Raw genomic sequence first — 72,089 nt, forward strand, 5'->3', positions numbered from 1 at the left:
ACAAACAACTTCCTCAGAAATGTCCATCCCAGGTGATCGATCACAACAAACACACAGCCCGTACATTCTTGTCTAATTTTATATTTGTGCTAGCGTCTCTGCAAGGCCAGGTATATATTAGACTGCACAAACCACCCCCTTTACTTTGAGTTTGAAACTCTCCCCTCAGACCGTAGATTTAGAGTACCCCAGTTCAAGTGTAACAGGAGCAAACACTCCTTTATTCCTTACACAATAAACTGCTTATGTAATTTAACATTTTTGAGATTGCTTTATGTTTTTATTGTGTTCTATATTGTATGTATATGTAACATTTTTCTACTGTTGTTTGTACTGTTTTTGTGCTTGCTTTGTTTTTTATCTTGTGCCCTGACTGCAGGTCAATTTTCGTATTTGGGATAATAAAATGGCTGAACTTAACTGGATGTGACCAAATGCTGTGTTTTCTTATCACTTTGTTATATTTACTGTAACTCAAAAGAAGAAATTGTTGTCAAAGCATACTATATTCTGTCTCTACCTATTGTTCTATCCGGACATCTCAAACAGTTCATGTTTAGGTTTGACACACTAAACTAATACCAGACACAGAAATCAAATCATATGTGGCACACTTTGGAAGATGACTGCTGTAAATGTGCACCCCTTTAACCTTCACCAGTCCAGCTAATCCCTCTGTGCTGGGTGACGCTCACTTCTGTCCCCAGAGTCAGTGACAACTCACTGTGGCTTCATAGTCACAAGCCTCCTCAGTGAGGCACCATAGGAAAATATGCCAACAAGCTAGTTTCCACCTTGGACACCCAAGGCAGGCAGAAATAACTCCATTAGCACGCACAGATCAGCTCTGACAAACAAGGCTTGCATTCCAAAGACTGGGGCCTCATACTGGTGGCTCTCAACAGCACCAATGAGTGGGGTAGGGTCCAACAGAAGAACTTATAATGGTCAACAAGTAATAGCTCTTAAGATCATTAATGAATAGTGCCATATGTCAACCAAGGGTTTATTTTATCTAATACAGGCACTGGCTTTTTCAACAGTAGGTGACATGTAATATTTGAAATATGACATGCTGCATACTGTTGCTGTCTTCTCTATCAAATGAGGAAATGCCCATGTACAATAAATTCCCACAAATCCCCTGCTGAATCTTCTTTCTGCCCCACCTTCCTACATCGTCTTGCCCTTTGATCCCTCTATCTCTTCCACTTTGGATTTTCCCTTCTTAGAACAGTGGTACAGCACAGCGATGTCATCGACCGCAAGTCAAACATCCACAGTATAGCATTTCCCACTTGGTCATTTTCACTGTAGTAGTCCAAAACATTTCACCAACAACCCCTGCAATCCTGCTGTATTGTAACATGCAGTCCATGTAGCAAATAGCTCTTTTGCATGAGCGTGTGTTTGGCGTCAGTTCAGCCCAGGCCGGACATCCTGTGAATGCAGCTACTGGCTGATTCCACACGTGGAGGTTTGGGAGGTGAGGTTGTTCCATGACTCCAAAGAAAAAGCCAAAGTACTTTATAAATGGCTCTGAAAACGTCAAACAGATGGATTCCAACATACAAGCACCTCTACATACAGTAACCGTTTATGGTCATAATGTTTAATCAGCATGTGTGACTGGAAACCAAGGGAAAGCAAGCCTTGTTGTGTCTAAAGGTAGCAAATCCATCCACCGTTCTCATCTCATTTGTTTAACCTCTACAAAAAGTGTAACATGGCAAATTGTGGTTTTATGGGGGTTTATGTGCTGGACTATTTCTTGGCTGGGTGCAGTCTTCTCCAGTTGCCTTGCAACCTCACAGCAATGACAAAACTTCAGGAAGTCACTACACCCAGCCAAAAAATAGTCTGGCACATAAACCCTGTTTACAGTTTACAGTTTAAACAAATTATATAACATGCTAAATGTTCACTAGGTTTGTTTATGTAACACTATATTACTAACCATCTAGTTAATTATTAGTATTGTTGTCTGCTAACAATTCAGGGGTCACAAATCATACTGAATGATGTTGACATCATCATTCAGATTGAATTACCTGATCTGCTGATGACATTTCCTGAAAAAACATTTTACTTTATCGCGCACTATGTACCAGTGAATTACTCCAACCTCGTTTGTAGTTTCAAATGACCCTTTAGACTTCTGCTAAATTTCACACATCAGAGCCAAGCCACCAAGAAATGTCTGATTATATAAAATTTTTATCCCCATTCTTGCTTTTGTGTGACAAACGCTGGTGAATGATCGATAAACACATCCTTCACAAGCACTCAACACCAGAAACGTCAGCTGGCACAGTATAAATAGGCATAACTGACTAATTAACTGTGAACTCATGGTTGGCTGACTAGCTGTATCAAGTAACATCAAACAGAAAGAACAGACATGACTAAACATAGACAAGGCCAAAGCCTGCTGGAGTGAGCGAGTTGAGCTTAGTTATCATCTGGTTTATTCTTCAGTGCTTCAGATATGCTTATGAAGGTTAATACATGCATGGTGCTGAGAGACGGGACTGAGATGACTGTAGTCAGTTGAATTTGAGCCGATGGGTTCTGTCTAATGTTGTGACTATTCTTGTTCTGAATGGCTATTTTTAAATTCCTCTGGTTCCTGACATGCCATAGTGTCAGACAGCCAAAATAGAGGGAAGCGTGAATAAAGCAAATAAAGGAGTGACGATGATTTAGTCTCTCTAAGGTAATCCACCTTAGACACATTGTTGCTGTTAGTTCTATCAATATGATTATTCCGATAAGCCGAAAAATAAATATTTGAATACTTATTTTATTACACCATTCTGTTGTTTTTCCATATGGTTAACTAAACAACGTCTAGGGTAATGTTGTAACAAGACTAAGAGTCTAAAGCTAAGCTCTATTCAGCACTGCGGTGCTTTCAGCTAAATGCTAATGTCAGCATGCTAACGTGCGCTCAGTGACAACAATGATGTTTAGCAGATACACGTAATATCTACTGAACCATGTTCACCATCCTAGTTTAGCGTATTAGCAAGCTATTTTTTTGATAGTTAAGCACTAAACAAAAAGTACAGCTGAGGCTGATGGGAATGTCATTAGGTTTGCAGCTATTTAGACCTGATGCCGTGGCTATAAGAAAAGTTCAGGGATCAACAAAGTTATTATATTCCTGAGGGGAACATGGATGCGTGAACCAAATTTCATGTCAAACCAATAAATAGTTGTTGAGACATTTCACTGAAAACCACAAATGTCAGCTTCATGGTGGCACTAGAGAAAAGTCAGGGGAATACCAAAATCATTAGGATACATTGTCGGGGACCATGAAAATGTTGTGCCAATCTACAGTGCAGATGTTGAAATAGTTCAGTGAATAAATATTGACCTGCTGGTGGAGCTAGAGGAAAAGTCAGGGCATCACCATCATTAGGATTAATCTTATGAGGACCATTAATGTCTGTACAAAACTGTGTATAAATCCATCCAACAGCTGTTGCCACACTGCTTGGCAAAAAACAAAAAAATACAAAGATTTAAATACAGTATGGCTGGATTGGAAGTAGCACGATATGTGGCATGTGTGTTAGAAATATGTGTGTTGGTGTACCAATTATTTCATGTTGATGGCATTTAGAATGAATAAAACGAAATGACTTTCTGTTTGAGTAACAGGATACCCGCGGTGTGGGTGCTGGAGATGTCACAGCAGAACAAATGTTGCCTTGCTTGTAGATAGGGTTAAATTTAAGCCTAGCCTTTGATCATGAGTTATAGATACAGGGGGTCAGTGGTGCAGCCTTCCCTGTGTGACTCACTTTTGCTTCATGGTATTCCACCCAAATACAGTAAATATTTAACTACACGTAATTGGTGGCATTCTGTTTTTAGTATCCAAATTCACCTCTTGTCCGAAATGACGTTGGCATTTCAGTGGATGAATTTTTTTATACAAGTGCTAGGGAAAGTGGCGAGCCGGGGAAGGCCACATTCATTTGCATGCTATTGCTATCATTCTTATCATCCGAATGGAGGTTTCCCTGATTAAAACTGTTATGGAGCATTTTTAAAATGTCAGGCCTACAGTAGAGAGATAGCTGTCTGCTAGAGAGCAATCAGCATAAAGTACAATGAACTCTCGTTTATAGAATTGCTGCTGTTATCAAGAAGCACAAACAGAGAGAAGCAAAGAGGAAGAAAAAGGGCCAGTAAAGCTTGGAAAGTTGGAGGGGGAGATGGTGGAAAAAGAAAAAGAGAGCAAAGGTTCTCCCTCTCTCTTTTTGGGGGAAGAAAGAAAGGGAGCAAAATGGAGAGATAGGAAAAGAGGGAAGGTGGCGGCTGAGCCAGAGGGAGATGGGAATGGATGACGTCATCAGCGGGGACGAAGGGCTATTTTAAGAATGTGATAGGGAGAAGGCCTCTGCGCACTCCTCTGGGCTTACGTCACAGATGAGATCAACTCTCTGCACGACCTGCCAGCGTGATCATGTGAACCGTAATGACCTTCGCTATCAGTGATTAGATTACGGCATGTCAACTGCAGAGCAAAGACCTGCTGTGGGCAGCAGATACACTGCTGCAAAGAAAACAACCAGCGAAAGTAAAACAGAGCAAAAATAGAAATAGAAAGAATAAGTGTGTGTGTATGTGTATATGTGTGTGTGTGACTAATTAAGCAAGTGTCTGAGTGCAAAGAGCAAGGGTGGAGAAAAGCAAGACAACAGGAGAGATATAAAACAGAGGACCACCAGCCAAGATTGAATTAGCCTGCAGCTTCAGCTACCCCTAAGCCTAGGATGGAGGAGGATTAGTGGGCAGGGATTCTGGAGTGTGTGTGGGTGTGTGTGTGGAAGTATTCAACCGTGTGGGAGGAGAGCAAGGCGATTTGGCAAGTTCTGAATTTGCTTGCACCAACAAAGGAAATGCCTGCATCTGGTATTCATCACTGTATACTGTACACACACACAAACACACACACACACACACACACACACACACACACACACACACTCACTCACTCACTGATATTTTCTCCAATCTGTATTCTTTCTGTGTGAAGTGCTAGGAGTACTGGTGCACATCATAACATGTTGCTCTTAAACTGATTTGGTGTCCCTTTCCACACGCTGACCTCAAAGAGCAAAATTTTACAACTGATACTACTCGGTGAATGAGCAGAGCCATTGCAAAACTCATATCTTTGTTTTACCAGAAGTAATACGCAAGAAGTCCATTCTGCATTGCCAAAACCACCTACCCAGCCACCCACACTTCCTGCCCTGAGTCTCTCTCTCCTCCACTCTCTCTCACTCCTATTTTCTCCAGTCTTTCTCTCTCCCTCTCGCTCTGCTCTGTTCTATTTTATACACTCCACGCTGACACCTAACCTTTGTCGGACCACCAGTCCCTCTGGCGCAACGCCGTGGGCTGTCAAACAGACAAATAAACAAACACATAGGGCTAACACCCTCCCAGCTTGGCCGAGTTTCACAGCTATAAAGGTTCTTATCGTGCCCGACTTGTGTCCTGTGGGTGGATTTCATTAGCTTATTTAGCACATTCAGCCCAGTTCCAGGCTGAGTCCTATTGTGGGCCTTTTAGTGTGAGCAGACCGGCTCTGTAAAAAGCAGCAATTATCAGGTCCACTTTGTGGGGGTGTTGAATTTACACCATTTGGATTAGGCTGTGCAGTAAGTGGTTGACAGGCCTGGGTCTGGGGTTTTGGGAGTACAGCGCACCGCCACTAGCGTCCTATGAGTCAGGCAGCGTCACGACACAAGAGAGACTGTGAACAAGACAAATGGTTTGCCGCACATGGACAGAATATGGAGCGGAGTGTGAAGTATCCTGTTACAAACGTTATAGGCTAAGCCATAACGGTACATTGTATTCTCACAGGAGTCATAAGGAGGCTCAAATCTCAGTGGTGTGCTGATTCACATGCTACTACAAGCCAGTAGTTGTAATTATACATATTGCATTAAAGAACAGTTCAACATTTTGGGGAATACTTATTTGCATTCTTGCCAAGAGTTAGATGATAAGATCTGACTCTCATGTCTTGCATGCTAAATATGAAGTAGCAGCTACAGCAGTTAGCATAGCTGAGCATGCAGACTAGAAACCGGGGGGAAAGAGCTAGCCTGGCTCTATCCAAAAGGTTTTTGTATGATTTTTAGGTAAACAAGCTATAGAGTATTAATTTGTGAGCTTTAGAGGTGCTGCTAGGTGTATTTTTGAACTTTGGACACTTTGAACTTTTGGAGCCACGCTAGCTGTTTCCACTCTTTCTGCTAAGCTAAACTCCTGGCTATAGCTTTATAGTTAATGGACATTGATTGATATTTATCTTTTCTTCTAACTCTCTGCAAGAGAATACGTGTATTTTTGACATTTTTTCTTTTAAATAAACAAACAAGTCAGTGAATAAACTCTTTAATGAGTGGCCCAGTTTACTCCTGGCATTGACATGCGTCTTGGGTGATCTGATCACAAGCGGACAGCTCCAAGTACGTCAGTTCACACCTGACATTAGAATGCGTCTCCACATGCATCTCGAGTGACCACTTCTCAGTGATCAGATCTCACTTCTCATCATTTCTGTTTGCAAAGACCAAATGAGGTGTTGTTTTTAACCTGAATTTGATCCATGAATTGTTTATCAGACCACAAATGAGACAATAATTAAGTTAGAAAAATGGTAAAACTGTTTCTGGGAGCTTCACTGACCACTGAACTATATTATTTTATATTTTATGGAGGATATATTTTCTTGATGTCCCCCGGCTGCTATGCCTCTACTCTCTGTGATTTACAGAGATTCCTGAAGGACAGATAGCTTTACCCCTCTATAAAGAGACAGACAGTAATTACATAATTTAGTCGCTGTCTGTAACAGGTGATCAGGTTGATGGAATCATGTTTATCAACACACTACTAGCATCAAAACATTCACATGCGAAGATCTGAAAAAATGGCATTCTGATTACACACTAGTATGTCTCATCAACTTTACCTGCTGCTTGGGAATGTGTTGGCTAAGGGTTGAGTGACTAACATGTTATATAGAAACAAAACACAAACGGTACAAAACGTGACTCATCAACTCATCATGTGCACATGCACACACACATAAACTCAGCCATATGATGAATGTGCCATCTGTAGAGAATAAATACAGCAAGCTTGATTGTGAAATTCTTGGACTGTATTCAGTGTACCTCTGGGAGCTGTGCCGTTTACAGAGGATGTTGTTACTGTTGTTTAGTCATCACTCACTCAGCAGCTGAAAAACCTAAACTTTACAGAATGAACACAAGTTGATGTTGTGATTCATGGATCAATCATTAACCACTACATATGGAATCCGTAAGATGTAGTATCCGCTTTCCAAAAAGTTTTTTTTTTAAAGTTTTTGGGACAAAAGTCAGGGGAATGTCGTGACTCACAATACTGGAAATGGGGGTCTGGTTGAAATGTCCCTGGCTTGGATGTTCAGAAGTTACTCCAAGCTGTGACTGTGACTAAATCATAATCTAATGTGACACTTTCTTTTCTTGTCCCCTGTCATTGCACGTTTTGCACATTTTCTCTCTCTTTCTTTCTCGGGCTCTGACACTCTCTCTGGCACGTTGTCTGCTTTGGTGTGTAAAGCCGTAGAACCCAAGATGTGTCATCAATCATCTGTGCTGTGAGCCGGGAGGGTGAGCGAGCAGCACTTCAACAGGTCTCCTTCTGCAGGTGTGGGATCAGGGGTCTTCACCCCTCTGCTCTCTTATAACTCTTTGTGTGTGTGTGTGTGTGTGTGTGTGTTTTCTGTATCTTGGGTTCTTTTGAACTCAGTCCCAAAGTTTAACACTCACATTGACGCTACTTTGACCAGTTCTTCAAACATTGGAGGTTGCAAAACTCTCTGCTTACTAAGTATCTTCTCAGCACAAAACAGCATTTTAGAGGGACGCCAGATTCAAGGTTATATCATTTCTACCTTCTATTTGTACTTGAAACTTTTTGTGCAAACATTCCGTATACATTTGTCGCATTGTACAGACACATACTGATTTGCACATGGGCAAACCTTGTCTGTGACTTTCACACGTTTGTATGCATACATACAGTATACCTATGTGAGTGTCATTGCCAGAATCCTATTCTACACGTCATACATTTGATGTGTCAATATGTGATCACATCATACATGTGATGTGTAGTATGGGTGATTCTGCGTCATTCAAACTAAAGCAAAGGCCAATTACTTAACTGGCTCTGCCCTGGTTGCTGATTGCTAAATACTTTGTGGTTAAAAGTGCCATTATGAAATAAAACAGTCGTTTAGGAAAACCGGCATTGTGAAATAAGAACAGATGTTGGGAAAATAACATTAAATTTAGAAATACAGTGGAATTAAATTAAAAAGATCAATTTGTTGGATTATTGCTCACAACTGGATGACAATTTCATAGTTATATATTTTGTATTCATTCATATGGTTATTTCATAATGTCTCTTTAATATTGAACACTTATCTACAGATGTAAATTCCACTGTATAAGTGCAAATAGGATTTACAACAAAAATAACAACCTGTGTCAAACTGACATCTTTCTTGTCTTAAGAGAATTCTCTCACATACGTTGTATTGGTGTGTTTTGACACATATTATTCTCCATAACACACACTCACATATCTGTCTCATCTCTTTCTATTTAACCGAGTGTCCGCTTATCGCTCACTACCGGTAACATTCTCCCTATGTTTATGAATCCAGTCTAATGTCTCTGGTCTGCTCGCATGGACCGTTTAAATGGCGGAACATCCACATAATTCAGAAACTTTATCCACTTACAGTAACGGGCACTTAGGCTGCAGTCAATACCATCTCAAAGATAACATGTAAATCACATTAGAGACACATAAAGATCTGGGCCTTATTTAGTCAAAACCAAGGGAAAGGGTTGGATGGGAGCGGGTCATACCAAAAAAATTAGTTTAAATCAGAATTATATTGTGCGCACACACACACACCCCATGCAACCAAAACATAGAGAAACTTATCGAACTTTTTCTCCATGATCAAACATCAAATATGTGGCATTGATGGTTAAATAGTCTCACTGGTTTTTAGTTAAAAAGATAGGCATAGCTTTTACAGCATCAACATCAGACAGGTGGTACATGGACTGAACTTATGCAGTTTTCCCGTGCATGAGTATGTTTGAGTATGTCTACAAATTAGAGCCAACTTCACATCTGTCAGAAAGAGACACTCCTTGTGTGATCACTTTTACAAGTATTATTCACACTGTTGGTATCAGCGTGCAAGTTATGCAGGCATCTTCATGTGTCAGCTTCCTGTAATAGTGTTGGGAGAGTGGCGTGGCGATGGCTGGCGAGGTGTGTCTGCCCCACTCACGGTGAATCAGGAGGAAATGGTGGCAGGGGAACAACAGCAGCAGGCTGAGTGAGTCGGGCAGGGTTCATTTTTCTCCCGAGGCAGAGGGCGGCCCACTGGTGACTTTGATGGATAGGAATGCCGCTCACCCACACACACACACGCCCACACATGTCCCACACACTCAGTCTTTCACACAACGACGCGCGCGCTGTTGCTCGGACACGCGTGCACAAACTCACTGGCAATCACACACAGGCTGCACTGTCCCACCAGATCTGATATCCAATGTGAAATGTTTACAACCCGCCCACACAGCCTTCCTCCCCTGTCAATAAACTCTTCCCAGAAGTATGTGTGATGCATTATGATGTAGCTGCATATGGGGGTTGCTCTTGAATCCTCAATCACAGGCTTACCCATGTGCATCCTACTGCACCATGCAGGACACAGTGAAAAAACATTTGGCTTTTAGGCTGCATGATGATAAATTTGTACATTAACACAATTCTTTTACTTAATCACACTGCGATTTGTCACATTAGCACAGATAGAATGAGGGGACATACTGTCCTGGCTACTGTGGATTAAAACAAATGGCATATAGAAAGGAGGTCTAACCAAAATACTTATACCAAAACATGTCTACTTCACTAAGGAATGAGAAGGCAATGTCACGATCAATATTAAATGTAATGAGAGTTCCAGAAAACACAGCAAATCGTCATCAGCTCATGTACAAGGTCTAATTTGGGCAAAGGTCAGAGGTCAGAGTGTTCTGCGTGGCCTGAGCTGTGTTGAGCAGAAGGTAGAACTTGGCTCTCAAGCGGCCAGAGTGACAAACATCGATGCGCATTAGCTTCCACTCTGCACTCGAAATCTCTCACATCCAGATGCCGTTATGTGTTTCTGCCAGCGTGACAAGTGTCAAAACAAGCCACGGAGGGAGCTGGTTAAAAAGCGTGGCGTTTGACTCAAACAAAGGGCTGTGTTTCAAGTAGAGGGAAGGAGTTTAACCAACTCCTTTCACTTTGTTCAACTGAGTCAGCATCTCAGCAGAGAGAAAGGAGATGGAAATAGATAAATACAGAGCGAGGGAACAGTTGGGGTTGGGCGAAGACAGGCACCTTTGTCTGCTCGTGGAGTCTCTGGGAGATGTTTCTTTTGAACACAGTCACATTCTCTCTCTCTATCTCTCTCACACACACACACACACACACACACACAAAAGGATGAGTCAGTTCTCAGACAGCGTCCCCTGCACAGTGGGGAGGAGTGTGTCTATGTAATCAGACAGACAGTCTGTGCTGGTCCTGAGGCTGGGAGGAAGGACAGTTCTTGGCTGGTGCATGTTAGCATTTTCTGAGTCCGGTCTTTTCTTTTTCTTTGGAACATTGCACAACTACTCTCTTGTCCTTGAGGTGAACCTTATTGTGATGGTTATCACATATTTGAGCTAGATCTAATCACTGCACAGGCATCTTACAATAGCTTGCCCTTACCTACAGTATGACGACATTCAGTGGTGGAAAGTACATTTACTCAATCACTTGTACAGTGATTACAAGTACAAATCCAGGGTGGTTGTCCTTAAGTAGTTTTTTAGATAAAAATTTCTCAATATGAAAAAATATGATGCATTGTTTTGTGTTGCAATTGCTGCAATAATAATGCAGTAATAACAGCACATACATTTTTATATAGTATTATGAACGGGTTGGGTCTGCATAATGATTTTAAATGTTTTTAATATGTTTAATATAACTTACAACACATAGCAATAAAGTAGGCTACATGCATAGGCTTCTTTTAGTTGTAATAGATTATATTTTATACTTATATATTTTATTGTGGCATCACTACTTTTACTAAAGTAGGCTACAAAACCTAAATATCTCCACACAAATATTACATAAATAGCCTAAGTATTGACAAAAAGAAGCAGTAGAAATCAAGTTTTACAAAATGTGTCACATATGAAGCTGCAGCTGGTTTGACAAATGCCCATAAAGATTCCTCAACACGTTGCTATCAGATGTGTATTCCCTCAAACACATAAGCAAATCCTGCCAGTGAAGTTTTTGTTTATTGGCGTAAGTGCCTTCGTATCCAGGGAGCCTGTTTACCTGCCCTGTTGCCCGGTGACATTTTTGTCTGTGTCGTCAAAGGCTGGCAACACCCCGATATCCCCGAAGCGTTCGTCTCATTAGCGTTTCGTTAAGGTGGAAGACCACAACCTGGTGGTGCTTTGTTTCTATTTCGGCATCTATCACCATTAAAAGCCGTCTCTGCTGTTCACAGAGTGGCGGCATTGACATAGTAGGATATCTATATCTGTTGCAGCTTTGCGTAGGCACATTCTTTCCCACCCGACGAGAACACGCTGGACATAGAGGCGGTTACAACGACGCGAGGCCACCTTAAATCACATGCTGACATAACAAGAACACTGCTCTCCTCCCACATCCGAGAAGGGTCTGTTAAGAGGTGTCTCACCTTCCCGACTGCGCTCTTATTACCACGAAAGACGCCGGTGAGCTAGCAACGCGCCGGAGCATCTTAGGTCTTCGCTGCAGCTCCTTATTGGTCAGGAGGTCCGGTGCGTAACGTCGCGCGCTGGACAAGCACAGACGGGCCCGCCAGAGAATTTACAGGGAAACCGTGTGGATACTCAAGTGTTGTTGGATTTATCTGAGTGTTTTTTGGGGCTTTTACATTTACATGCCAAAGCTGGGGAAACACACTGGAACACAGCGGACTTCAGCGCGAAGCTTTAAAGTTCTCGCCACAATAATTGGTAAGTAAGACCAAGTCCAAGTTGTGAGACAATTTAAACACATTTTCAGCTGTAATGTTGACACACACCTTAGGCAAGTTTAACATAGTGTGTTGTTGGGAGAGAAATTGATGGGAGACGAAAATCACGTAGTGATTGCATGAGCCACCTTAACTTAAGGCCGGTATAGACGACGGGAGAATGTCGCTGTTACTGTAAATTATAATTAGCAGCTGAAGTTGTTGCAGACATTGTCCGTTTAGGAGCACAAAATCAACCTTATAAAGTGATACTGTAGCAGTGTCAACCATGCTGAGGGGATAATAAGCTAATATTATGACTGAGCATGAAGCAAAAGCAAGTGAATTCATGTTTTTGCCCGGTAGGCTAAATGCTTTCTGTAAAGTCCGAAGTCAATATAGGCTATCTACCTTTGTTAGACGCCAGTAAACTATGAATCAAGTGCATGCAGTGCAAGTTTTGTTTGTAACAGTACTTTCTTGTCCACTGGGTGGCGACCGAGTATCTTTTTTTTCCACGTTAAAGCCCCTGCGATGACTTGAAGGAATCTGTAGGGGTGATCTCGCTCTGTGGATACCCCTGTACAGGCTTTTAAAAACTCCCAACCGGTCCCTCTTTGTGTGTAGGCTTCTCTGCTTAGTTTTGTTGCTGGTCGGACAGTGTTGGTCACCTCAGAATGGGAAACATGAGCTCGTGCAGCACCACCACTGCATGTAGGAAAATATTAAGTCATAAGCTATTGCAAATATGTAATTTGCTTTTACACACTGTCCTTTATCTGCTGTTACTGGAATGTGTGCTGAATATACTGCGAGTTACCGGCATCCTTCTTCCTGAAGAGAATGCCCAGTCCAGTATGTCATTTGCATAGTCTACTATGCGCGATCACTTCATTGGTTTCTGCATGCCGCTGAGGTCAGGGGGAAAAGGATGGCGTCAGCACTATTAATGCCAGTTTCAACCCATCTGATAACATAAGCCCTGGTCTGTATACCTAGTATTTAAATTAAACATCCACACTAGTGCGGTTGATTAGGCTGCTATAACAGAAGAGTCAGACATCAAAATGCTCTTTAATGTTTATCCAGTAACACAAGTCAAACCAAACGTCCATTAGCTAATCATAGCAGAATCTTATCTTCTGTTTTTTGCAGTGGCTGAATGCAGATTTGAACGCGTTGCACAGGAGGACCCTCATAGACTACACAACACTTTGTAGAAAAGGGACCTGGCACAGATTAAGACTGCATAATAATACAGGAATAAAATAGTAATTAATAGCGAGTATGTTATAGCAAACAGGAAACAATTCGTCATTTTAGTTGAGTTTTCGTCAAACCCTCCGGTGACCTCTAAAGGACCGCGGGCCTCAGCTCCTGTAGGGATACGGTGCGGGCACATATTTTGTTCTCCGCTGTAATTTATTATGAATGGCCTAAACTCGCCTGCCCTCCACGTGGGTGTGGATCTCTTCTTGCCATTGGCTGAGATCAGCGGCGTCCTGAAGGAGCTCCCCTGTGATTGGCCGAGCTGCCTCGCGGCTGTGGGCGTATTTTTATCGACGGTGGAAGTGGGATACTTTGTGACACTGTTCATTGTCGATGTTTCACTAGAGCTGCTGTGGGTATGAGTGCGCGGCGGAGAGCCTCTCGCCACTAGCCGTGTTGAGGCTTTGCAGCTTACGGACCGCGTGTTTTGTCACCTAAAAGCTCGCAGGCGCTCACAAAACACCGAGAGGAATTTCTGTTCTTTTCTAGTAGACCTGCCAGTTTTTGTTATAAACGTAACTGCACGCGTAAATGAGCGTCCGTGGCAGTTTTATTTTTTGCTGACAACATACTTGCATTTCTGGCTGCCCATCTATGTAGCATTTAAGGAAGACTCTTGCCTGCACGCTGGAAAGGGCAACAAAGAAATATCAAACAAAGAAAGACGAAAGGCGAGCCGTATTTATGTAGTTGACTTTCCTGAGGGAATATTCTCATGATATCGACCGGAGAGAAGACGGACTTGGTTTTATTCTGACACTCGGGGAGCGAGAGAAAAACGGAGAGAAAGCTCTCTGAATGCCGCCTTTGATTTGCAAGCGGATCACGGGACGGTAGCCGACGCGACGGGTCTGCCTCACCATCCTCCTCACCCCCGGCTCTGCTCGTCTTGTCTCCCCCTTCTCCGACCACAGGTTATCGGATGGACCAGCACCCCAGCGCCCGGAGCTGCACCAGTCGCGGGGCTTCGTCCTGCGAGGCCGTCCCGACTGAGCCCTCCATGAATCTGTACATCCACTCCACCACCGGCACACGCTTTGAGCTCTCCCTGCCCCTGGAGGAGACCGTGGAGGGACTGAAGAGGAGGCTGTCGCAGAAACTCAAAGTACCAAAAGAGAGACTCGCTCTGCTACACAAAGAAACGTGAGTAAACCTGATAAGCGGTATGTTTGCTAGAAGTGTTGTAGCGTATTGTGTAAACATTAATGTACTTTGTCCTGAAAGGCCAGCCTGTAGGCTCTGACATCTTGAGCCGTAATGTCTAGGCTACTCCGCAGTTTTAAAAATGTGAATACATCGAGTTTAGGTGCGTTTCACCCTCTGGGTCTGCAGCGATATGTTTAAATCTATACTTTGGATTAATGCGTAGCCGTGCTGAGCTCTCAGGAGCTTCAGAGACAACCTTGGCTGCTCTGGTCATCAATACATTCAAGGAAACTACTGACCACCAGGACGCACGGTATTGGAATTACGCACAGGGGACGCACCGGTCACTGGAACAGTATTGACTAGGACTTGCAATGCAGACTTGCATTGATTCATGCCTCCTTCATTATAAATACCGAAGCCTGACTGAATTTCTAATGCAGTGGGAGTCAAACACGTTAAACATTGATGAGTAAAGTCACTCTTAGGTAGCATGTAATTTATTTACTGAGCTGCTGCACAGGCATATATTTGTTCATCTTTGACATGTGACTGTACAGTGGAAGGCTATAATATCACATCAGGGCAGCACTGCAAGGGCGAGGGAATAGTTTAAACCTTTATTATTTAAAACCAAGCTAGTAACAGTATTAGGTTATTAAATGAGCTAACAATAGTGCAAGTGGTGTTATGTAAAAAGAGAAGAGAGGCTTTAGTACATGCAAACAGTCAGCATTGTTTTTCAGCTCCCATCCCCACTCACCCATTGTAATCACCCAATAAATCACATCATCCTTTAAAACCTGAACCCCCCCCCTCCCCTTTTTTAAATCTCCTCTTGCTCCTCAAACTGTAGACCTACAGTAAGTCAGTGTGGGCCTTTGTTCAGCTGCATGGGGTAAGATTTTGGTCATGCCTGTACAGTACCTAAACATCCTTCACTGAAACCAAAGGAGACAGAGAGTGAGACACTTGGTGTGTGAGTGGTTTTAGTGCATCGTGACTTGCAAGAAAAGACAATTTCCTCATAGTGGAGCAGACACTCCTGCTCTGCACCAAACATTAAACAGTAAAGTCCTGGGAATGCATTATGGATCACTTTCTTTAGAATAGCAGAGGCTGCTATGATAATGGTTTACAGTTCAATTAAGAACAATAGTCTTATAGCCAATGATAATTACTTGTCATACTGTTAATCGTTTCCCATAATTATTAATAAGATTGCGGTTTTGGTTTCAGTGTAGAGTGAAGTTTCAGGTGTACAACTTAAAATGCCAAAAGAAAATACTTACCTCCACTTAGGCAAGTGGCAGTGGTGCCAGATATCCACTGTGAGCAGTTGTCAAGCTCCACTATTCTCGAAATTGAAATATGACAGCCCAATCAATAACTCTCTTTCATGGAGCTTTTCACCCACGGCTCTTTTCCAAACTAGTTTTGAAGTCTGTCTGCCCCCCCTGGCTGAAGGGTGTTTGTGCGTCTGAAGAGAGAAGATACTGTCAGCACAGTCTAATTATCTTGTCCTCTCTAACCCTTCAGGCGACTAAGTTCGGGCAAACTCCAGGACCTAGGTATCTCTGATGGGAGCAAGTTAACACTTGTACCAACCGTTGAAGCAGGATTAATGGTAAGGCTCGCCTGAATGGGATTTTATCCTGTCCAAATATAAATAGAAAATACTGTATGTTAGCATTTCTTGCATGTTTATTACTTTATTAAGAAATTGATGATGATTTTTATTCCATTAAAACAGAATTTTTAAAAATATTCTTTTCCTTTCTTTGCAGTCTCAAGCATCAAGACCAGAACAGTCCGTAATGCAAGCCTTGGAGAGCCTAACAGAAACTCAGGTAAGGAACTATTTCTCTGTGTTGACCATGAAATAATATGGATGTAGCAAACTTGGTATCCTACCATGGTTGCGATGTAAACTGAGCTTTTGGCCTTTTGTGTGTTTGCATGATGGATGTGGGAGATTGTAGCTTTGGTTAAGTCCAGAGCAACACCCAGATATGACAGATACAGAGAGAAAGAGATGAGATGAGCAGGCTGCACAAGCACAAGCCTCTTTGCTTGTCTAATCTCAGCCTCTTAAACAAGCCAAGCCATGCTAGCCTTCCAGTGTGAGCTGTTAGGATATAATAAGCAGCAACACCCTCCTGTATCCTAGTAACATCTGTGTGTGTGTGTGTGTGTGTGTGTGCACGCCACTGCAGGAAGCCAGGGCGAACCAGGACACAAGAAAGGCATTTTTGTGAGCTACTGAGAGGATCAGCACTTCCACCTTTCTGTTTATACCTTTATCTGTAATCTCTCTCCACTCCTTCTGTATTTCATGCTCTAACACACACACACACACAGGCAAGTTTCCAGGAAGTGTGCTGTGGCTGCATGGAGATTGAGTGTAGTCTCACCCGCTCATAAACAGAGTGCTGGATCACCAGATGACAGCCTTCTCACTCAGTATTAGCATATGGTTCCTGGAAGCCTAGTATGCATACATGGCTTGTACTTACAGTGAAACGGCGCTGTAGGGCCTGCTGAAATACAGTTGCATTTGAGTCACTGTAGCATGACTCACCAAAATGATCAATAGTGAGAGTAAAGCAAAAAAAAGGCAAATAGTTCTCTGTGCTGGCCGCAGAGAGAGGGTGCGAGCGAGAAGAGAGGCGATAAGGCTGAGTGCACACAGACAACAGTGTGACGTATGAAACACTCTGCAGCTGACTGACTGACTCAGACCAACTTCCTTTTGTAGCGTTGGGTAACACTGAGACGTACGTAAGTGCATCAGTGATGCGCTGCTGACTGATGTCAAAACAGTACACGGTGGTGAAATTGGATGCTGATGTAAGCAGCGTGTCAGTCATGCAGCGGTAACATTCTGATGAATTTTTCTGAAGAATGGTGCTGTACATTTAGTCACTTTTTTTTATAATCAGAGAATGTGGGCTGTTTGGAGATAGCCGAGTGTGGTTCAGCATGGCATCATTCCCTGCTGATAATTTTACGGTGGAAATCCTGGCCTTGTTGTGTGTGTGAACTCAGCATGCGTCTCGTAGCGCTGACAGCAGATGACTGCATGTGTGTAGGTGTGTGTAAGTGAACATGTGCGTGTCTGTTACTGGATGTGTGTATGTGTATGTTAGAGTGATGGTGGGCTGGAAGCAAGCCTTGCCCATCATGTGGTACGCCTTTGCTGGGCAGCCATGAGTGACTGTCAGTTTCACCAGAGGCAGATGATAATTCAGCCGCAGAGCCAGAAGAGCAGATCTCTCCCTCTTCTTCCTGTGTCTCTGTTACTCTTAAATTCATTATGAATCAGATGCTTGCGTTTTTCTCAGGAAATGCTTGCAGTACATTACTGTTGCATATACATTTATTGCGACAGTAATTGTAATCCTACAGTGGGGTATAGAAAGAATAAAGGACACGATAAGAACGATAGCAGGGTAAAAGGTTAAAAAAAAGGCACAAAGCTGCTTTAGTGTGTTTTTATCCAGAGAAATTGATTCCTCTTTATAATTCATGAAGCGGAAAGGGATGATATAGATTGCAGAGAGATTAAGGATCTGAGTAAGATTAGAAAATAGGAACACAAAAGCTTTCCTTCATTTCCTCTCTCCCCCTAACTCCGGGGCTATCAAAAATCAATCAATGCACTTAGCTCTTAAAAGTGTCTGACATGATAACTGATATGCCCATACACCCAAAAATAGCCTCGGGGAGATGTGGCGTGGATGTAAGCTTTGGTAGCCATAAAAGCAGCGGGTATGAACCCCTGGCCTTGTAACCACCTCACCCTTCCACCCAACTGTATTTTGGTCAGGTCTCATTTTCAGATTGGGCGTTTGCCGCGATGTGTGCGTCCTCATGGAAGACGAAGCTAAGTGGATCACCTCATGTATTCTGCTTTTATCACGATTCTGTGGGGGTTCACAGCTAGCTGCTACCTAGCTAGCCAATCAACCAACCATGCAAAACATGACAGCATCCATGGTTGTTTCAGACTTTAGTGGAGCAAGTTAGATAGAAAGTGTTTTATGGAAATGGAGCCTCGGCAATTATCGAAATGGGATTTTCTTTCCCCTATGCACGGTCTCCCCCTTTTCCTCCTTCTCCCTCTCTTGTTTCTGCTTAACAGCTCTCCCAGGGCCCTATAATTTAAATGTGCTGTGGTTTGCAAGTCCGACTAGCTGCCTCAGTTTGACCGTGACTGGTTTCTTTAGCAAGGACAATCCTGGCTGCCTTAATTCCTCCTCTGGCATCTCACTAGACTTTTTGCATGACATCTAAGCTGTATTAAGCCACTGCCTCCTGACAGACCATCAAAATACAGTTGCCTGCGCTTCTCTCTTCTCATTCTGTCTGCTAAATAGAGGTTGTGTGTACCGCTTACAGTTGTGCACAGGCACACACACCCACACACACACAAACTGGAATTGAAAGGATATATTTAAGAAGATTTCTGGTCGTGCTCAGAAAATGAGAAAATGTCTGATCCTAGTAGTAAAATGAATGTATACTTACAAGACAAGCAGTGAAAAGAAAATGAACGCAATATGCACTTTTTCTGGGCGGTGGCACGAGCTGTCCACCTATTGATCTTATCTCGGTATTTGATAAAAAGAGAAGGATTATATGTACCTCGCAGCACACAGGCATTATTTGCTCATTGATGCACATTGATGTTAGAATAAAAGCCAACCAGGCAGGCAGGCATCACCCTTACCATCCCCCCCATTGCCCTTCCCCCATGCAGCCACCTCTTTGTTCCTGTCTTAAAGCATGAGCACCAAACCTGCCCAGCTGACAAACCCTCAAACACACAACAATGATTGGGGGTCACTCTTCAAGTTTGGCTCTCCCCCATGATCCCCTTTCATCCTCCACACATCCATAGGCGTCAGCTATACCCAGTTGAGTGCAGTTACAGTGGTGCATACTGGTTTCAAAATCAATGCGCGGCCCAGCTGGAGCAAGGCCCAGCAGGCTGCAGATTGACAAATTTTGACTTGACCACTAGCACAGATTGCTTTGGGAGGAGGCTGTGTGCTACCATTCCATAGATCCCCGTAGAACAAACTGTTACATATCTGCTCTATTTTTCCTATCCCTGCCGACAAGCACCTCCTGTCCTTATCCACCCCCCATCCTCTTCGTCTAGGAGCGATGACGACAACGATATGGCACAGTTGTGCCATTGTATCTAGCAACAGACAGATGCAAACTAGTAGGATCTAACAATCTGCGCGGAGTCACCTCTGGGTCACCCTCGCCTCATTTCCTCTGCTCGGCCTCCCTCAGGGGGCGCCGTGGTGGGCCAGACAGGTGGAGGAGAAAAGAAAGGGAGAGTTTGCACTATTCAATCTGTAATATGTCAGGCCGGTGTGTGTGTGTGTGTGTGTGTGTTATGTAGGTTAGAGGTAATGGGGGAGTATGAGCACATATGCTTGGCTAACTCACAGGTGAAGAAATACAGAGGGGAGCCTAATGAAAAGAAAGAAATGAAGACTAAAGGGGAACAAGGTATTTGGCTTACTACAAGAAAAGGCAGTTTGGAGAATGGTGTCTGTGTACATGGACGAACAACTATGTGCCAGTGCATGACTGTGGGTAAAACAGCTCAATGCAGATGGTCAATATGTTTCTTTATCCAGTCGTGCACCCTGTACACCACCTTATCTAGATGCTATAGTTAATCAGCAGGATTGCCAGAACTGTAAATCATTGGAGAGTAATTGTATTGAGGATTTGGGAGTGCAAGGAATTGAAAAATACTGGCGACCTGTCCAGGGTGTACCCGCCTTTCGCCTGATGTAAGCTGGGATTGGCTCCAGCCCCCCACGACCCTGTATGCAGGATAAGTGGTTGACGACAGATGGATGGATGGTTGGAATTGAAAAATGACTAAGTCAGTTTGTTTTGTCAATATGAGAGAATCCTCCCCTTTTTATAGCACGCACCCCATGTCCGCACTGCCATTGAAACGAAGGCCTTTTATATGCATGCAGTAAGAAAGCGGGAGGCTTTGCTCTTTAGAATGGTAATTTGCTTTTTGTTACCTAAATGAAAGCTACAGAAATGAATTTGTTGCTGGATGTGTAAATCAAATTGTGTATGGAATAAAAGACAATGCTGATCTAAAGGCCCATTCAGTCCCTGCTCATGTAAACCCCGGCCTTGAAAATGGCATTAATAAGCTGATCACGCAGTATTTTTGCACCTGTGTAATCCCCTTTGTGATGCTCAAACGCACAGCGGGAGGGGTATGCTGGGATGGGCGGAGGGAATCAAGGTGTGTTGTGGCGTAATCAAGGGAGAGATGGATTTTGCAGGGGATTTCATTGTCCTATTGTGTATATGCATCTGCTCACGTGTGTGTGTGTGTGCCAACATCCATTTTTAATGTCTGTGTCTTTGTGTCTTCCCCCATTCAGCGGCCAGGGGAGTCTTATTTCTCCATATTTGAGTCATGACCATCATTGTTTTCCATTCCCCGGTGACACTGAGCTCTTGTGATTCAAGTAGCAGGCATCGTGACTAGCGGGGCTACTGTGTGGGAGGATTGAGGCCAGGAATGTCACGTCTGATAGCCACCACCAAGTCTAATGAAGTCAATTAGGCATATGCTACTGGTGAGACAGAGAGGCAGGGGTCAAAAGACCTAGGCCTCTAAGTCATACAAAAACATACTGAAGAAGATGGAAGTTTTCTGAAGTAACATTCTTTTCACCTTCTCAGTAGCTGCTTCTTACTGCCACTCTACTTGTCATCTTTCCTCTGTCGTTGCTCACTCCTCTCCCGCCTCCCCTCCACTTGCCTGTACCTTTATCTCAAACAAATGGGATGCTATCCTGCTTCCTCAGTCTTCTTTTGTTGGTGATGATGATATTGTTTTACAAGAAGCCCCAAATTTGTCTTGCTGGCTATAGAAAATGCTCATGGTCACCTGCACCTGCGCAACGTAGCTGACAAGTTGTTGGCACAATTGGATTGTGAGGAGTGGCTTTTGCAGGAACCCGATCATCCTGAACTTTGCCATTCTGATCTCTCTTTTGACTCAGTCGATCAAATTCAGTGATGGCCAGCTGGTCCTCTCTTGCTCCTTTCAGCCCCCTCTGTTTCTTATCAGCCAGTATTATAGACGCCTATCTTTCTAATGGAGCCTTTGAAGACCCCCCCCCCCGACTGCTTTTAGGACTGGGGCATGATGCAAGTCATTGATTTTATTTTCTCCCTTCTCTCTTTTGAGGGCCTCTTATTACATCTTCAGTCTGTGTGTGGCTGCACAGAGTCTATCAATAGTGTCCTGGTGCGATCAAAACATCTAGGTCAATAGGGGGGTTAATAAGCTGGTTTTTGAACCATACCTTTCTCCAAGCGGTTCGACAGGTGAGCTGCTGCGTTGGAACCAGAATGACTGGAGGAGACATCTTCCCCTCTCTCAAGGCTTCCCTCTCTCCACCCTACTGTCCCGCCCTCCAATCCTCGATCCTCTTTTCTCTGGCACAAAGCTGCTCAGTTGTTCATGAATGTCAGCTCAGTGCTGCCAGCACTCTCTATCTTTCCCTCCCTCTCTCTCCCTCCCTCAATCTCTCAGCCTCTCTTTCCCTCCTTCGCTCCTTATCTCCCACCCTTAGTTCGCTTAGTGTGCAAAGGAAGAACGACTGCAAATGAGTTCCTTGAACCACAGGGACCCCAATAAATAAAACTGTCAGCCAGAGATGTCGAAAGAGGGGGAAAAAAAGAGGGAAGGAGCCAGAGGCACACTCTCACTGAATATTTCATCACCCACCACCGCCACTCTGACACCCCACCCCCATCGCCCACATCCCCCATCCTCCCCTCACCATCCTTGCTCCCTTTCTCATGCCAACCCCCTATTTTTCCCCCTCCATCTTCTTCCGCCCCTCCTCCGCTGGCTGCCCCTTATCATATTCTCCCCCAATCCCTGCATAGCAACCAAAGCCTCCTGCTAAACAAAATACCACCTCCTGGACCCCGACAACTTAAACAAAATGGTTGATGGCGCTGCCTCTGGGGTCAGTTGTTAAAGAGGAGCGGTGATGGCATATTAAGTGGGACAGCTCTTTATCAACACCTGTATGTCACTGAATAGACTCTGTCATGGTCTTTGCCCGTGCAATTCCTGTGGAGTATAATCACCTGTGTGTGTTGTTTTCAGCAAAGCTTCAGGCATGAGCTCCTCCTTTTCTCTTTACATACCACCACTGCTGCAACAGAAGGAGAACAATGAATGGCTGGTTTCTCTCTGTCTGCCTTTACAACAAAAGTGCCCCCCCCCTCCCCTTGTCTTGCGTCTCTCATAACAAACCACTACAGACAGCCATAAGAAAGCATGCTTCTCTCGCAGGCAAATTTGAAGCCTGCCATGTGGTGTTGGGAGCTCAGTAGGAGTACATGATTTTCATCTTGGTGGTTTTGAATAATCCACACTAGTCATTATAAGGGTATTCAAGCCCCCTCTCTGTTTCTCCTGCTGTCACTCACTGTCGGCCCTTTTCTCTCACTTTCTCTCGCATGTGCTTGATAAAGCAAAGGCCCTGCTCAGACATGACATGAAATGACATCTTGGAGGACTCCTTCACAGGCAATGGATATAAATACAGCTATGACTGCTCAGTCTCACTGGGATTCAACATATAGTGTGAACACATATGTGTCCCCGACCATATTTAGTAAGACAATTCTCCTCCACATGGTTGATTTACCAACTCTGGCATGGTGCAGAAGTACAGAATAGCCACTGCAGTCCTCTCCTCCAGCTGTGTGACTGAGCACAAATGCACGTTTCTTTTTTTTCCTGTTTAGCTGCAGTTGCAGTTTCATCACAGATAAAGTAAAATGTGAGTAGGGAAGTGAAATCTGATCACGAGCAGTCACTCGAGACGGATTCTGATGCCAGGTATGAACTGTAACCCGTTTTAGCTGGATGTTTGTGGATCGGAAGTCTGAACAGAACCACAGACAAACAGAGTTATTTCTCGGGGGCGTTTTCCCTCATCTTCCTCCCTCCCTTTAATGAAACACCGGGCTGATGGTCTCCCTCAGGGCCTCTGACTTTGTATGCATGTCCGTTTGTATGAGTGTGTGTGATGTGGGTTGGCAAACTGCCGACTCATTCCCTTGACAGCTGTCAGTCACAGTCAGACACAGTCAGCGTCTCCTCCCCCTCCTTTTCTCTCTCGCTATCTCTCCCCCCACCCACCACCCACATTTTGGGATACCGCCTCCCCCCGAGGTCTCAAACAGACACACACACATCTTGTCTATTAGGTGACCTTTTGTACACAGAGTTTCCTAGAGACATCTGAGTTAGTGTGAGTTGTCACTTCACACCCCGCCCTACTGAGTTTATTGTCTTACCAAAACTACAAAAAAACTAATCTTGGTGGGTGTGGACTGTACTATCAACAACGAAAAGGGATGAGTTTCTGTTTACCTTGCAGCATCCTTTATGCTGATTGTTGCTGCTTGTGAACTGTTGATTATTTACATGTTGAAATTCAGCTATCAGATCATTCCAACCCCCTTACATCCTTTCACCTGACTCTCCTCTCTCTCCATCCTCTTTTTCACACCATGTCAATACCAATGTGCAAAGGTCACCCTGGCAACAGAGAGGTGGCGGTCGATAGAGAAATAAATAAGCAGAAGAAAAGAGAGAGAAGTGATGGAGGGCAGAGCCTGGTGATTCACAGGGTTAACTATAGGCCAACATCTCACAAGCACACTCCAAAGGCTGCAGGGTCTGGGGGGAGAGAAGCCTCTTCTCTCTTTTGCTGTCTTTGTATGTATGTCTCTGTTAATTGTTTTCTCTGCTTTGTCATTATTCTTTCTCACCGTCTCTCGTCTTCTTTGTGCTCCCCTTGTGTAGCTTTTCGGTGCTGCTTCTGTCTTCCTGTCCACCCCCCAATCCCTCCGCCCCTCTCTGGGGACTGAAAGCACACAGACTGGAGGGGTTGCTGAAACCATTTTGGAGGCGTCACTTTGTATTTGCCTGTGCTGGTTGTTTCTGTATGCTTCTATTTTGGGAGAACCTGAGATGTCATTACTGCTGAGTCTTCAAGACCCAAAGAAGCCCCCCCCTCCCCGCCAACAACTAGAAAATACATATGCTTACACGCACCCACGCACATGCACAGATTTCAGAAGTGAGTGGTAATACACAGCAACAGAGCCACAGGCATGCATGAAGGGGACAAGAGAACTTTTGTTGTTTAGTGTGAATCCTTCAACCAAGTCGTGACAACTCCGCTATTCTGTGCGCATTTGTGTGTGTCCATCCGGGCCACGGGTGGGTCAGTGAAGGCGTCCACACTTAGCCCCTGTTAGCCATTGCCAGAGCTCCAAAAATGGGCAGCCCTTCCAGATCCGCCACGGACAATCGGCCATTCTGTGTTTGAGAGGCAGGCGGGGTGTATTTCCTGGACGTGGGACTGATTTTTCAGGCCCCGGGCCAGTCAGAAGGGTGGCCTCTGTCTCTGAGCTGAATGACACTGCTGACTGAGAACGGACTGAGGGGCAGTGTGAAGCAAGCGAGAGTGGGCTCTATTTGTGCGTGTTCTCAGATAGGTCTCAACCACCGCTCCCCAGCAGATGTAAATAGGCCAGTGTTACAGAATAGAGATTGATTGCATGATGGGCTAATGTGGTGTCTCTGTGTCTCTCTGAGTGGGGGAGCTTAATGCACTGTTGTGTGCATTTTAACTGCCATGCATGGTGCAGACTGTTCATTTACAAAGGAGGAAGTCAAAATGTAGGGGGGAGTTTTTCTCATAATCCTGATGCAGACCTACTTTGCAAATACCACTGCACCAATAAATCATGTATATCTTGCCCCCTATTGATCTAAAAGTATATGAATTTAATTTAATAAATTCTCGTTTGTCTACCTGCAGGTCAGTGACTTCCTGTCCGGCCGCTCCCCCCTCACCCTGGCACTGCGTGTCGGTGATCACATGATGTTCGTCCAGCTCCAGTTGGCGGCGCAGCAGTCCGGTGGTCCCCAGCTCCAGCACAGACACGTCATCACCCGGGGCAATGCAGAAACGGCAATGGGACAGCCCACTGGGCAGCCCCGTGTTCCCCACCCTCACCCCCACTCCCACCACCCCCATCATCCACACAGTCACCCCAGCCCCCACTTGTCCCAGCCTCACCTGGTACCTTCCTCCCCCTCTTCCCCGGGCTCCCCTTCCTTCCCCCTGCCCTCCACGCACCACCAGCCACTCCCTCCCATGTACCACCAGTCGCCCTCCTCCGCTCACTGTAGCCCCCCAACTCCTCCTCCTCCACCCCACTCCCCTCGCCCATCCCACATCCCTGGAGGTCTTTTCCGCTCTCCGGCCCATCACCATCATCACCACCACCACTACCACCAGCCTTCCTCAGGCCAACCCAGCCAAGACATCGGCCAGGCCAGCCCTGTAGCCCCCGTCCTCTGCCCTGAGGTAAGCCTCAGAAATATTTATTGGAATCCACATTGTTTAACTTTTACATAACTGATGTCATCAAAGGCACTTAGCCCTCAATGGCGGGGATGGGTTATGACCGTTAGACCCGAGTGTCATGCACATCTAAATCATCCTCAATTAAATTGATTAGATTAGTGGGATATCCCAGCAGCATAAGGGCAAACCCGTGGTTCACTTAGGTCTGGAAAAGGTTTGCACATGGTGTGTGTGTGCGTTCGCTTCCAAACCACAGTGCACTTAGTCATCACTGGAGTGCAGTCTGGAGTGCAGTCTGCTTCCTAAATACATGCAAGCAGGCCAACACACACACATAAGCCAAGACGGACACTGCATCCATATGACCTCATCCTGCCCACCGAGATGTACTGGGAAAATGGGGGAAGATAAAGAGCTTGAGAGAAAAATATTTAAAGAGAGACAGACTTAATGAATCGAAGTTGGTTTTTCATGCGAACACTGATCATTAACCTCAGTGTTGCTGGCCATTTATCATTAACCTTTACAACCATTTATTTAACTGTGGATAATAAGAACAGCTGCACACACACGCAAAAAAAATCACTTACTTGTCTCCACCAACCAAATCTGCTGTTTATACTTTCTCCACCTCCCCGAGCTCCAGCCTATGGAAAGTGAATAAGAACCAGATGTCAGTGGACTATGTGGGAGAGTTGGTTCACAACAAGAAAAACAGAGAGACAGGCCAGTTTAGCACTGAGAAAACGGAAATGGCTATTCCTCATCAGGCTTTCACATGTGTAACACTCACACCAACACATACTCACACACAAACACAGCGACCTTTGCCTTTGTTTGTTTCGATTTCACTTTCAGATGTCAATCTAGTGATCCAACTTAAGCTAAGGGGACGTAGCTGGGTTGCCAAGTTTGTTTTTTATCAGGTTTGAGTTAACAAGATACCCTGGGTGTTTTGGGGCTGTAGCATGCCAGAAGGCCCAGGTTTCCTGCTTTCTGGGGTTTCTTATAACCTTCAGCCTCTGCTGCAGTTTACTTACATAGTAAATAGTATAGTATTTACAACACCCCAAGGTAGAGGTCACATACACAACTCATGATGGGGCTTCCATTATGTACTGTATATATAAGGCGTATAGGTCAGAACATGATTTCAACATTTCACAGCTCACAAGTTATGCATGAATGTCATTTGATGTGTATGTTAACACAGTATGGGATGTGAGCATGGAATATCTCCTCACACAGATTGTGTACAGATGTGTTCTTTTTACACTGCTTTTCCATCCCCGAAGCCTTACTTAGTGCTATATAATTTCCCTCCAGGCTAACTGCAGCACCAACAGCCCCAACAGTGGCACCAGTCCCTCAACACGCTCCCGTAAACCTGGCGCCATCATTGAGAGCTTCGTCAACCACGCTCCAGGAGTCTTCTCAGGGACCTTTTCAGGTGAGAGGACACTGAGCTGCCAAGATTTATTGCTGCTCTAAGCAGTAACCATGCACACAGAGAGATCCAGCGGAAAGCCTCTTTTATGAGAACTTGCATGCTTCACAAAAAATTCCCTGAAAATCCCTCTGTCTGGTGTCAGGCTATATATGTGTGTGTGTGTGTATGAATGACCTCAAATGCTTTGACATTTTATTGAAAAACTTAGTAGACATTTCTTGTAATGCTTTTTCCATCTTTCCTGCTCCCTCTCTCAGGCACTTTGCACCCTAACTGCCAGGACAGCAATGGGCGTCCCAGGCGAGATATTGGTACCATCCTTCAGATACTCAACGACCTCCTGAGCGCCACACGCCACTACCAGGGCATGCCCCCCTCCCTGACCCAGCTCCGCTACCAGACCCAGTGTGGTTCAACCACCTCCCCATCCCCCTCGCCGCCTCCTACGCCCCCAGTTGCCGGCATGACGGGCGTCTCTGCCAAAGCTACCTCTGTGCCCGCCAACAGCCCTAGCAGCCCTCCACCGACTCTTCATCCACTTGTGCAGTGCCAGAGCCAGATCCGCATGTGCAAACCCCCTGGTGAGTGACTATACACCGCACTCTCTCTGCTCATTCAAGCATGTCATCAACACAAACAAAAACATACTCACATTAAGTCATTGTGCATCCCTTAAAGCAGATGTTCCTGCAGTTGCCACAGCTTCGGGGGGAGTGTCTGTGCCTGTGTGAAATGACTAGAACTTGTCATTTTACTGAGATCTGCTCTTACATTGCAACCTACTAAAGAATTCATTGTCATCTTTATCTTTTCTGTTTCTTTTCTCATTGCACATCATGGTTAGTTATCCGTTCTGTTGGGATGATTTTGCATCATTCTCTTGTTCAGGCAGATGTTTTCATCTTTAAAATCCTGACAAAGCAAGAACAGAAAAGTCAGATTAAAGAATAAAAGCAGCCATGCGTATGTATCTCCTGGGTTTTGAGGCGAAGAGGAAGAGATGGGAGGCGGGGGGGTCTCCTTAGTAATGCAATACAAGGTTCTCCAGGCCTGTTCAGTCAGGCTTCACTTGTCAGGCAGCAGAGTTGGCTTTGCTTTTGTGCGCCAAGGAGATAGGTTTACCCCTTCAAGCCTGGGCTGGGCTATGTTTAGATTAGATTAGGCTTTGGGTGCTTTAGGGCTGCAGCTGGGGCAAGTATAGGCTGCGACCAGACCAACCTCGACATACCCATGCCCAAGGGCTGGGCCTGGCCAGGTGCTGGAGTTCAGATGATACTGGTTAGGCACCGAGTGTTTCAGAACCTCCTTTCCTCGCAGAGACACAGGATGTTGAGTGTCAGACAGATGTCCAGAACTGATAGCATTCAGTCAATGTTGTAAGGTTACACTGGCTGTGCTGAGAGAAACAGCATTGTCCTCGGCTGCCTCCTTATCTCCTGTGGAGGAAATCGAGCTAGTCTTTGGTGAGCTGCTGGTACATTTTGTTGAATAGTCTGGTAGGGAGGGTCCTGGAGTACAGTGATTTATGTTTAATGTTTTCTTTTGTCTGAGCATACATTTCTATTGCCATGCTTTGGCTTTGTCCCCTGATCTTCTGTTGCAAACAGAATGGGCTGTTTTAGTTGTAGCAACTGAATACATATTGTCTGGGAATATCCAGTATTCTTTTGCATCACCCTGACCAGTTATAATAGTACAGGCTTATTTTCCAAACTCAGGGAAGACCTCTCCTTCACTTCCCCCCACCTACGTGCACCCCCCCACCCTTCCCCTCTTCTCCTACTATTGTCATCTCTCTTCGTCTGCACTCAACAGCCCACGCCGCTGTTTCCACCATTTGCTGTCCAAAAACAGCCTCGTCTGTAAAATCCATCTCTCTGTCTTCCTCCCTCTCTTTCCATGTCTCTGTTGTGCATCAATACATTGTCTGTGTTCATTTGGCCTTTAAATAGATAGATTTATTCCGAAATGCAGCTCTGAAAAGAGTTTGCTTTGTGAAGTAGAGGGCATTGAGAGGAGGAGGAGGACGCGGAAGAGGGGGGTTGTTAAAACCACAACACTAAGCCCCCATTCTTCGTATGGGTGTTTATATCCTGTCCATCAGTCTACCAACTGCCCACTGATTACCCCTCAAAAAAAAAGAATGGATGAAAGAATAGTCTGTCTAATGTCCTTTTCTGACTTTACTGCCTCCGTCCAACTTCCTGCTCACAGTGTACGCTTCCAGAAAGTGATGTGAATGGGTAACCTGTCCAACCAAGCGCAGGGTAGCTCACCGAGACAATGAATGTGCTGGTGTGTTTGTGTGTCTGCGTGCCTACTTGTATTCTGTTCCACATGGGGTACTAAGGAAGCCGATGACTAAGCGCTCTCAGGCAGGTCTTATCAGCCGACACCTGATGGCAGACTTACTGGACTTAACACCACGGCTTAACACTGCTTCACAGAAACCTGCCTTCATTCAGCTACAGGAATAACCAGCGCTTCCCATCTGCCAGAATGTGCATTTGTGTGTGTGCGCCCAGTCAAACTTGAGGTTGAAACTGCCTCTTGAAAATGTCACATAGCTTGGCCGTCTCACGAGAGCCTTTACCCTTTCCACTGCAAGTTCATGTGCGAGGGTGAGAAGACGAGCGTAAATAAAAAGCTTGAGCGTACACACATGCGCGCACACTCGCACACGCACACACTCGCCTGGTTAAAGGCTTTGTACGACTAGCTTGGTTTCTATGCTTTGCAGTGTGGACTTGCTGAGCTTGGGGATTTGTCAGTTCAGAACTTGTGTTGGATTTGAACAGGAGGGCTTTAGGATGGCCTGGCAGGCTGATTGTTAGCTAAATTCCTTTAGTGAGTAGGGTGGACCTCCCCAGCACCCCCCCTCCCCAGCCCTTCAGCCCCCTGCCCAGCCAAACCTATTGTGCAGGGGCCAGGGACAGGGGCTGCATACAGGGCACCAGGCTGAGCCATTGTGGAGCAGAGGAGGGGAGGGGAATGGGATTATAGAGCTGCCTTTTAGTCCCACTCCCACTGCAGCTGCCTTATTTCAACACAGACCCACAGAGAGGGGCAAAGCAGGGGCAAAGTTAGCCTCTCCAGCAACCCCTTCCTCTCTTGTGTCCCTTCCGCATCCCTTCACCTCCTCATGCCCCCCTTGGATTGTCAGGTCATTTTAGCTTCGTGCTGGCTGGGGCTATAGGGAAGCCAAAGAAGGAGAGAGGACAAGTGAGACAGAGAGAGACACAGGAAAGATCCCATGCCCTTAACATGCTGTATTTAAGCCCTGATCCGCTTGGCTGAGGTGCCGCACATCATCCACTATAGGCTTTACTCCGCTCTCGTCAAACACACGGAGGTTTGGTGTGACACACATGCACCGGTAACTCAACGAGCGCCTCAGCACAGCACAGAGCTATCTAGCAAAAGCCAGCCAAGCACATCAGGTGCCCTTTCATTGTCGACAAGGAGAGTGAGAGAGGAGAGAGAGAGAGAATGCAAATGAAGTTTAAAAGTCATTGAGGAGCTTTCTCCCTGCAGGACTGTCACTGCCCTTTCACTGGCTGTCAAAATGCTCGTATTAGCTTTGATTTGATTGGTCGCTTTAGTTTGTGATTAGTTGGTTCACTTTTCTTTTGTGGTGTTTTTTCCTTTCCTATAGGTCAGGTTTCCCAGATATATGGCTGATCTGTGCTCCAAAGTGCTTTCTTGTGGTGACATTGAGGATTGGTAACCTGTTGACATTGAGGATGTAGCTATTGTCACATGCAAATATTAAAATAATACTGTGATAATTATTGTGAATTTTGCCCCTGCCATTAATGGAGAAAGAGTTCAACTAGAGGAAACCAAGGCTGACTTTACTGCAATGTGATTTTCTTTCCCCTTCTTCCTCTCTGCCTCCTCTCTTTCTCTTTCCCTCTGTCCACCCCTCCCTGTCTCCCCTGGTTCCCTGGATGCTGAGCAAACACAATGTTCTCTCTGCAAGATCACAAGACTTATCAAGGCAAACAAACAAACAACAGCACTAAGACAACTGCAAATGAAGGCCAATCTTGATAAAATCAATAAAAGGAGAAGCTCCTTCAATCTCCCCGTGCGTCCTGCACACTGTGGCCCTCCTTCCCTTTTCTCTACCTCCATCCTCTGCCTCTTCTCCTCCTCCTCCACCCACCCACTCCTCCCACCCTCCCGTGTGCTTCCTATCTCAGTCCTAGCTGTGTTGCTGGGCTGGGCTCAAAGGCAAGGAAAACTGACTGACGCATCGATTATTCATAGATCACCCCTTCTCCCTCCCTCCCTCCCTCTCTCTGTTTTTCTCTGGCTTTCTGTGCAGCTCTCGATGTATTTACAGGGCCTGTGTCAAAGTCTTCAGAGAGGAGCGTTTGGGGATGGAAAAATGTGCTGCTTGGGATTGAGTTTTGGTGTGATCGGCAGGCATGGGGATTGGTGAAAAGAGAGAGGAGGAAAAAGAGGCCGGCGTCAATGTCCTCTCTGTGCCATTGACCTGTCATATGTGTGATATCTTCCACCGTGCGTTTCTAAGAAAAGATCTTTAGTTCTTCAACTGTCTTTTCTGTCACGCAGGGTTGTAAATGAACATGGGTTCTCTCTCTCTCTCTCTCATTCTCATTCATTCCCTATGTCTCTTACCCACCTCTCTCTGTGTCCTCCAAGGTTATTACGCTTACGTCAAACCCTTGTTTCTACTTTCAGACTCTGGGCCAGCCTGTGTGTATCTGTGTGTATTGCGTGTATAGTCTGTCCTTCTTAGCCAGCCCTAATAATAGCCCCACTGTCATAAACATAGTCTGAAGATCCTTGCGGCCAGCTGTGTCCGGCCCAGCCGCCCAGGGCTACGGTAGTGACGCTGATGAATGGCCACACAAAGTTTGGTGTAGATCCAAGCACATTCTCAGAGCTCTTGCCAAGCCAAAGGCCAAGACCTACAGTACCACCAGACTTCACTTTACACTGCGTGTGTGTGCATTTGTTCTTATATATTGTTGAGTCATCTTAGTATATGTACCTCTTTGGAAAACAGGATCATTATTGAGTGTACTGCCCTGGTAAAAAAAAAAAGAATTAACACTGAGACACTCTGTAGGCAAATTGTACCAGACAAACAGATTTTGTAAGTAGGCATATGTTGGCTTTGTGCCGTTTCATTGTGTACAGACTTATTTTGACACCGCCGAGGGGCGGTTTCGCTGTTGGCTAGTCAGAGCAGGGGAATGAGGGGAAGAGGGAAGACTGGTGGGGGTTGTATATGAGTGTCACATGGAGTTGAGGCAGCAGAACAATGGCTGTAATGTAGGAGAACCCCCCTCCCCCCCGATCTCTAGTGATGACATGCTTCCCTCACACAGCGCACACGGCATCTGGATACACACACATACGTTTGCAACAGGACAGAACAAACATATTGGCAGGAGAGTGGAAAACCCCCAGTCTAATGTGGCTGAGTGTAATGTGAAGAAGTATTCTTTTCTGTTAACTCAGTGCTACTATTCACATCCGTTCTGCTCCCAAAAAGCAGCATCGAGGCGGCTTGATGGCAGTTTAGTTCTTTAGCATGCACTGCCAGACTGTGGTGAATATTTATAGCTGGAGAAAAAGCTCTGCAGCGCGCGATCCGATAAGCAAATGAGGGAAGGAGGTAAATTAAGCCCACACAGAGTCCGGAATTCATTCCAATAGTGGGGAGGGGGGGCAGAGGAGGGCACAATCGATTCGGAAAACTGCCACCTATGGCTGATTCTTTACCCTCCACCCTCTTCCTCTGTCCTCTTTCCTATCCCCCTTGCCCCTGGGGGAGGAATTCCTTAACCCACACCGCAACCCCCTCTCCTCTCCCCTCACCTCCTGCATCCCCTTCTTCACACTGCCCCACCTAGCTGTCTCTGGGGAGACATGGGGCAAGAGCTGGAGGAGGGTGGAGAAAAGGGGGGAGGGGGGGTTGGGTCAATGAGCTGAGAGTAGGAAGCTACAGCCATAATAAAGAAAAAAAATAGCAGAAAAAAAAACCCAATCTCTCCCTGTCTCTCTCTCCGCTTACAATTTCCATTCGCTTGCATTTTCTATTGAAAGCCAATAGCGTTGTCCTGGGCCCCGAGATGGATGGCTGCACTAGAGCTAAGGTTTAATCAATAGGTCTTTTTAATTTGCCATCGATCCACGTTAAAAGCTACTGCGGCTGTTGCTGTGTGTGTGTGTGTGTGCGTGTGTTTGCGTGCCTGAGTCTACACATTGCGCATGCGCTTTTTGTGTGAATACATGATGTACTCGAATGCGGATTCGAGTGTCTGTGTGTGTTTGTTCGTGTTCTGGTGTGCAGCAGAGGCAGAGATGGCCGTTGTGCTTCGGTTTATTGACATTCTAGCCCATTATTTAATTATTTAATTCCCAGACAGATACTAATGGAGCTGGCTAATAGATTGCGGTTTCTTTCTCTTCCTTCCAAGCCCCTGAATATACGTACGAATTGAATTAGGCTCGATTCGGCCACTGTAGGAAAGCATTCACAGTGCAATGCAAGGCTTCTCCCCCGAGACTGTATTCTCCTATAGGCACATCAACAGCTAGAAATGCACTTAGTAGCACATCCAGTCACTGAGGCATGTCATCTGCAGTTATGTGTGCAGATATCACAGGCAGCTATCAGTCGTCTTGTGGCTTGTGTTTGTTTGTTTTTGGCCTTGCTATTCATTCTCAAGGAGAGTCAGGTCTAAGAAGGTCTCCACGCTTAGCGATAAGGGGATGAAATGGCACTGAGGGGGCTAATGATGCTCAGTGGGGGAGGTTAAGCAGCAAATTCCACAACGTGCACATTGTGTGTGTGTGTGTGTGTGTGTGTGTGTGTGTGTAAGAGCCAAGGGAATGATCCTAGCATGTCCTAGCATTATCATCAAGGCTGTGTTGCTTTATCTTCTGCCTGCTAAACACACACACTAAAGCACATAGACACATATTGACATTCTACTCACTCCCAGCTTATTTTGTCGCTAGTGTGGATTCTGTTCAGTGTATTGAGCATGCAAAGAGAAATATCCGACTGACCGTCTGTCCCCTTTCTCTCCCTTTGTCCAGGTGACCGCGTGCGTCAGACCGAGAACCGTGCAACTCGCTGTAAGGTGGAACGTCTGCAGCTGTTGATGCAGCAGAAGCGCCTGCGCAGGAAGGCCCGGCGGGACCAGCGCGCCCCTTATCAGTGGCTGCCCAACCGCAAGGCTGGACGCAGCAACAGCAACAGCAGCATGTCCAGCGAGGGCTCCCTGGACCTGGACTTTGACGATTCAGTGTGGAAGCCCGACGTCAAGGCTGACTTGAAGTCTGAGTTTGTCATGGCCTGAACCATTTGATCCCACACGCTGAGGAATATATTAAAAGATGTGCAAAGCGTTGCCTGGGATTTACTTAGAGATATATTTTAAAGGAGTGGATTGGCAGGAGGTGACGCAGAACTGTGCAAAGGTCATCAAGGTTGTCCTTGTGACTGGCGTCTGTCACATGAAAAAAAAAAGGCTCCCTGCAGACTTTAATCCCATTCTGTCATTCACAGTTGACCTTGGGGGGAAAAAACAGCAACAATAGCAACAGAACTTTCTTTTGATGCTTGGATTTGGACAGGCAACAACCAGACTTAATATACAAGACTTTTTACGGTATGATTACAAAGAGTGTACCTGAACTTGAGCATAGCAGAAGTGGGTGGTGGTGGTGGTATTTTGTTTTCTAAGATTTTGTTTTTTAAAGCACACTCTGGACAGCAATGAAGAGATCCACACTGGACTTATTAACAAGACAGGAGCACCAGAGGCCTCAGTGTTTCCTAATCGCAAGAATGGCAGAACTGCCGAGCTATGGATTATTCCAAAGGGCATTCTTATCGATCTCAAAACTCACCAACCAGAGTGTAGTTTCTACCTGTTACGGGGTGGTTAAACTCTTTTCTTTTTTTTTTCATTTTGAAACATATTATATTTTATAAACACAAAATATGTAGCATTGTTCACAAAGCATTCAGGTTTTCATATAACAGTTCAAAGTAGTTGTTGATTTGCACATTGTCTTGATTTATAACAGCTGGTCAAATGCGTGCAAGGAGGAGGAGGTGGGGCCTGAAATAGAATAAAAAATGAATATGGAAGTATTGATATCAACCTCAGTGACATAGGGTATCGATGGGAATGATTAATGAATAAACAAAATGAATTAATATTAACAGAAAGTGCTTTAGAGGATTTTAAAATCTTTAAAATGTATATGGGGGAAAAAAATCTATTTTTTATTTCTCTTCCTATCTGCTGTTTTCAAAAAACAGCAGCCCTCTGTGGCTTCAGTCAAGTCATTGACTACCAACAAATGCATACATCAATTCAATCATTCAACATGATTGACTATCATGAATAACAGTCGTCTAGCCACAACAAATGATACAGAAAGATAAATTTCACCCAGCCCACCTCATGTCTTACAGACCTGAATGGACTTGTTGAGGGTTTGTATAAGTTTGTGTACATAAATGTGATAATTGGCAAAGGTTTATGAGGGTGTGTGTTTGATTTTACTGTAAATTGATTTAGAATATCCCATGTTTTTGTCCCGAGTTGTCTTCTCCCAAATATCCCTCTGTAGTTTCTCAAAATCATGGAGATCAGCGGCAGTGACTGCATAGGTCACTACTATATATCACAACAATATAAAATGTCAAATTCTTAGTTGGTTCCCAGTTCTAAACCCATCTGATGTGTACCCTTACCACAAGTCCTCATAATAATAACTATTTTTTTATTGGCAAAGAGGGAGAAGAAGTGGGATCTGTATCCAGCATCATTATCTAGTGCCTCCACCAGAACATCCATTGACATATCAGGTTAGGCCTTTCACAGTTCCGCTGCTACACATGGGGACTTCAAATAAAAAAAAAAAAAGCGAGAGGGAAGAAGTGACTTTTCTTTGCATGCAGAAGTGTGAATTACACTGATCTCTTTTCTATTGATGGAAGAAAAAAATAAGAAGAAACTGGTGCTGTGGGAATGAAGGTTAACAACATGCATGAATTTGTGAAGAAAATAAACAATGCTGCTTTTGTTGGTTAGGTTTTTGTAATTTTTATGTTAGAACAACGGTGTCCCGCTAAACATAGTGTGACGCAAAAAAACCCCAAAACAGATGAAGTTAAGTGTGGACTCGCGTCTTGCTCAGCACTGAACATTCCTGTTGTGTGACAATGAAGATGATGATGAGCAAAGAGCAACTGACTCTCTCTCTACTCCACTAACACTGGTTTTAACCCCCATGACTTTCAAGGACCCAGACAGCCCAACTGTTTAGCCACCTCCCTTCCTCCCAGCCTGAACGCCAACCCGAGGCTCGTGCGGACGCACTCTCGCAGGGAACCAACAGACCAGCGGATTTACAGGACTGTTGAGAGAAGCATCTGGTCTGTCTCTTTATCTGTCTGTCCGTCTGATCGATCGACCACCCTACCACAATTGCACTCCCAGAGATTGCAGTGAGAGATTACCTTTTTTGGTGAACCTCATCTTTTTTTTAAGTGGCCTTACCTTTCACTAAAAAAATGAGACATTTGGGGACAATGGGAGCGGGAATGTTTTGTTTTTTGTTTTTTAAACTTTCTGTGTGCGTCGTTGTCGGACTTGTTGTCATCAAGGCGCCATTTTTGTCACTGAGGACACTGGGCATCTGTTGTTTAGTGCTTTTAGCTGGTGGAGTCTCTATTATGTCAAGGCTTCTGTGCCTTAAAAATGTTGCCCTTGCTGTGTCAGTGTCAGATTTAAGCTTGTTTTCATTGGTTGATACACAGGGCTGTAGTATTCGCAGCCATGAGAGTCATAGATTTTAGGGGTAAGGCTTGTTTGAGCGAATCAGATACTATTTAAAAGTTGGTGTTGTTCCTCAAATACAGTCTTGGTCCCATTTCTTTGTTGTGTTGCCATGCTCGTTGGTCTCCGTTGTCCAAACCTCACATCCCTCTAAACTCAGTTGTCCCACCAACAAGCTGCAAAAAGCTACAAATCTGTGTAACTTATGTTAACTGAGGAAGTTTACGCCAACAGCCCTGATTCAAAATAAGAAAGGTCCTCTGAGGACTCCAGACTACATGCACTTCCTGTTTCCTTCGATACAACATTATTAAAGGACAATTTATCCCCTGCCCCTCTCAAATTTTATTTAATTCTTTTTTCATTTTGTATATGTATGAACTATACTCTGTGTGTGCCTCACTTCTGTGTGAAACTCAAAAAGATGAAACAAAACAAAAAAGATGACAAAAGCATTACAGAGAGGATAAAAAAACAGTATGTTGGTGGAATTCTGATCACGTCATTTAAGTTGCCTGTTCTTTCTTGTAGCCAACTATTGAAAATAACAGGATTCAAGAATACAATTTACAATGTTCTAGCTCTAGACCGGTGTAGCACATGTGTGACTGTATTAATTTATGAAACCAAAATGGTAACTGTGAATTATGTATTTCTTTGTGCATTTGTTTTTTTTAAAGCGGGGGAGAAGGTTGTCGGGACATGGCAACAGCTGATGCTCGTGTCCGAAAAAAACTGTTTTTGGTGGAAAATAATGGAAACGAAATGTGTTTCCAAAAAAAGAGAAAAAAAAGGAAAAAAAGGAAAATATGAAAAAATATATGAATATATTTTTTTCTTAAGCAATACATTTCAGTGTGACTTGTGATAGAACATTTTCTTTTTTTAGGTAATAAATAAATAAAAAACAAAATGAGTACGTCAGGTTGTCTCCGTGAGTATTCATTACAAACCCATTCAATAACATTGAGTGAAAGCTGCTTTTCTGTCTAATATTTCATGTGAGAATATTTTCCATGAGGTAACATGATATGAGTGGCATATGAAAAACTAGAGAATTTTAGAATTGATAAAATATTACCTTGCACTATATCAAAAGCTAATGTAATTGATGGTTGGACTAAACCATCTCAGCTGGCAGAGGGGTGGACAGAACATATAAATGAATTACTATGGGCCTACCAGGTAGAGGCTCAGGGTGTCTTCGAACCGTTACGCCAGAGCCTCATTATGAAGTTACTATATTTAACATTTTCTGTTGGAAAGTCAAAGATCTCAGAAAATATGTGTGGCCTGATCCTTATTTCTTGCTCCTAATATTGATCTGATCTTTATCTGAAAGTAACTTCATGTTGAGTCCAACCAAATATTTTCATCACATTTGTAGACATTTATTTCCTGCATAATAAATCTTTACATAATACTTAATTTTAGGTGCAGCTGTCAAACAACAACATCAGTTTAGATGTTTAATTAACATGCAAAATGTTACTAAAAAAGAACGTGGACCAAGGGTTTATGTGGGTGGGTGGAAGGTGGAGGTTGAAGCAGGGGACAGTTCAGAGAGAGAGAGAGCCAACAGAAATGTTCTGCACATCTGTGAGTGCAGCCCAGCTCAAGATGAGACAGAATATGGAAGTGGAGTGACAGATTGGAGAAGGAGAAAGAGCTGTGCCTCATGTGAAGCCCGCTTCCTGACACATGTACTCACAGCAAAAGGTGTTTTGATGCGGCACTCGTAGCATCCCGCTTTTGCAACCAGCGAAAACAGAGCTTGACTTAGAGTATCAAGAAATAACTGAAAGAGGATTGAACATGAAAGGGCAAACCTACTGTATGTCAAAGCCTTGCTCAGATGGGGCGCCAACAACATGGCACACACATAGCACAATGACTGCTTCTGCACTTCACAGTCTGTATAGATAGATTGACACATTACAAACCTCTTAACAAGGCAAAAATCATCTAACTTCTTAATTCCAGACCTGTTATGTTGGTAATGTGTGACTATTTCACACCCATGCTTTTGCTGTGACCGGATTTGTTGTTTAGCAAAAAGCCTTTAGCATTTTTCATCTCTGAGATTTAATTCACGTTACTCTGGTAATTCCATGTTAAAAAAAAAAGTCATGTGTTGCAGCGAGACAGGCCAGATGCCTCGTGTTGTTTACACCTTCATTCTGATAATGGCCAAAGACAAGAAATGTGTCCCTTGACCTTTTCTCATGCCTGCCGTCACTTCCTCTTTCTGCAGAGATGATTGTAGTGATGAGAGCCTCCTACACAGTGGCTTTCTGTACACAAGCAAACACACCTCCCCCTGTGCTGAACGCAGGGCCAGCAAATTTTGATAAGGGAAGCCTAATGAAGTCATGCTTTTCCCTGAAACCACCGGGATAGTTAGAGGAGAATGCCAAATATACGGAGCAAAGTAAGCTATTTTATCAGCTTCCATCTTGGTAAGATAAACCCAAAATTCTCTCAGGCTAATTTGACGTCAGCAGCTTTGTTATTCAACCTGGCAATGTTGGGTAGCACCTTCTGTCCACAGTCACCACGATTGTTTTTAACATTGAAAGCTTTTTTGGCATAGAGCTACACGCAGACGTATCTGAAGTGGAATCTCAACACAGATATGGACTGAAATGCAAATCTTAAATGTAAATAATCAGACAAGCAGAGATTGGGTTTAGAAAGAGACAATATTTGTATTACACAAAGGGAACAACTATGCTCATTTTATTCTGAAACACAATTCAATTAAAGTGTTTTGGATATTTCTGGGGCCTTTCCTTGAAGAGTGGAAACTTGAACCCATATATGTACTATATATGTACTACTTCACATTAATTCCTCATTTGTTTATGGTTTACTTACAATAATGTCTTTAATGGGGGCTGCCCCCCACCACCTGCCCCCAATTTTAAAATGATATGGCTTCTTACTGTCAACAAACACAATGAACAAAAAATCAACATTGCATTAGTCTCTCTATACTCTCTAAACAGGTAACAGTTTAATTATTTTAAATGTCTCCTAAGACACCTGGCCACTGTAGTTTTCAGCAAACATGTCGTTCAGACGTACAGTGCATTTCTTTTAGTTGCGGATTAATAGACATTTGATGCTCTAATGAGTATTTATGACAGCAGGACAGTGTATGTGGGATTGACTCAAATTGTACCATTAACACTAACGCCTGGATTCCACCGGGCACGGCTGTGTTTCATCATGTCTGCGACCCGGTTTTGTTTCGTCCTCTGCACGACTTCATACTCCACCGAGAGCTTTTCAGAAGCGGAATGTTCTTCCTGCCTGATTTTGTTAACTTGTTCAGATTTTGTTGACTTGGTCATTTTTCCTTGATTTATGGGCTTCTACTAGTAGGGTACGTAGTTTAAGCAGAGTTTACGTAGTTTAGAGCAGAGACCTTCTGGGATGCGCTGCGGCACAACTGGTGGAATCACAAGCATTGTCGAGAAGGGCTGTGATCAGTTCCTGCTGCCACATTGTAGCCAGAGTGCCCGGTGAAATCCACGGTTAAGACTTATTTATTCTGATTGGCTGGAAGATGTATATTAAAGCAACATTATGTAAGATTTGGTGCTACCGTTTCAGAGTGTACAGCTGTACATGTGAATTTGTTATGGTTACATTACTTATGATCAAAAAATAGCAAGTTGACAGCTTTGCTAACACAGTCAAACGTCAAGCATGTGTGACAACACAAGACATAGCAAACCAGATATTTTACTTACTAGTCCAACAAAAAGAATATCAGCTTGGCATCTGTCTTGCAGCCTTTTATTTCGCAAAGCTCTCGCCAACGTCCAGGAGCCTCCTGCTTTGTCACTCTCTTTTTCTCTTCTTAGCGTCCTCCGTCAACGTCCTCTTTGGTCTCTTCACCTCTGCCAATAGCTAACGTTATGCCCATAGATATTTTATAGTAGAAAAGTTACATAGTGTTGCTCAGTCGGTCACTCGCCACTAGCTATAAATCTTGAGTCGATGGGTCACTTGCTCTCTTTCTCTTCCTTGCTTCCTCCAACAAAATCTTCTTTGGTCTCTTTGCAGCCTCTGCCAAGATATCCATATTGACAAAAACATTATGCCACTGGTGTCTTGCCTGCAATTCCAGTGTTAAATAGCACAGTACAGGCGCTGCAGACCTGCAGTGGCAATGATAGAGACAACATTCACCCTATTATAAGTTAGTGTTCCATCAAATGATTTTGAAGCTGTTTTAAAAAAAAATAAATGTTGTTTTTATTCCTAGTACAGGACAGTGTAACTATGATGTACGTGCTTGTCGCAGTTCCAAATTATTGCGGCAGTCTTAAACTGTAGGTACAGTAAGACTGAGTTACAGTCTTGAGCATAGAGGTAGCTAGCTTATTTCTGTAACCACCACCACCACCACCACCACCACCACCACCACCACCAACAACAACAACAACAACAACAACAACAACAACAACAACAAAGATAAATAGGGCTTTGTGTCGGGCGTGCCATCTATTACAATCACGGAACACATGTTTTTGGATATTATCCTTTTTATAAACTACAGTGCAGTGAAGCAACATGTTTTTGAGGCTTTTGCTACATAGGGAATACCTGTTAATTTGACCAATTCAGTGTTGGTTTTGGTATTTTCATAGGAAGAATATTCTAGACTATCAAAAGCCTCCATTTGAGACAAAACAAACCACAAGTGAGACTGTTGACATATTTACAATGAATGCTGCAGGTGTTCCCGACGTATCTCTTATACTGATTGTGACTCTGTGCTTTTTTACAGTTTACAGCTTTACTGGATATAACATGAGCAAGAAGTGTAGCAGATACATTCTCATGGCTTCCAGTCATACTGCAACTATGAAGGGCCTCTTCTGAGAAGTCACTGCCTGTTTCTGACTGCATCTGACTGTCAGTGTCAGCCTCCACACATATCTGCTGCTTTCTGCAAGCTTGCTGTCTGTTTATGTAACTGTTTTTAGAGACAGAGAAGAACAGAGAGAGTGTGAGAGAGGCAGGCAGACAGAGAGGAGAGAGAGAGAGAGGCTCAGCTGCCACCGCAAACTGAAACCCTGTGGCTCTGGGATCGAGAGGAGTTCCGCAGAGTTGGGGTTTCACACGTCGGTTGTGTGATCTAAGATAAGACACACTCAGCTGTATCCTCCCTTCATGTAACACACACACACACACAAGCATAACGGAAAATATTCCAGGATGTCACATTGCACAAAAGCGATTAGCGTATACCCTCCTGTAATAATGAAACTTCAGAGCTTATAAGTGTACTTAAATGCGTTTGTGTGTTGTGTGCATAAGTACTTTTATACTTTGGTTCAAAACCACTGAAAGATAATCAAGGTGTTATTTGAAAGAAGTAGAAAAAACTGATGGATGTATTTAATGTAAAAATGTGTTTTCCCCTTACATCTGAAAATCACAGTTTCACCACAGATTGCCTTTTAAAGGGAACACTTATTTTTTATGTGATTTCACCCTTTGCCAATCAATGAAACACTTTGGGAAATGCTCTTATTCACTTACTTGCTGAGAGTTAGATAAGAAGATCGATACCACTCTCATATCTGTATGCTACAGTGGGTACGGAAAGTACTCAGACCCCTTTAAATTTTTCACTCTTTGTTTCATTGCAGCCATTTTCCAAAAATCAAAAAAGTTCATTTTATTTCTCAGTAATGTACACTCAGCACCCCATCTTGACAGAAAAAAACAGAAATGTAGAAATTTTTGCAAATGTATTAAAAAAGAAAAACTGAAATATCACATGGTCATAAGTATTCAGACCCTTTGCCGTGACACTCATATTTAACTCAGGTGCTGTCTATTTCTTCTGATCATCCTTGAGATGGTTCTACACCTTCATTTGAGTCCAGCTGTGTTTGATTATACTGATTGGACTTGATTAGGAAAGCCACACACCTGTCTATATAAGACCTTACAGCTCACAGTGCATGTCAGAGCAAATGAGAATCATGAGGTCAAAGGAACTGCCTGAAGAGCTCAGAGACAGAATTGTGGCAAGGCACAGATCTGGCCAAGGTTACAAAAAAATTTCTGCTGCACTTAAGGTTCCTAAGAGCACAGTGGCCTCCATAATCCTCAAATGGAAGACGTTTGGGACGACCAGAACCCTTCCTAGAGCTGGCCGTCCGGCCAAACTGAGCTATCGGGGGAGAAGAGCCTTGGTGAGAGAGGTAAAGAAGAACCCAAAGGTCACTGTGGCTGAGCTCCAGAGATGCAGTCGAGAGATGGGAGAAAGTTGTAGTAAGTCAACCATCACTGCAGCAATCCACCAGTCGGGGCTTTATGGCAGAGTGGCCCGACGGAAGCCTCTCCTCAGTGCAAGACACATGAAAGCCCGCATGGAGTTTGCTAAAAAACACCTGAAGGACTCCAAGATGGTGATAAATAAGATCCTCTGGTCTGATGAGACCAAGATAGAACTTTTTGGCCTTAATTCTAAGCGGTATGTGTGGAGAAAACCAGGCACTGCTCATCACCTGTCCAATACAGTCTCAACAGTGAAGCATGGTGGTGGCAGCATCATGCTGTGGGGGTGTTTTTCAGCTGCAGGGACAGGACGACTGGTTGCAATCGAGGGAAAGATGAATGCGGCCAAGTACAGGGATATCCTGGACGAAAACCTTTTCCAGAGTGCTCTGGACCTCAGACTGGGCCGAAGGTTTACCTTCCAACAAGACAGTGACCCTAAGCACACCGCTAAAATAACGAAGGAGTGGCTTCACAACAACTCCGTGGCTGTTCTTGAATGGCCCAGCCAGAGCCCTGACTTAAACCCAATTGAGCGTCTCTGGAGAGACCTGAAAATGGCTGTCCACCAACGTTTACCATCCAACCTGACAGAACTGGAGAGGATCTGCAAGGAGGAATGGCAGAGGATACCCAAATCCAGATGTGAAAAACTTGTTGCATCTTTCCCAAAACGACTCATGGCTGTATTAGATCAAAAGGGTGCTTCTACTAAATACTGAGCAAAGGGTCTGAATACTTATGACCATGTGATATTTCAGTTTTTCTTTTTTAATACATTTGCAAAAATTTCTACATTTCTGTTTTTTTCTGTCAAGATGGGGTGCTGAGTGTACATTACTGAGAAATAAAATGAACTTTTTTGATTTTTGGAAAATGGCTGCAATGAAACAAAGAGTGAAAAATTTAAAGGGGTCTGAATACTTTCCGTACCCACTATATATATGAAGCTACAACCAGGAGACGGTTAGCTTAGTTAGAAATATAAAAACTAAGCTAACAAGGTGCTGGCAGGAGGATATATAGCTTCATATTCAGCTGTTTATCAGTCATACTTATTATCTAACTTAGGAAAGCTTATCTAACTTTTAACTTTTGTGTATTGTATAATCATCTATCATCTATTAAGACACATTGTTTGGTGCTTTAGCTACTTTACGTCTAAGTTTCTTTGCATTACAGTGTGGGTAAGACAGATTTAGGCATTACACAGCCATTATAGGTGTAAATATAAGGGCTTAAAATAATCCCTTTTAATTTGCAGATGTTGTTGTTCTTCTAAATCCTCCTTTTCCACTCTTTCTACATTTTGTTTTCATGCATTTTGATCTGTAGTTTAAGTACATGCTTTTATCATTTTACATAAGGACAACAAACAACCTCTTTGCTCTAATGAAAGCCCCATCTGCACAAGAGAGTAATGAAGCGAACACACCGAAGATGCTTTTTTTTTTCTCCAGAGCATAAACATCAGAGCTCGACCTCACAGCCTCCTCCTCTGTAAGACCCAGGGCTGTTCGCACGGTCAGCAGGGACCTTGTTGTCTTTTGTCTATTTTTGTTTGTTCCCTGCACAGTTGAAAGAGAAGAATGGCTTTCTGTTTGAAACATTACCTGATGGATATTTATGCAGCTGTGAGGCTATGAAGAGAACCTTTGATATCCGCCACACACACACACACACACACACACACACACACACACACACACACACACACACACACACACACACACACATATAAGTACACACATATACACAATTGCCCTGTGAAACAAGCCATCTTTGGGCCACTGCAGGACAAGCGAACACACACATGCACACATTACACTCAAAGGTGTTCAGCTGTCCATCCCCATCAGTGTGGAGCCGACCTCGGAGCTTGACCCCGCGGCCTGGGGGGAAATGGCACAGGGGTCATGGTTAAAATAAACCCTGGACAATGGGTAAACAGGATGTGTACACCCACTCAGACATATGGCACTCACTAATCAAACAACACTGAGCTGAGAGAATAAGCAGCAGAAATCATCCCTGTGGAAGCTGCGAGCTCACAGTACTAGTACAAACCTACAGTATTTGTAATATAAATGGAGCTGCTTAGCAACAAAACCAGCTCCTGGAGCTCAGAGAGAGTGTTCTTAAATCAAATGTGCTGTAATTTATTTTAAGACTAAGGCAAATACTTCTGAAGGAGAATTGTAAATGTCAAGGTATTACATACGGCAAGTGGGGTTCCCTGTCACCAATCACAGACAACCATGAATCACTGATAATGACACGGTTCAAACTGTCACTTATCAGGCTTAAACCTACAATATGCTGTGACTTGCATTATGGTCTCTATTTGAGTTAAGATGACTAGTATGTCCGTATATTTTCAATATTACAATGCAGTTTACACACCTTGGAGGTCAAATCTTGATTTCTTTAGTTTGTTTGTTTCCAGTCCTGGAAGCGAGCAAATATCAGTGTATTACCATTTGATCCAATACATACTTTTATCTTGCGATGTGAGTAAAGGTTAACTTGATAATCAGACTGAAATGCCATTTTGGTTCATTTCATTCATGCATCCTGACACTGTGTTCATGTTAGCTGATTTCTTGTTGGGGACAGGGGGGTATTTTTTTAGTTTTGTGTTCACCAATCAGAAGTGGGTGATGTATCTTTCCCGCCTGTGTTGTTCATTGCCTGCACACAGGCCTCAGCACTTGGAGTGTTGCTGTTACTTACAGATTTACCTCTTGGAAGGTTTCTGGCAACTGTCGTATGTCAAATGCTCTTTTTGTTGGTGTCCTCCACCTCGCTCGCTCTTCTCCCTCTGAGAAAAAGATCAGGTACCTTTCAGCAGTTGCTCCAGTGACCTTTAGCAGCTGTGGGGGTGAAAATGACTGAGCTTCCATCACCTTATCCTACTTCTCTCGCTCTGTCTGCATCTCTGTCTCCCTGTCGCATGAGTGAATACACTGCACTGAATTACAGAGCTGCTATATCACAAATTCACAGAATCTTTGCAAGTTGGCATGAGGTGTGTTTTACAACCTTGGTGCTTTGCATGAAAAAAAGTAGCCTGAATAACACCGAAGCAATGCTGTAAGAAGTGACCTATGTCCCTTAAGGCATTAGCACATTTTTTCTCTGTTAATCTTCCCTCTGTAGCAACATGACACACAGCATATCAGCACAAAAGAGTCCTGACAATACAAACATCAGCCCAGTCCAATATATAATTATATAGCACTGCCTTTTGTGTCAGAAAACAGCAACCCAGGGCTCTTAATCCTGGACTGGCCTGGACCCTCCAACATTAACAAACCTGGTCTCATCAATTCAATAGAACAGTGCGGGGTCTCCAGAGCCTTACCTACAGTGGTTACTCATGCGTGTTCCCTAATTAGGCCTATGTCTAAAGTTAATTCTGAGAGTTGTAGTGTTGCTACTTCATGCTGACCATGCTTCCTGTACAAACGATGTAATTTCTCGTGCTCAATGAAAAGGGCAGGCCAGCGCTCTGGATTCCCTCCAACAGGTATTCACGGCAGCCAGAGTGGGCAGGGCACGAGGGCAGGGAGAGCTAGAATGAAAGAAGGAGTGCAAGGCAGATAAATATACATTATTGCATCTACCCTGCTGGCATCCCTCTCGCCCCACTTATTCAGCTCTCCTTCCATCCGTCCACCTTTGGCCCCCATGAGTGAATGTGGTGCTATGAGTTATGGAATGGCTTTACAGTGTGCTGAAACAGCTGAGGTCATGGATACACAGAGTGCATGCAGCCTCGTGTGCTGAATGTAAATTAGTTGGCCTTTCTCCAGCCGGGAGCTGAGCAGAGCTGTGCGTGATCATGTATGCTCCTCCCTCTGAGACGCCAGGCGGGGCAGGGATCCTGCTAATCAGCCCAAAGTATGTGGGACAGTAGTCTGTGTTTAGAAAAGGACAGAGATCCTTTAGAGGGAGTCGAGGTCCCACCTCCTCTTAAACTCCAAAATAAGAACACTTTTCAGCCATCTCTCTCTCTGTCTCTCTTGTCAGTCTTTGGGCTCTCTCAGTCTCTCCCCCTCTTTCTTTTTTCCTTCAGAGCACGTAGCGAGGAAACACCGGTTGTATGCGTGGGTTTAGTTTAACATAGTTTCCACTGAGAAAAGGTGAATTTCAAACCTCCCCCCAAAAGAGAGACAAACTCAACTGCAAGAGGGACAATAAAGAATGTGAACAGAAGGAGTAAGGCTCTGATAAGGGCTGTTTGTTATGACACTATCTGGTTAGCAACAGAAAAAATTGGTTGCTCTCATGCTCTGTAGTGCGGCATATAAAAGCCTCATAATTAACATTAAGATCAACAACAGGCTACACCACAACCTAAACTGCTTTATGCTTTATCCTTTGTTCCACAGCCCCTTGAAATCCCATGTCAAGTAGCATACACATTTACATTCCATTTAACTGTAAGTGGAGGTAATTGTGTGCAAATGGGAGAAGTTTTGAATGCACGATAAGGAGCATGTCACAGGGCTGTGTTTGTGCGTGCGCAGAGGCTTGTGCATGCACGTGTGTGCCGACTGTGTGTATGTGTGTGGATATCTTTAATAGTGTTTATTTGACTTTGGGGGAAGCCCTGTGCCCATTGTTCATAAAACCCCATAAATGGTAATGTAAACACAGCGCTTCGAAACTCCTCTGGAGTGTGCACACAAAAATGAATGAACACAGGAAGACTCACTCTGGCAGGAAGTGGCAGCTGCTACCATGGTAACAAACTGAAACCCGAAGCAGCGAGGGAGAGAGACTCGCCTTTCTCACTGTCTTGACGTCATTTCTAGCACGCTAAGGCTAAAAGGCAGCAGCTGCGGAGCACACACAGAGCAAACAAAGATACAGGGAACTTTCGAGTGCTTACAGAAAAATGACCCGATAAGTGTTTTGCCAGCAGTGTCCTTTCAAGAAAATATTTGTACTGGAAAATCCCCATATGTTCATCACTATCAAGGACAATGATTTACCGCATTAACAGTAATAGAAGCATATTATCAAAAGTGTGACTGATGAATATGCAAATGTCCTCTGTGTTATTGCCAATTTAGCAATATGGTCGCAGCACATTTTTTAAACTCTAGCACTATCTAGCTTTTACAGCTCGGTGGTGTGTGAGACAAGTGCAGTTTTATTGTTTACACAACCAGTGGTTTAGTTAATCTGTGCCTCTCAGATTTGGCTGAGAATGCAAACCTGCATGATGCCAACAGGACGTTAGCAAAATAACAGAGAGAATGTGGGGGCAATCAGATGATTTTGTGAAAGTATGTTGTGTGGCTTCAGAGGACGAAATAACAACAGAACTAAGCAATTATAACCACCAGCTGGAAGGGTGCTGAAGATGGTGCAAACAGGGAAATGGAGGAGGACTGCGGGCATACATGCTTTAGGGATGGAGCAAGGGGGGAAAAAAAGCCAAAAGCAGACATCATGCTGTCACATTTTTAGGTCATTGCTCAAATAGAGTATGACATAGCCCTTGATGCCTTCAGGGGTGAAGCAGTTAACTTATTCCTATACAAATAGCTCTCTTCCCATGACTAAATATAATTAGAAGATTGATTAAATATGTTTTGCTTCTTTTCATCACTCTGCTGACCCATTTAGGTTCAATAATCATTTTTGCTACAAATATAAAACGTCATAGAATTCAATAAAAACAAAATTTTAATTTGAAGTTAATTTGCGAGCAGGTGATTTGTTGTCAGTCGAATAGTAAAGTGTCATGGGCCAAGAAAACTACTCTCACATGGCCTCCTGGCCCATCTTTCCCTCGCCTTTCTCCCCCTTGCTGCCTAATTAAAAAGTCTGCATCCATACAGATTTATCCAGCTCCGTCTCCCTCACTCATTAGCCGCAGCCTTATCCTTTGTAATTAGCTGTTGCTTAATGCCACTGCTGTATATTAGCATGGAGGTCTAAAGAAAAGGGGTCAGATTTCGTTTGGCCCTCAAGGCTAAATCCATAGACAACAAACCTCTTTTAAATGGGAGTAGGGGCGGGGATACAAGTGTGCATCTGTGAGGGTGGATGTGGGGGTGTTTATAGGGAAAAAGGCACGTGCAAGAGGACAGGGGGTGCAGATAGGGGAGGGTTGGGGTAAACCCTGAGTCCCCCACCACTCACACTGAGCCTGTGTGGCTCGGCTTACACACACACATTGACAGGCAACATTTGATTTTTTCCCACCTTCTCAACCCCCCCATCATCCCGTCTTTTCCTACAATGAGGGACAGGTGCTGATGCCTCGTTTGCTTCGTTTTAAGCTCCCCAGAAATTGTCTTCCACTCATTAGCCCCTCGCACACCCCACAAACATACACACACACACATGCATACACACAGCGTTGGAAACTCAGGATTGTTATTCCATGTCTGTCAGTGGTTATGATCATAAATCTCTCAGAAGAGCCATAAGTTGAAACATCTGTGTCTGTGGCAGTAAGGAGGATTCTGGGGTGTCAGCAGTTGTGCTGCCAAATTGTGCTTTTGTTGGAACCATTTTACTCAATCTGTTCAGCGGGAGTCAAAAGACTATGTAAATGCTATGTAAATTTTGAACATTTATGGTGTATATATATATGTATATTATGTATATGTTTAAACATCAGGGTCAGTAAACCAAATACAAGTGAGAGGTCATGTGCTATGTATTGCTTTTGGGAATATGAGGGATTTTAACAACCTTTCATTACATACAAATGACATGCTGTGGTTGTTTTGACTCTGATATTGTTTAGGATCAATATATTTAAATGAAGGGATTTATTTATCCACCCCAGTTAATTCTTAGAAATGTAATTTTGACCACCTTGTAAGTAATACCAGTTAAATTAACAAATATAAAATGTGTAAAAAATGTCTTAAGATTTTTGATATATTTACAAGCCTACTAACAGCTAAATACAACAACAAATTCAAGGACAAGCAATGTTATCAATATATAATAGTCTAATGCAGCAACCATATCTCCTACAAAATACAATTATGTACTGCTCATTTCCTTCACCAAAATATGTTTCTGAGAAAATCTTATTGCTTTCAAGAATACATTCAAGGGCAATGTTTTTCCCCATCCAGGAAATATTCAGTTAAATTCAATCCCATTTTAATTATATGGTGCCAATTCATAGCACCATTCAAAAATGACTTATGTCCTACGTTTAGGTCATAAGCCCTTTCAACATTAAATGATTATACAAATTTCAACGATGAATATTTAGCGTTGCCATCTTTTCCTACCGTTAAACAATAGTTTTTGTAGCGGAACCCTAACAACACGAGGACACAGGATGCAAACCTCAGTCTCTGATTTCAAAACCCTCTATTAAAAAAGGCAACATTTACTTTTTTTAGTATTTAACCATGATCATGATCTTTCTGTAACCTTAACCAAGAGATTAGAGTTGCCTGAGTATAGCCATGAAAACATTAATCATGCTTTAGTTGTCAAAAATAAAGAAACAGATTAAATACATTGCATTAGCAATGAACAGCAGTTTACGTGTCAGGGCTGTCCAGAACTAACGGAGCTGTGAGTGACACATCACCAGCCCTTCAGTAGATGCCACTGAGTGTGATCCAATTGTCCATGGTGGGATCAGTGGATCATCTGGGACCCTCCTGCTATGCTGCCCTCCCTCCTCCCTCCCCCAAAACAGTGTGGGGCCTCTTGGTACAACGGGGAGGGCGATGATCAATAGGGATTTTGTGTGTTTGACTGTCTGTGTGTATGTGTGTGTCTGCGGTGGTCATTTGGTGTCTGTTTCCCAGTCTATGTGTGTGTGTTTTCATCTGTGTGTGTGTTTAAGTGATGTGAGGAGGGGGTGAGGGGTTGGGGGTCTTTTAGTTCAGTGCTATGGTTGTGACTGATAGGGTGGCGGGCCCCAGCGTGTGGGGGCCCAGGGGACCGGCTCTGTATTGGCGGACTCTGTAGAGAGGCTTTCAGTCCCCTCATCGATCCCAACATGTCAATTAGACAGACTCAAATAAATGTGCCCTCGGCCTCAGCAGGCCGGCAGTATGCAGAGCCTCCCATGTAAATGACACCCACCCATCAGCCCCCGTGTCACCGGAGCCAGGGTGATACCAAAAGGGCCTTCTGGGTTGGAATTGACCGAGAGCTTTTCCGCTACACAGATTGTTTTTCACTTTGACCCCGGCCTTTGCTTTTGAGCAGTCAGACGATGTGTGTGATACTGCAGACATCATGTAGGTGAATTACCTTTTCTGACTTTCCCTTTGGTTTCTCTGAAAAGCAGCTGCCGTTTGCAAAAATGAAAGAAGGGGCTGCGTGTGCCCCAAGCTTGCTTTTTGTTTTGATGAAAAATGATATGCTGAATAATAATAGTGTGAAAACTAGGTTATTTTGCACTTACTTTCAGTAATGTTTTAAAGAAAGCACAGAGGTGTTTCTATTTTAACCATTTAAAATAACCATTTAACCAACCAACCAACAACTGATACCCATTACTGCAACAGAGAAAAAATTAATTGGCATGCAGAAGAGTTCAATTTGATACAAAATCACACAAAAGCTTATGCATTGCACTGTTAACATAAAGCAAAAATTTCATTTTTCAGGATATTTGGGATTCAATTCAATTCAGTTCAATTCAATTTTATTTATATAGCGCCAAATCACAACAACAGTTATCTCACAGCACTTTTCAAGGAAGGAGAGAGAGAGAGAGAGAGAGCAGGAGAGGAACAGAGAGAAAAAGAGAGGGATGGAAGGAGAGAGAGGGGAGGGAGGCAGCCTACACAATATACACACACAGAGGTACAGACAGTAAAGGTGATGTTGCTATAGACTGAATGAAAAATGGTATAGATATGTATAGTAGTGTTAATGATAACAATCGTAATGTTAATGATTATAATAACAATAATAACACTAGGACTAGTAACAATAGTTGTTGTAGCAGAGGATGTCGAGCAGGAACACGGGGGCAGCAGGTGACCTGCAGCCACAGATCCAGACTCCACAGCTCCAGAGCCAGAAAACCTGCAGGAAGTGATAGGAGGAGAGAGGAGAGGGATGAGAAAGCACAAGACTACCGGAAAGGGGAGAAGTTGTGTTAGTAACATGCAATAATGGGATGAGGTTGCATACAGAGGGAGAGAAAGTAGAGGTGAGAGGAGCTCAGTGCATCATGGGAAATCCCCCCGGCAGTCTAGGCCTATAGCAGCATAACTAAGGGATGGTTCAGGACTACCTGAGCCAGCCCTAACTATAAGCTTTATCAAAGAGGAAAGTCTTAAGCCTACTCTTAAATGTGGAGATGGTGTCTGCCTCCTGAACCCAAACTGGAACCTGGTTCCACAGGAGAGGAGCTTGATAGCTGAACGCTCTGGCTCCTAGTCTACTTTTGGAGACTCTAGGAACCACAAGTAACCCTGCATTCTGGGAGCGCAGTGCTCTGGTGGGGTAGTAAGGTACTATGAGCTCTTTAAGATAAGATGGTGCCTGACAATTAAGAGCTTTGTAGGTAAGAAGAATGATTTTAAATTCTATTCTGGATTTTACTGGAAGCCAATGCAGAGAAGCTAAAACAGGAGAAATATGATCTCTTTTCCTGGTTCCTGTCAGAACACGTGCTGCAGCATTCTGGATCAGCTGAAGAGTCTTAATGGACTTTTTCGAGCAGCCTGATAATAAGGAATTGCAGTAATCCAGCCTAGAAGTAACAAATGCATGGACTAGTTTTTCTGCATCATTTTTAGACAGGATGTTCCTGATTTTCGCAATATTACATAGGTGAAAAAAGGCGGTCCTTGAAATTTGCTTAATGTGAGACTTAAACGACATGTCCTGATCAAAGATAACTCCAAGATTCCTCACAGTCGTGCTGGAGGCCAAGGCGATGCCATCAAGGGAAACTATATCTTTAGATAATGCGTCACGGAGGTGATGAGAAAGTCAATACCATGCTCATGTTTGTACGGTTGATATGTAGCTGGAGCAAGGAAGTTAGCTTAGCTTAGCACAAAGACTGGAAACAGCTAGTGTTTAGTGCATTAAGACAACAATTTGGTGCTTCACAGGGGTTGTGTACCAAACTATTTCTTGGCTGCAACCAGTAACCTCCTAGAGTCTATGCTGGTTGCCTGGAAACTGCTACAAGCCAAGAAATAGTTACACAACCCCTCAACACATGAAGAATTGTAACACATTTTTAGAGATAAATGTCATATAATGAAATTTAGAGATGCTAGTAAGCGGAATGTGTTACCTTTGGTGGGAGCCAGGCTTGCTGCTTTCCCTGGTCATTCTGCTAAGCTAAGCTATCTAGCTACTCGCTGAAGCCTTATATTTAACAGACAGACATGAGAGTGGTATAAATCTTCTCTCTCTCCACCACATAGCAAATAATAAAATGTCAAACTTCTGCTTTAAAGCTGATTTAAAATACAAGGTTATTGCTCCATTGTATATGAACACAAACGCATGGACACACACAGACACACGTAGACATTTGAAGAGATCCGAGGAGACCATAAAATTGACTGTGCCAAAACAAGCCCACCATTATAGAGACAGATTGGGGGTGAAGCCTCTTGAAGATAGTGAGCCACCCCCAGACTGGAGGTGATAAACCTCCACCACCCCTGTCTCTTCCCCTCACTCCATTACCCATCCTGCTCCATCTTCACTCTTCTCCATCACCCTTCTAAACCCAAATCTTCACGCCTCCTTCCCCTGAGAAGACACCCCTTTGAGAGGAAGCCCTGCCCTGCCCTCCTTCCACCCCTCCCCTCGTACTGATCAGTAGGATTTACTGTGCAGTCGTCCACAGTTCTCAGCCGGTCACACACGCCCTCCGGGTCGATCCAGGTCGAATTCAATTTGTAAGATATTATATATTGATCCCTGAAGGGGGTGGGCATTGACCCACATGCACAATTCCTTGGATCATCATCACCATCACAGAAGTGTGGCAGTCTGAGCCAGTATTAGGGTCGGTGGCCTTAGGCCTTTAGTGGCGACCCTCTGTTACATCTGCTACCCGAGATCTTCTACACAACAATACTGTAAAGTAGGAATGAGCTTCTGATGAAGATGCGGCTCGGGTTGAAAAAATACCTTTGTGACAGGTTTGTTAATGCTCAAGGGGCCTCTTCTATGAAAATTTGTTGTCTGTTTTCTTTGGTAAAAGCAGCATATTTTGAAAAATGACTTAAATGGAAAACAGATGGATTTTTTCTTCTGTTCTATCTATTTATATAACTCTTCTTTGCATACGTTTTATGAAAAATTATAACCAGACATCCCCCAACGCATCCACTAACCATCACATGCTGCCATTTAGCTTAGCCAACAGGCTTTAAATCTTTCAGATCAATAGTTGTTCCCCAGTCTCTCCATCAAACCCACAAGTAAATAATTCAAATGAGATAGTTAAGCCCCTTGGAATATAAATTGTGAAGAAAAAAATCCTCATTGTGATTTGAACGTGCAATTTGCGGGCATAAAATTCAGTATGGTATCAGGAAGGGGCTGTCTATAAATTTGCGGGTTAAATCAATGGCCGCTTTGACTGGATAAATTGAGATCTGAAAAGCTTTTATGACTTTCCGATTACATTAACATCAAATATTCAGGAGGCTCCATATCACTTTCATATTAGGTAGATTGTGGTATTACACTGTTGTCAAAACAAAACGGCAACCATACGTTCAACCCAGAGCCTAAACATACATGTCAGATTAATAAAACCTCTGCCCCAAATTCTACCAAGCATATTTTTGTGCACCACAAATGACTGACACAAACAGATGAGCGGAGGTCCTGCATGGCTGCCACAGATAAGAGAAATAAGGTCACATGCTAACAGGGGAGAAACTGCTACGCCAAGGTGAGCAATGGCTATGGCATTTCACAAACTAGGCTAATTCCCCCGAAATTTTAGAAAGGGCACATTGCACATTATTGCATCACGATGTTGATCATGTTCAAAGCATATCAGAGTCACTTTTTTTTTTTCCTTTGCAGCTCTTTTTGTATCCCTGTGCACTTTAACATCCCTTGTCAAAGCTTCATAAACCATCACAACAAGCACATACATAAATTATAACGCTTCATGCTGTGCATTGTAAAACAAAGCTTGGAAAGTGGATATCCGCAGAAGTTACTGAATGGAACAAAGCAAAAATCTTTAAAGAACAAATGCGAATTAAATTCTTATTTCTGCCAGACGCTTCACAGAAATCCATTGTCTCAAACTGAGGACATGAGGGACTCTGTGCCTGCACATCTGTACTTAAGTGGGTAGCAATTCATCCATGCGTGTATGCGTGTGTGTGTATGTCATGTGTCTGTGGGGGAGAAAGAAAGCGACAGGAGGTAGTCTCAAGAGTCCCTGCGGGGTGAGTGTAGGACGGCACTGTGGAGTTTCCTCGTCAGCATGTGGGATTCCCTCTGTTTACCCCTCCACTTCCTGTCCCAGCAAGGAAGCATGAAACACTCGCCAACTCCCCTGGCAGGAAACACGAGCCCGCTTTGCTTTGTGACTCACATCATGACCTTCAGCCAAACCCTCATCACATGACAGTTTTAGAAGTGCCCAGGGGGAAATTTAAATGCTCTAAGAATACAAACGTGCGTGATGACAGTTTATTTATATTATGTGTCTCTTTCATTGTACGGTGTGTCTTTTGCCGGGGCTCTTTAAAAATAACACATTACTCTGGGGCAAATTTAGTTGCTGCAAGAAATATCACTAACACTAATCTTACATAGTCACTTGTCCCTTTCAAATGACAGAGGTCTACAAAAGTCATAAGCAGGAAATGTGGGTAAAAGCAACTTTGGGCTGAAGTAAGTAAGGGTTTCCTCCAGTTTTTCTACAGCTGTAGACTGTATCAACTTTTAATTGTGTTTTTACCATCTCACTGAAACTTTGATGGTATTTTATTTAAAGATTGAGACATTTAGTACATAGAGCTCTTGGAAACCCAATGTTCAGCGTAATAGGCGTTGTCGTTCCACCGAATAGCAGCTAGTTTATGCTACAATGAACATTGCAGAAGTGAGTACCATTGTAATAGTATGGCTTATTAATATTTAGTGAAATATGAATGGTGACAACAGACACCACATTTATGTGCTTTTGTATTTTTCTATCCTCTGTGAATATACAAGATTGCTGTTAGGTATGATCACATGTCTCTGAGGCTTTTACAGAACAGAAGTAAAACACTCTTTCAAGCTGACAATATAACAATTAAAATCTATCAACAGCTCACTACGACATTATTCCTACACTTGTAACACATTATACTGTACCTCAGAAAGACACGTGAAGAAAGAAAGAAAAGAAATAAAATACTACACCACTAGCTTCAGAATCTTACTTCAGAAAAGTACAGACCTACTATTGGGAAATGTGGTTAAATTACCAAAAGTAAAACTCATTATGCAGCAGGATGACCCATGTTAGTGTTGTATTACTGGATTATTATCACTGATGCATTCCTATGTAAGGATTTTATATTGTAGCGGGTAAGTAAAGCAATCATTTTTTTATATGTACATGAGTTTTGTGTGTAAAACCTTGAGCTGGAGCTTCTCCAACACCAGAGAATTGCACAGAACCAATTGGCTCCACCTGCATCAGTGAACTGTGCATTGTGTAAAATGTGAAGCCAGTTTTACGCCCAAAAAACTCCTCTGCTTCCAAAAATGCCTGTGATAGAAGCAAAAAAGACATGGGCTGAGGACCTTAAGTTGGATTGAATCAGCTGCCATGCTTGGATCCTCACCAAACATTATCCACTATTTTACATATATCCATGTTTTTGCCACAGAAGGTTTGTCCAATCACAAATGACTTTTTGACAAATGACATAGACAGACTTTATTGCCATTCAACAAAAATTCAAGTTGAAGAAATATGTTTAAACAGTAAATGGGAAAACCTAAAATTTATCTTCTATCAGCTAGAAAAACATTTCCACAAGCAATTTGAATTTCAGAAAGTTCACTAAAACCACACTGAATAACAGATTGAGCAGTGACTTTCTTATAAAGGTTAGCGCTACAGGCAACTCAGACATATTCAGCTCTTTAAGGACCTAATGAAAAATTCTCTGTCTCTAGCCAATATCAGCGTACGTAGATTCTCAAGCCTCTGGCAAGCATTAAAACATAATTTAATACTAATTTCTTGTTATTCACTTAAAATATATATTATTACTCCAAGGGAGTGGTAATTTGTTACACTTCTTATAATATTACTTTTCCATAATGCCCCAGATTGTGGCAATTTAATGCTCATTTAGTCTTCATTAAAAACTGGGATAATTCAATGGCTGTATGAAGAGTGTTGCAAAAATGGCAGGAATCATCTTCACCATGTAAGTTGATTAAATGAAAGCAACCACAGAAGGCCTACCCAAAGGTAACTTTCTGCAATCTCTGAAGGTAGCCTGCATGTTTTTTGGAAGGGGTTATTATAAAACATTTCACCAATATTTAGATTTTTTTTGTCAAATTTTGGACATTTGACAATGCTGTAATAAAAGTCACCAATATGACTAATGTAACAAATAACACTTGAGTTACTCCAGCATTCATAAACTACCAATAAAATTTAATGGCCTGTGGAGCCTGCGGATTTATTTTCTATGTAAATGACTTTTTTTTGGGAAGGTCAAAACGACGTGCCTTCTCTTCCGCTTCCCTACAGCGCCAGCTGTTTGCTATACTAGCTAACGTTAGCTTTTAAATGCAGTCCTCTAACTTCAAAAAACAACCGGCACGACAAAACAGAGTCCAGCAGGGACTCAGTCTAAAACAGTCTAAAGCAGGGATTGGCAAATAAGTCTGGCAGTGGGCAAAATTTTTTGAAGTCATTAGATGGCAGGCCAGAATATTGTTAACCATTTATATTCCAACATTTTACATTACATTAATTCATTTAGCTGATGCTTTTATCCAAAGCAACTTACAATTGCTATGCAAGTCAGAGGTTGCACGCCTCTGGAGCAACTAGGGATTAAGTGTCTTGCTCAGGGACACAATGGTGAATGGGTCACAGTGGGAAGTGAACCCATGTGTCCCACACCAAAGGCAAGCATCTTATCTATGCGCCATCACCACCCCCTCATTTACTGTGTTTGATTAGCTCAGTTAGTAGTGCACAGGACTCCTGTTCAGAGGGTTGTGTGTTTAGTTCTCACTTGCTGAAGTATTTTTTTTCTTTCTTTTTCAAGAAGAATAAAATACTATGTTGCTGGCGGGCCAGCTTTTTTAGCTGGCAAATGGTAGCTGACATTAGCTTGCTTGCTAGAAGGATGAATTGCTAGCTAGCTAACGTAGCAAAATACTGTCCCGAGTGGATGACGTCAGCTACTTCATCCAGACTTTGGCTGTGCAGTGCACAGTCCCTTGCCCAATTTAACCACAACTAACAAGGATGTCAGGGGGGCCAGGGGCAGCCTACTAGCTAACTGTAGCAAAACGTCTAACAAGCCAGTCAGCCATGATGGGGTAAGCTGGGGTTGGCTGCGGCTTAGCAATGTGGTGAGAGCAACCGAGCACGAGCGACAGGATAGTGACTGCACTTTAGTAATGGCCAATGGAGTCATCATTAACAAAGAGTTTTCTGAAAGTTACTGAAGCTGTAACTTTGCTGTCTGAAGCTGATGAGAATATCACTAGTTTTGCAGGTATTTGGTCATAAACAAAAATATTGAACAAACAAAAGATTTAACCTGATGGCGGTGTTACATAAAAAGTCAGGGGTTCACAAAAGTTATTACAATTTATCCTGAGGGGAATGTGAATGTCTGTACAAAATGTCATTCATGTTTCCCTTTGTTGTTAACCTCTTACCATTCCTGTAAAATTCATGCAAAATGCCTGTTCAAGGCATATCCAAAGTAAATTGAATGTAGTTCTTGAATCCTTTGGAGTAAATGCATGGTTTTGGGCTTCTCTGAAATATAACACAGTCAGAATCACTGTAAGTGCTACTGGAATTGAATAATGCAAGTTTAAACACACTAAAACTAATGTATTTTTTGTTTCCGCTTGAAAATGTTTGCTATCACATGCATGCAGACAACTATAGCTAAGACTTATGAGCTGGAAACCACTGTGGGGCCACAGCATAAAGCCTTACCTAGTCCAATTTTAAATTTTATATCAATACAAAGTTTTTCTGAGGTATTGTCTTAGTGTGTTTTTTCAAAAACAGCACTGCTCCTTGGCGGCAAGTTTCTTGGAAACGTTTTGAGATTTAACTCGTCACTGTATATCGTTATTTTGAGAATTTTATTGGCTACACGAAGTGCCAGTCATCAGCACAATTGGTTGCAATTGGGTCGGCCTACCCACAAAATAACAGGGGGTGGCCCTTCCATACAACACAGGCTCTTGTTAGCTATTGTAGGCTGTGAAAGGGACATGTGAGCTCCTATTGGATCAAATTAGGTGCTACATCCAAATCAGTTATTATGTTTATAATGACATACTAGCCGTGTCTGCCGGCAAATTTGAAACGATGCAGCAGCAGTCCCTGGGGATTTATTGATGGAATAATATGTTATGGACAAAATGTTTTACTGGATTGGATTGTCTGGACCTTTGACAACATAACAAGACCATTTTTATTGGAATATAATCGATCTGTGGAGTACTATGTGGCTTCATAGGTGAGTCTGTCAATTTTGTTTGTACTGGTTGGTCTGACAGACGTGCTGATTGTACCCGCTGTTGTGATTGTATCTTGACATGGTTTGCATTGGTTGAATCATGAGGATTTTAGCTTTCAAACGGTAAATCATATGAGTTTGAACTTAACATAGCAGTTTTGTGCACATACCAAAATGGAACGTTAAGGGGTTAAATATTTCATTCAAAAACACAAACCTCATGAAGGTTCTAGAGGAAGAGTCATTGGGATTCATCCTCTGGGCACCATGAATGTTTGTATCAAACATAGATGATGAGGTGTTTAACATAGTGGCAATAAAGGAAAATCAAGGGATCACCCAAGTCAGATGGATTCACAGTCTGTGAATATCTGCACCACATTTCATGACAATCCATTTAAAAGATGTTTCAGACGACCAACAGACTGTCATTGCCATCCCAGAGCCGCGATGCTGGCATGGCTAAAAAGCAAGAGTTTAGACAACAGTGTGTTTTTTGACTAATGGCTATGGTATCAAATTTATTTTCATCTTTGTTCTGCTTTTCTTGTTTCACTGAAAACATCTCACCAAAGCCTTTGAATTACGTCACGATGTATATGCACTGACTGAGTGATGGCTGGCTGTTGTTTTTCTTTCTGAGTTGACAGTCTTAGAAGTGTGCTTCCTTCCTCCCCTCCAGATTTCGGCTCTGTCTGAGTTTGGTGTCATGGGCCAACAGTCAGAGACGGGGCCGGCAGTGAGCCTGGACTACATCAAACACGCGCCAGACACTGCAGCCGGAAGACAAGCAGGAACCGTAAAGCTCTGCTCAGCTCTGTTGCTGTCTATCATCAAAAAACTGACCTAGAATGAGCAGTGCTGCATAGATGGGGTTGCCAGTCAGGTGGAGAGGGATGTGAGCCAACATTCAGTCTGCTTTTTGTCAGCGTGTTCCTCTGTTCAGCCTTGTCTGAACTTTCTGTTCAAGGGGAGAGAAAATGAGAATATCAGAGTTGATGTCAAGTTGCAACTGCATCGTCATTCACCTGCAATCCTTTCTCTTGGTGCAGGGCAATTACAAAATACAGTACATGTCAATTTTCTGAGGGACAAGGTTATTTTCAGAGAATGAAGATAAACTTCACTTGACTTGTATAATCGAGGAGCATAACAATACAAGCAGGTTCTCTCTGTGTTTTCCCTGCTGCAGCTTTTTGACATTTAGCAGAGATGTCTTTTGACTCAATGACTTGAAGAGCCAGTGCGTGACTGTTGCATTTCTCTCATCCATCCTCTCATCCTATCATTTTGTTGCCGATTTCTATGTTTAGTACAGACACGTGTAGAATAAATTAATGGGGTTTGTCCAAAAATGAGACAAACAGTTGAATGAAAAAAACTACTGGCAAGAAAGAGGAGCATATCATCTGAAGATGTGTGCCTTCAAAAGTTCATTTTTTTTAAATATTGATTGATGAACTGAAAAGAGCATTCGTTCACAAACTGTATAACATTTCAAACCGAAATCCTAACATGTCAGACCTGAATAAGACCAGACAGGACTTTAACCAAACCAAGCTAAACTAAGCCGATCCATGACCAGAGGACACTAGCCCAGACTGGACCGGATCAGAGCCGTCAGACGTCTGTCAGTCTGCACAGATCGTCTCAACCGGCCTGGAAGTATTGATCTCTCTGATTGATCTGAGGCTCTGTCCATCTGCCTGATCCAGACCTTAATGCCACAGCGTACACAGGACAAAGAGGTGGGGAGGGTGGAAAAGGATAGCAAAGGGAAGATAAACAGATAACACAGATAGGATGGTACATCAGAAACTGTAGGCGGAGTGGGAGGGGATTGAGAGAGCCAGTCTGGACAGCTGGTGTTGATAACTAATCTGCCATTGCTGGCGCTTTTTGTAAAACATGAAACCCGGCAACAAGATCGCATGAATTAATAAATGAACAATTTCTTCTACAATGGGGCCCCCTGTTCCATAGGGGTTTCTTTACACAGACACAATAGATGCTTAGAGGGGCCCACAGGGGTGTTCATTCCCTCAAGTACTAACTACACAGACCACAGCACGACTGAGAACCACTTGATCAAATAATGACACCAAGAGCTGATATCCTCGCTCCTGTAGCCGTCTGAGTAATACGCAGAGTGGGATCTGTGAATAGCATTTGGGAGGGAACCGACTGCCGCTTCTCTGTTTCTTTTTACGGTTATTTAGAGCAGGCCTAATAAGCAGTGTGGGTGGTGAATGAGGAACCATTAGCTCAATAGCTGAATGAAGCTCAGCTCAGCTCTTGCTTCTTTGCTTTTCACCCCCGGCAAAGGGAACACCTGCACCGAGACACAGGCATGGTGGGAGGGGTAGAGGGGCAGAGGAAAAAGAGTGTCAGGGTTAAGAGGTGGGGTTGAGGAAGAGAAAGAAAGACAGAAAGAGGCTTATTTGATTTCTTTTCAGAGGTTTTAGAAGAGAAGTATCTCTCACTCTCATATTTGCCCCTTAAATTTAAGGCTACAGTCAGCTGCTGACAGCTAACCTCGCTCTGGACAAAGGTAATGCCAGCTGTAAACTAGAGGATTTTCAAATCTGAACCAATTTAAAAAATGTTGAATACCACAGACATATCGACAGACTTAAGATTTAAATATAAAAAATTGGTTAAGAGTGTAAAAAAGTAGCTAGTAGGGTTAAAAATGACTTTGTGCCTTGTGCCATTTGTGCAAATAACCACTGGACTATTTGTGTTTATTTGCCCCAAACCGCCAATGTACTACACTGGCTGTAAGCTTCTATCAATTGACGAAACAAACATGCATGTGGGAGTTCAGCTCAGACTTTGACTGAACTCCGCTTGTGAAGTTTTCAGTCAAGTTGAAACATTTTTCAGCTCATGCAAATGCATCTTCGTGTCAATTCACTAACAAAAGACCACACCTACAAACTTAGAAGATTTAAAATGGTTTATTGCTTGTAATGGAACCAAGATAGATTGTACGAAAAGAACGGCTCAAGTGCCCAAAGGGTGGGCTGAGGGATGTAGAGATGGGGAAGAGGGTCGAGGTGTGGTGGATGAAGGGTTCAGGGGAAGACAGGTGAAGGATGAAGGGGAGGAGTCAGATCCGTGCCGATGGATGTGTGAGTGAAGAGCAGACCGGTGTCTGCTGGCGAGAAGGTGTGCGGGAACCGGTTGAGTCGAGACTCTGGGTGGGGGAGCCGTCTCTTAGGCCGCGGACGTGCGGAAACCCCCAAAAGAACTTCAGGTGGAAAGTTGTGCGTGAGCGTTTATGATATTGTTTAGGTCATAACGGATGTAATTGATTATGCTGGTGAGGACCAGCGGCCAAGGATTTGATTATGTTGTCTGGGATTCCCTGCCTGGAGACGGCAGAGGCAGTTCTGATGTGGAACGGATGCCCAAAGTAGAGTTTGGGGGATATGCTGGATTTGGATAGAATTTGGTGGAGGTGTTAGTGAAACCAGGAGAGTGTGGCTACTTCCCTGTCTCTGTGATGAACAGAGGATCTTGGGGGGAAGCGTGGCTGGCTAGTCTACGTAGAGTCGTATTGGTTCGTACGGACTGAGGTAAGGATTGAGTCAGAGGAGGTAGATGGGTTGTGGTAGACCGGATTGGTTGGTTTTGCTGCTTTTGAGGTGACAAATGAGTGTGTCTGCGGATTAATGGAAATGTTGGGCAATGGTGGCGTATAGACTCGGATGGTAGTGGAGGCTGGAGGTGGTGAACTCTGAGCAGCGCGAGAAGGCAAAATGCCAGTAGGAACATGGATTCTAAGACTCTATCTACGAATGGAATCAGATAACCCGATCTGAGCAAGAAAGAGAGTCAGCGATAGTGTTTTTGTGGCCTGGGATATGGGAGGCTCGGATGATGAATTGGTGCTGTGCTGAAAAATAAGGTGAGCCTCTGCATGAATTGCATTATGACTGGGCAATGGGACCGTCCTCTGTTAATTATGTCTACCACTGCACTATGTCTGAGTATATTGTGATAGTTTTCTAGGACCGTTTAGACCCCCAAAGAATGGCTTCGATAGACTGGGTAAGTGTCCTAGATGGTAGGGGAAGGAGGGAGGGCTGAAAATTCAGGTGGCCAGTCCGCTGCAAACCAACTGCCATAGTGGTAGCCGAAGACGACAGAAGGGGCTGCACCTTTGAAGAGCTGGATGACTTCTGGCTTGGTGACGTGGTCGTCGTGGAAGAGAGAGATGCCCTACCAGGATGAAAGGAAATGTAACCGTGTTTTAGCTTCACTGCATGCGGCGTCTAGTTTGATGTGGTCATGGAGAGCTGGGACAAGGCAGCTATGGAAAGGAGATGTGACGGGAAGGGCAGACCTTGTGAGATGATCCGGGTGGTGTAGTTCAATGGCCTAGTAGTGAGAAGACGGCGTTTGGTGCAATGATGGCCAGAAGGAAATTGGAAATTAGCATGCGGTGGATTTTCTCGGGGGCTGAATGCCTGAATCGAGTGTGATGCCGAGGAACTCCAGTGATGCGTTGGGGCCTTCTGTTTTCTCTGGGGAGAGAGGGAATTTGTGGAGTGTGGAAGTTGAGACTTTGAGGCCATAAGATGGTGGCGCAGAGGGCTAAAAGGTGAGGAAATCATCTGTGATGTTAATATTTGTTAATTATATATCATTCAATGTATATTAATTAATGTAATTTAATCTTATTTATTTATTTCATTTAATTTTTTCGGCTGCTCCTACGCCTGAAGGTTCGACGAGCTGCAAAGTAGTAGCGCCCTTCCAGAGAACGGCGAAAAGGTGCCAGTAGTCGGGGTGAATGGGAAACACTTCGAAGTGCTGGTGATATCTGCCTTGGATGGCTAGGCTCCTTGCCCTGCGGTGCGGGCGATGGCGTGATCGATGGTTGAGTATTGCATTGACTGAGTCGGCGGACGTGCGGGAATAGCACGTAAAAATGTACGCCGAAGTGTTAGATGGTACCAGAAGATGACAGCAACAGAAACCCGAGCTTGTGGTGAAAAACTTGCAACAGAGGTGAACATGCCGCAGCCGAGGGTGTGCGGCTGTTAAAATCATGCATGTACTCGGCAGGTGCAGGCCTTTATTATACAGTTTATGGTGCAGGCACATGAGGAGAAAAGGGCGTGCTCTTCTCTTTTTGTCAGTGTGCTTCCATGTTTGGCTGCAAGCAAACCATTTTTATTTATTCATTTTATTTATATTTATTTATTTATTTTGCAATCTATTTACAAAAAACAGGCGTACGTGTCGACTGAAGTACTATATTAACTGGAGACGTTTAGATTCTACTCTATGCTGGGCTGTTTCGGTCTGTAATGGAGACCAGGCGTGCCATTACCTGAAATAGTTACTAGAGTGTCTATTATTGATAAAGCAGGAGCCATACACATTTATATTTTGATTGTTTATTTAATTTGTAAAACGTCTTTGCTTAGGGGGGTCTGGCCATCCTGCCTGTGTGGAAATAAACCTCAATCAGTGATAGTCAAGGTTCACGACATAGTATTGAGAGCTTCTACTCCATTCCAGTTAGTTATCAAATTTGTTTAATCAGATAAAGCAAACATTGTAAGTATTCACCTCTTCCTGGTTGTCTCTTCAGCAGGGGGCGGAGGCAAAGGAGTGTTGTAGGCCCAAGAACCTGCTTGCTGCAGGAGCAAACCATGAAGCTGAGGGTGGGGGAGTAAAGGCATCAACAATGCTGATTTATGTGATAATTTTGAGAGTATGTGTTATTGATTTATTGATAGAAATTTGTATTTATGTAAATATTCATTCTTTGTGCTCCATTTTTCTATGGTGTTGGGTTTTAAGGTAAATATTTATTATTCTAAATGATGGTGGTCCCACCTAAGTAGTTTTACCCACTTAATTACCTGCAGGAGGGAGTGTAGATAAGCAGCTAGTTGCTTTCAGTGTAAGTTTGTTGCTCGTTGGTGCTGGTGCCTCATCTTGTCTGTACGGAAGACAATAAATGCCACGGTTGTGCTTTGCATTTTACCTCTGCCTCATGTCTCTCTCTGGAAAAAACTCAAAGCCACTGCCGGGCCATCGGACACGGTCGATACCGTAAAGGTACAGAGTGGTAGACTGCGATGGTGCGTGCTGAGACCGGATCAGATGGCGCGCTGCAAAGGTTGCAGTTCGAGATGCGGCAATAAGCTTGGGGTCTTGAGTTTGATAGGGCTGGGAACAGTTTGCAGTTACCTTGGAATAAGCGGGTTATGGGAGGAAGGATTAATCGGTGAAGCGAGTTTGATGTGGTTACCGACGAGAATCTTTTTTCGTGAAGAGGGTGACACTGGGGATGGTCTGGCTGGGCCCGTGGGGTGCACCAGAGGTGTGAATAAGCGGGTTATGAGGATGGATTAATCAGTGAAGCGAGTTCGATGTGGTTACCGCTGAGAATCTTTGCGTAAAGAGGGTGACACTGGGGATGGTCTGGCTGGGCCGGTGGGGCGCACCAGAGGTGTGAAAAAGCGAGTTATGAGAGGATGGATTAATCGGTGAAGCGAGTTTGTTGTGGCTAAATTGAAATGATGTAAATGCGGTCTGGGCGGATGTGGTTGCCGCCGGTATCGGGGTATGAAGGACCGATGGTGCCAGAGGAGATGGGATAGGGAAAGTAGGAACAAGGGAAGAAGAAAGGATGCAGGGATGGAGGGATGCATGTGCTCGGGTTGATAGTGACGTTTGAAAAGTAGAAAACAAATGAGAAAGAGGTTGGGGAGCAACTGTATTTGATACGACCTGGCCCTGTGTGAGGGCTGATGTGGGGTTGTTTTGCTTCTGTTGCCGTGGGATGCACCGCAGAGTTGTTGACGTTGCCGCGGAAGTAGCGCTGGCTAAGGCCCGACAATATTCGAATTGTCGGAGATTGTAGCTGAGATCGCCGGGAGATATGAGTAGCTGAATGCAGCCGACATTTCAGACGAAGTTGTTCAGGAGAAGGCGAAGACTCCGGTGTATCTGACGTTAAATGCTCGTCGAACATGTTGCTACATGTTGAGAACGAGTTCTGAGTCCGTCGTTGGAGGTAAGAGACTTCGTTCGTTTGTCACGCTCATGAGAAAGCCGAATCAAAGGGAGGTGAACAGAAACGGTGTGCTTAAGTACTTGGTGTGCGGAAATTGGATGAGTTTGAGGCATGGTCTTAGTTCCCGAATCTAGTTTATAAAACTTAATTTTGTACCACCCTGAGCCACTTTTGCATCTAATTGTCTTTGTATGCAATCACACCACCTCATAAGTTCACCTCACATCCTATCTAAACACACAGGAAGGCTACTGCCAGCTGCCCATTAGCTTAGCTTAACATAAAGACTAAAAACAGGGGAAAACACCTATCCATTTCCCAAAATGTTAAACTATTTCTTTAAAAGCATATCACTTGTTTGCTCTCAATTCCTAAATGTCTGTTTTGTAGACGACAGCTGCAATTGATGAAACTGATGACGAAAGGTGAAAAGAATGAGACCAAGGAATTGTGGCTGCTGAGTGAGCCTGTCAGAAGGCTGATGTATGGCAGGGCAGATGCAGCGAGCGGGAGTGGGGGGGCGGGTGTGGGTGGTTATAGGCTCGGCTGAGGTAAGCTGGCAGGCGGGGCACAGAGGAGAGCAGAAAGAAAAGAGAGAGGGAGAGAAGAGGAGCAGGCATGTGAGCTATGTGATGATTATCAGAAAACACAGGGGCCGTCTGTTTTCTACCCTGCCTGAGCTGGGAGGCACAGGGCTGGGTCCTAAAACAGGTGTGCAGGAAGGGGGAACACAGGAAAGGAGGTAGGAGGGGCACAGAAAGCCAGAGAAATGGAAACTTTAGTAGAAGTGAGAAGAAAAGGCAAATTGGAGCAATACAGAGGTGAGTATTGATAAAAAGACTGAAAGACATATGTATGGTCTTGATGACATAGTAGCCGCGAGCGATCATAAGCGCAATGAAAAGGGGTCAAAAAAGGTGGAGGACAGCGGCATGCAGTCTTGCCAGAAGGTAAACTGGTCATTAGCGTCTCTCGCATGGCTCAATAAAGAGCTCAGACACTGGAAGACTGTATGCCTTCCAGCATTCGTCATTATGGTTAGATGTCAATCCAGAAACAGCAGTATACCAGAGGAATGAGAGGGATCAATGGAGAGAAAAAGTGAGTGTAACTGGATCACCATGACCCTCAGCTGACCCTTCATCGCCAGGACAAACCCCAGACGCACACTTGCTCCTCTCTCTCTCTCTCTCACAAATACACATGCACACACAATTGACCCCTCCCCTCAACTTCTCTTTCTTTCTTTCTTTCTTACTTTCTTTCTTATATATTGCTCTGATGTGTATACAACAGAAAAGAAAGAGATATATATGCAATAACAACTCACAAAATTGTAAGGGTACTCAGTGGAAGTATGCATTTTAGAGCAGAGTTGTACATTATGTGGGTATTAATGGGTCCTGTTCTACTTTTGTTACCAACACACTTCTAAAATCACAACTATGAAAATACACTTGTGGTCTCATACAAGCCAAAAATGTATCAGTGACAGCACATCTGTGTACTTTAGCTATGCTGAAAGTATGCCTCTGTTGTGCTTCTCTTTCTGAGTATGTTCTAAAGCTTTGAAAGGGCAAATAATTGGCTTGTGACTCCACAGTGCAACATAATTAAGCACAGATAAATCAGCAGAGACCAGCGTAGGCCCTGCCTCTGTATACACACATACACAGCCACTGTTGCCTTGTCAGCTGCTGGTGCTGCTGCTTCTGGTAAAGAGTGCAGGCTGTGGGAGTGCAGGGACATTTCTCGCTAAAGGAAGTGGTGGGTTTTTGTGGTCTCGTTTTAGCCCTGCGTGTTGAGAAATGGCCGAACACTGCTTTCATTTCGAGCCGAGAGGCTCGCAATTACACTCTGCGGGTCAGGTGACCGAGATGCATGGCTTTTTATTGCACCACGAGGCCCTCCAAGGCTGATATGCCAAGAATGAAAAATAAAGAGTCAACCCCTCCCCCTCCACCACTGTGACCCTTCCTTTGCACAGACTCACATAAACACACACACATTCACATACATGAACACAGTCAGTTTCTTGCCCTCTGAAAAGCATCCAGCCCCATATGTGCATGCAGCTCATATTTGCATTTATCAGTCTCACAGTATAATGAATAACTTGCGCTGGAATGAATGGATTCGCCAATAATGCTGCAAATGTTCTTGGGCTGACATGGCCCCAGCCCGTAATGCTCTGTTGTATTTGCTTCACTGAAATAAAGATCAATATCCAGAGACAATAGATGACCAGCAGCATCAGATGAAAACAATAAGCACTCATTTAATTGGTGGAGAGTTGTCATTAATCTACACTAGTATGTGTTTGTTTCTTTTGCATGTGTGTGTGCTTTCCATTGTCTCTGACCCCTCTTACTTTGTTTCAAAGTGCTAGTTTTTTTTTTTTCTTCCTCTCCCAGCGACAGGCAGCGCATCTTTTTCTGGTCAAGGAGGACGTTGATGAATTGCTGCAAGGCGAGCTGGAGAGGCACAATTAAGATTCCATCAGGATAAAGGTAAAGGTAAATTATTTACATTAACAAGAAGGCTCAGCTCACCCAAACATTCTTGCACAAACGGAAAAAAAGCCCTCTGAAAGCTGGAGGAGCAGAGTTCAGTAAATTGTTTGTGCTTTTAATTAGTGAGCCACGCAAATGTTTGTGTATGTGTGTGTGTGTGTCTTAGGTGTGTTAAGGTGGGGCAAGAGTACTGAGGACCGGTAAAGAGAAATGATGTGGTGGGTGGTAGAAGAAGGAATTTGCTCATTAAAATGGCCAGTGAGGCACAGACTACAGAGAAGGTGTTTCCTCTTTTGATGCACAATCAATGAAATAATGATTTCCAAAAAAGTGTATTAGCTTTTGAAAGTTCAGTAATTTCTATTTTAAGGAAACACATGTTTCTTTCCTGAAGAAGTGTTACTTTTGTAAGCCAGAGTCTCAAGATTGATTTAAAATATTGCATAACAAGATTTGCTTTTCAGTCTGCAGTTATTTTGTAACATAGAAAATGTCATAAAACATGTCAACAATTGGATTATGTACATGAGGATAATGAAGACATTGTGTGGTTAACTTTAAGTTTAAATTATGGTAACCTAGTCAAAAGCAAATTCATGGAGTATCCTGAAACAGTAATGTTATGACAATATTGTAATATTTTTGCATTTAAACTTAGTTAGTTGCTGTCTATATGCAAAAATGTAATTTGAATGTCCATTCTGTCTTGAATGTACTCTGTTCCTCACCTCATGAAAACCTCATGAAGGTTTAAAGGCCGAAACGTTGTATCTAAATAAACTTCTTACAAGTAAAAGGACGATGTGCGGGAGCTCTCTCTTCTCTTGCTTATGGATATTACCTCCTACGCACCTGTCTCCCAGAACCTGTAGGCGTGCATTAGTTAACAACTAACTTGTCAGCAAACAGCTGCCTATATAGACATCCAGCAGTTACAGAGAAACTTTTCCTTCATTTGGATTGGTGTTTCTGGTCACATGATAAATGTTAGTCTAATATTCACTCTCCATCTAGCGGTTTTGGTCTTCACCAAGTCTTGAATTATCCATCTGTCTCTTTAGCTACTAAATGCTCCATATGTTCACCGGCTACGGAGCTGGGTGCTGGGCCAGCCGTAGTGTACAACTGTTTTTTGGAGCTTCTTCACAGCTTTCTGCTGCGGCCGAAAACATCACTGATGAGTGCAATGAGAGTGAACCAAAACAGTAAAGTCAAACCAAAAAAATTAGCTGAGAGTGCCTATAAAGACAGCTGCAGATTTGCGTTATAATTCTCTCTGGGTTCATTACTACGAGTGACCCTGTGTCAGGAAGGCTGAGTGCAACGGCAAGGAAACAGAGGTGTGGACCCCAAAATGCAGACACTAAACAAGGCTGGATCAGTTTGCAGGTTTATTTTAAAGATAACAGTTACTTACAGGATGTCCAAAATAAAGGCAAAGCAGTCCAAGGACAGGGGTATCAAGGCAAACAGGAAACAAAGCTAGACAAAAACACCAAATGATTACAGTGTAAAACAGGAAGTAAAGCTAGTGACAATACACAAGGACGAGTATTCCAAAATACAACAAAGAACATGAAGCAGGAGCATACAAACAGAAGCTAAAAGAGAACACAGGGGCAGGGAGTGACAAAGACTAACACACACACACACACACACACTAGGAAGAGTCTAAACAGGACCATAATGCCACTAAAACCCCAAATCCACGACATCCCAGTCAAAGCTGCTTTTACTGCAAGTCACTAAGAATGCTGGGGAAAGAGTTATTGTTAGTTTTCCAACTTATGCAGTCACAAAAATAATAAAACTCTTCACACTTAGGAGAGATAGGGACACAAAAGAGAAACTAATATGGAAGGAATCAGAAACATAAACACATCTGTGTGAAAAAAACAAGTCACTGTGGAAAACGATCTGAATATGAAACATTGATTTTGGACTGCAATTGTTTGACAAGTTTCCAAAACAAAGTTTTCCTCCATGTGACATTTAGATAACATTTCTAAACTGAAACCCCGCGTCACAATTAGGTTGATTTGGAATGTATACATCCAAACAGTCATGTGCTTTCTCAAATTTCTAGTGCTGGGCCCTCTTTTTGTTTGCATTAGTGAACACTTGAGTGTATTTTGGCAGCAAGTTCCTCTTTTTCAGAAGCTTACAAAGAGG

At 43.5% G+C, this 72,089-nt stretch overlaps 1 protein-coding gene across 1 annotated transcript; it reads left to right on the forward strand.

Moving 5' to 3' along the window:
- Nucleotides 1-11,324: 11,324 nt before the first annotated feature.
- midn (midnolin) lies at nt 11,325-38,117 on the forward strand. Its single transcript, XM_038716242.1, has 8 exons — nt 11,325-12,182; nt 14,365-14,593; nt 16,136-16,223; nt 16,384-16,446; nt 25,522-26,073; nt 27,400-27,523; nt 27,781-28,104; nt 34,607-38,117. The coding sequence occupies exons 1-8, from the start codon at nt 12,107-12,109 to the stop codon at nt 34,867-34,869; spliced, it is 1,719 nt and encodes a 572-aa protein (XP_038572170.1). The 5' UTR covers nt 11,325-12,106; the 3' UTR covers nt 34,870-38,117.
- Nucleotides 38,118-72,089: the final 33,972 nt, after the last annotated feature.

This window comes from Micropterus salmoides, unplaced genomic scaffold (assembly GCF_014851395.1).
Source record: "Micropterus salmoides isolate LMB-PRFRI ecotype aquatic unplaced genomic scaffold, ASM1485139v1 Ms_hic_scaffold_13, whole genome shotgun sequence".
Lineage (NCBI taxonomy): Eukaryota > Metazoa > Chordata > Actinopteri > Centrarchiformes > Centrarchidae > Micropterus > Micropterus salmoides.

Coding starts and splice junctions, on each gene's coding strand:
- midn (XM_038716242.1), top strand. CDS start 12,107: ATGCCAAAGCTGGGGAAACACACTGGAACACAGCGGACTTCAGCGCGA. Junction 27,524..27,780: donor CTTCTCAGGGACCTTTTCAG/GTGAGAGGACAC, acceptor TCCCTCTCTCAG/GCACTTTGCACCCTAACTGC. Junction 28,105..34,606: donor CCGCATGTGCAAACCCCCTG/GTGAGTGACTAT, acceptor CCCTTTGTCCAG/GTGACCGCGTGCGTCAGACC.